The sequence below is a fragment of the Pleurodeles waltl genome, chromosome 2_2 (genome assembly GCF_031143425.1).
Source record: "Pleurodeles waltl isolate 20211129_DDA chromosome 2_2, aPleWal1.hap1.20221129, whole genome shotgun sequence".
Classification (NCBI taxonomy): Eukaryota; Metazoa; Chordata; class Amphibia; order Caudata; family Salamandridae; genus Pleurodeles; species Pleurodeles waltl.
The window spans coordinates 40,402,684-40,474,772 of NC_090439.1; positions in this window are offsets into that span (position 1 = coordinate 40,402,684).

Consider the following 72,089-nt stretch of genomic DNA (forward strand, 5'->3'; position numbering starts at 1 on the left):
GTTACACTATTAAATGGATTTTTTATGTACTAATATGTAAGAGGACTGAGAGTTATATTTATTGCTTTTTGGGGTGTCACCAAAGTTTTTCCATCTTCTTAATTGTAGATATTTGTAAATTAATGTGTGATATGCAGTAGTGTGTGTGTGTCTGTAATTAAGTATGTTTTATTTGTATATGAACAAAAACACAGACTGGTCAATGAGTGGTGTTGTTCTGTACCAGTGAGCTGGAGATGCTAGTCCATACCACCTCCCAAAGTAGGGATTAGACTAGCCTGCTTCACTACCATGAGAGAATTAAATGCGACAATGAAGCACGTGTTTCCCCATAAAGTGAATGCTTTGGTGTGCGAAAGTCATCCTTTTTGCCCTGATCACCCCCATTGTTTGAAAGATACTGGTGGTAAATGACTCTGACTGTGTCCTGGGCTCTGCAAACCAAGGCCAGCGCCAGGGCTCTGCTTAAAATGTATATGATAATTAGGTATAATAATATTTTGCTCTGACAACCTACTTGTAAGTCCCTAGTATATGGAAGGGCATGTAGGTTTAGGGACCCCAGTGGAGTTAAAGCACTAATGGGTACACTGCAGTGGTGTCTGCTGCCATTTTAAAGGCAGCCCTACCTTGCAGGCTGCTTTTAAAACAAAATTTAGTTAAAATTTGACTTTGGAATTAAAAGTACTTTCACATTCTCGATACCTTTTGTTTGCATGTAGATCACCCCTAAGGTCTGCCCAAGGTGCCCAAGGGTAGGGTGACTTGTAATTATAAGAAGGGACATTTTAAAAGATGGCCTTTATGCCCTAGTGAGGGAAAATTGGCAAATTGGATTTCCCCAGTGTAGTACATTAGCTCCATAGGCTAACAAGGGAAAGAATTCTTTAAAACTAATAAAATCTATATTTTGATAAGAGTGAGATAACAAGTGTCAAAATAATAGCTGAGATAAATCCAACAACTTGTGGATGTTGGATTTATCATAACTATCACAGGGAGAGTTTTAGAAGTCTTCTATAAAGTCACCTAAAGTTAGCACATCCTCATTTGTCAGACTTTGACAGCCTGGCCAGGCTGCTTGATAAAATGTGAAGAGGCCTGAGCTGAGACAAAGGAACCATCTGTTGGGAGGAGAACTTTAACAGCAGGTGTCAGACCAGAAAGCGGGCTGGGTGGCCAAATCGGTCTTCAAAGGGGGAAAAACAGTTGGGACAGAAACTAGACCTTCCCCATTTTCTGCACTCCCAGTCAGATGGGAATCCCTGTAATTAGATTAGGAGAGGGGTTAGAAGGGGAATGTAGGGAAAAGTTAGCCACACTTGTGGGTAGGCTTAACCAGACTTGAACCTCCAGGAGAGATCTTCTCTATCTTGAATCTTTCAGAAGTAGTGGTTTCTGGGACAGAGATTTTGCATTGGTCAGGGGCGCCCCCATGCTTGCCAGCCCAGAAACCTGGCTAAAAGTGAAAGAGCTGCCCAGCAACTTAGATCATGCTGGAAGAAATCACAAGAAGAAGGATTGCGATGCTGAACCCCTGGCCTGCACCAAGAAGGACTGTACTCTGAATGTTTGCACCTGCTGTACACTCTGAGCTTCACCACAAAGAGGACTTTGCCTAGCTTTAAAAGAGAAAAAAGTGGAGTCCCTGTAAGCATCAGGTACAAAGGAGCTACCAAGAGTCCTCTGCATCAACGCCTGCAAGAAGAGACCAGCTGACCAGTGTCCAGTGGACATTTAAGGATTTGAAAAGGTGTACTGTGAAAATTGTAGTCCCAACTCTCCAAGGAGCAACTTAGAGCATCTGGAACCTTGACTGGATTTATGGACCCTTCAAGACCTCAAACAAATGTCCTGGGAGAAGATCCAGAAGTTTTAAAACATTTGAAGCATTTTTGGAAAAAAGGTCCATACAGTGACCAACCTGTCATCCAGATACAAGCTGGCAACATTCAACCGTGACCCAGCCAGAATTTCAGGTTTGCCCTGGTGAAGGTCCAGAGCTCTTTGTCACTGTTGACGAGAAAGAGGACCTCCAGGATTTCCCTGAAGCCTTGTGCTGAATCAAGTCCCCATGGTCGAACCACAAGCAGGCCTGCTGAGGAGCCTCACTCTACATCGAGGAAAAAAGAACCAAACAAATGACTAATTGTAAAGGTAAAATTTGGACTGAAGCCTACCGCTCAGCGCATCTGACATGGGCTACACCTCAGTCAGGTTCAAACTTCGACTTTAAAACAGTCAAGCGTGACTATATAGCCACTCTTGGCGTTTTTTGTTTTTAAGCACTAGAAAGCACATTTTTAATATATTTTTCAAAAGTATATATCTTCAATACCCCACATTGGATCTTTGTTATTTTAATGTCATTTTAAAAATATAAAATATTTCCTATTTTTGGAAATTGGTGTTGGTTATTTTGGGTGTGTTTTACTTATTTTCTTTATTGTTGATATTTATCCACCTGTCCCCTAAGTTAAGACTAAATGCTCATGGGCAAACCCACCAAGGGTTGAGCAAGGTTTAATTTATTGACCCCTTGACTGGACCTTATTTGTGATTGTGGCCTTATTACTCAGTGTAGGTACATACCTTCCCTTACTAACAAACCACTTTCCAATATACGGAATTATTACCTGTGAAGGACTGTCATCCTTCACAATTAATGACACAACTTAGTTACAAAAGCTACGCCATAGAGGACAGCAACTCCTGCACTTCAGGGAGCTCTAGAGTAGGGTTGTGTTCAGTTAATAGCCGTGTCATTTTATGAGTGAGTAAGCATTGTAGTTAAGTGGTGTAGAGGGGGCACAGGCAGTTGCAAATGACAAGAGAGAAAAGGCAGCACCAGTGCAGCATGTGAGTGGCTGACTCAGCCTTTGGCCTGTTACAGTGAAACAGAGAAATTGTTGTTGTTTCTTTTGAGAATGCAGGATAATGGATGATTTGCCAAAGAATACTGGAGGAATTATTTGCCAGCCTGGGAAATACACAGGTAGCAATAATGAAAACGAAAGCAGCTATTAATATTCCTTAGCACATTTTCCACATGTGTTTCTAGTCGTTCAGCATTTTCATTCACTGCCACTAGCTCATTGCCTGTTGAGCCTAAGTGCATCTTAGTGTTTGCACCCTAGAATAATTGCTGCTTCACAGCCAATGTGTATTTGCTCACTGACTTTGGTACTCTAGGAATTTAGTACTATGGTAAAGTTAAGGGTACCACCTAACTGTCCGGTGGGTAGAAAGTAAAAACAATTGAAAATGTCACTGCAAGTTGTCTTGTTTTGGGCAGTTTCTTCATTGGCTTCAACAGTGAATTCCCTGTCTGTTACTCATTACAGCCTCCCGGTAGTGACAATTGCCTCAAAGAGGGAAACTATAAATAAAGTTTCTAGGCCCCATAAAGTAGATCAGACAGGTTTTAAAAGGCCTCCTTTGCATCATTCCTTGTGAGTGAATCTACATTATGTTTGCAAAAAGGCTAGTACGCCAAAGGATATCAAGCTCCAGTCTTTTTTTGTTAGAAAATTGTTTGTCAAGCACTGGTTACATCCCTGTTCCTGTAATGTTAATTGAGAACTTAAAAATATTAATTAGGACCAGAACTTAGGAAAGGTCAGGGCTCAGAGTAAAGATAGCTACCCGATAGGTACAGACATTTTTCATGGGAGGTAGTTTGGCTACAGCTGTTACTATAATTTATTGGAGGGTTCAAATGTTGCATCAGAAAAGACAGTTGATGGACTGACAGCAAAAATTAATGGCTGAATCCGGCATTGGGATGTAAATGTTTTAGAATATGGTTGCATTCACATCATGTAAAGAAGATTACAAAGCATAAGCCTCGAACAAGGAAGACTAAAGATGTAGTTTACTTCCTGAAGAACACGTTTAAAGAACTAGACAATGAATTAAAGGAAGTCATTAATCCTACAAACCAGGCAGGTTTTGAACTTACTGTATCTATTATTAATTTACTTCTCATATTTACATGGCATTGTGAAGGGATATAAAAGATGGAGAAATTTAAGGCACATACCAAAAAAGAATCCTAGTACATTTAACATTCCCTTCAAAGTTGAATGCAGTGATGTTCAACCCAGTACTAACACCGTCTCTGGTGAAAATCAGCTAAACTGAGCCTGCTAGAGTAGAGCCTAGTTATGTTGTGTATTCTCCAAGCCAGTTGGCTAACAACCTTACTACAGAGAACCCTGGGAATTCCCCCAATATACAGTAGGGGCTGAATCCAATCAGGCCAGCTGTCATCCTACATAATCCTTCCTGAAATTCTTGCCAACTAGATTTCATGGATTATTTCAAAAAGGAATTCTTGTCAGAAACATTTTGAGGATTTCATCCAGATACCTCAGTTAACTATCTATTGAACAGGGATTGTGCACTTTATATCTTCTTTGCTATTCATCGAAAAACAATTATTGTGACTTTACCCTGTCTATCACACATGTCCATTTTAAATCTGTTAATGATGTTAAATTAAGTTTGAGTAATATTGACGGATTAAACATGTAAGCATTGACAATATTCAATACAACTCAGAACAGGCAATGCCATAAATGAAGGCACAGGATTCCATACCAAGACTGCTCTATCCATTGCTTTATCCTTTCCTTGATGGAAGCTTAATTTTTCTTTAACTTGTTATTTGTGAATTGAAAATACTAGTTATCCCTATAAGAGCAGAAAAATATTGATACCTGACGGAACACTCTATCGCAGAGAGCTTAATAATTGTAGCTAAGCTTGCTATGGCTGTTAGTGGAGTATTTAGTCCATTGTCAAGGCAGAGAATTATTGGTGCTAGCCCTTTTGAGAAGGGTAGTAGATGTTGTTCTGAGATGATCCTATGGGTACCATTAATTGGAATAATTCCAGTGCTGGGCCCCAGACAAAGATTGACAGCAAGACTTAAAGAAATAAAGATATCTGCAGTTTCCAGGAAACATGCATGTCCTGGACAGGTTTTCAACCTGCTATTTTCAACCAATTAAAGCATAGAAAGGTAGACCAATTGGTGGTCTGAATGTGTAGGTTTCCACCTTGTTGCAAGTTAATGACCAAACATTCTCAGTGGAGAACGAAACCTTGAGTGTACATCTTTTCAGATTATTTACAGTTTTGGTCCCTGATGATATGTTAGACATGTTCAATGTCTACGTTATCTGGGGCTCAATCACGGAAAATGAGGTAGGCATATTAGTACCTGAAAAATAATTCCTAGCAATAAGAGTCAGTATTAAACGTACTGCCTGGCACGATATACTGGTGTGTGGTGACATTAATGTAGCTCCTGTTATATATATGATAGGATAATATGTAGTATAAGTGGATTCTGTGTGGGATACCCCACAGTCAGATATGCCAGGGGGTTAAAATAGCAGAATCAAGAAAAATATTTTGTCAGCGTTGATCATCTTTGATCTACAGGCCATGTGTGGTTCTGACACTCTTGTAAACAAGACTTTTAAAGAAAGGAAGCGGGCAAACCATATTGATTACATTGTGGCAAACATTTAAGCCATGGCTATTATTAAGGCTGTGGTTGGGCACCCCAGTTTTTATCCTTTTTTTGTTTCTAGGTTGTTTAACATTAACAAGTAATCAAAGGCAGTTAAACTGGAGAGTGGAAAATGCTAGTCTTAAATGGAATGCAGCATGCTGATAATGGCAACAAGATTAAGGTAGTTGAACTCTTTGGACAAATTATTGACATGTTTAACTCGTTCATTTTACAAGTTCAATGAATAAATTCAATTGAGATCATAATTAGTTCTCTAATGAAGAAGGTAGGGTAAAAAAGTGAGCATTATCTACTATCTAGAGCTTGCTACAGCACAATACACAGTGACCCAATTCAGTTTATGCTTCATAAATATTACAGAAATCTGAGAGACAATAAAAAGCTTCAGGTGCCATTTAGAAAATGCAATCTTCTAAGACTGGCTACCTATGAGAAACTGTTTTAGGAACGTGACTGTTGGAGATACAAAGGAAAATTAATTCTCCCACGATTATGAACAGGGGCTCATGATTAAGGGCCTGATTACGAGTTTGGCGGTCAGACCACCAGACTGCCGTGTTGGCAGTCCAAAAAATAGCCCTGCACAAGTGGTGTCTAGCCCTCCGTATTATGATGGAAATAGGCAGAACCACCACCTGCCAAGCAAAAAGGCAGCCCGCCAGCAGGGCTGAGGTCTCAGATCTAGGCGGTCCGACCTCAAGTGCTGTCTGCACAGTGGCCAACCACCAAGCCTATTACATGCACACAGTCGCCATCCACTTGAAGTGGCTAGCCAATGGTGTTCGACCACCATGGTAGTCATTCAGCAAAGTAATAGACAAGTGCAGATTGGACAAATTAAAAAACAACACAGCTGACAAACATTGGTCCTGTGGAGACATTGTCAAATCTTACTATAAAACAAACACTTTCACAGACCACAATTATTTGCACCTCTGCAAGAAAGACACCAGAGACAACGGTTTTGTTAATATTGCTAGATAAGGCACACTTTTTTTCATCATCCTATTTATCACCTTGCAAACACTTTAGTCTATTCACTCCCTATTGAACGCCACCTGTTAAGTAAGTCCCTGTAACTCACTTTAGTTGTCCACCATGTCACTTCCCAAAAAATCCCCATCTCTCTGAAGATTAGTTGAAAGTCATGGTGGATGAAATCTTAAGAATAGAGCCACAATTGTTTGAAGCCCAAGTCCAGCATGCCCCTCCCAGTAGGAAAATGGAACGGCGGTAAAGGATCGTCAATAAAGTGAACGCTTGGGGTATCAACCTGCGCACAAAGGAGGACATAAGGAAGAGGTGGAAGGACCTGAGAGGCAAGGTTCATTCTCTGAACTCCAGGCAACAGATGGATACCAACAAGACTGGCAGTGGCCCTCCAAGTGCCCCATTATATCTCTTTCCCTGGTAGAAGAAGGTATCCTGCATCCTGAGGGCATGACAGGAATACCTGGGGGAGTGGAGTCTCGCAAGTTACCACAAAATAATTGTCACAAAAATGCAATGTGCTGCATTATCACAGATCAGTTTTTGCCATTGTGTTATTCATGTACTTCACCAACATTCAATACCCAGAGTATCTGAGATATAAAACTATCAATGTGTATTGTGGGACCCAACAGCATTGCTACCAAGTTGAAATTGTCCCTGTAAGTCTTTCCATATAAAAAAAAATCATCTCTGGGAAATGAAGCAGCTTTAGAGGGTCATGATTGAAAAAATGGATGCCCATAACAACGATATGGGCACCTTAATTGGAGTGCTGAGGGAAATCAACACCACCCTGAGCAGGGCTTTCATCCCAACATCTACCCCTTGCTCTGTGGCAACTACATCATGTAAAAATATGTTTGTGGCAGCCACAGGAAGGGAGGCCCTGCCAGAGGCACAAACACTCACAGACACCCCTGCCTCTGCAGCAGCTGATCCCACCCTCCTTGCAAGTGCGGACATCCAGCATATAATCCAGGAAGTGCAGATGACAAGATACCCACCACTGCCAGCAATACAACTCTTCCTTAATGTCCTCCTTTGTGTGTCACATATACACTCTTTGTACTGATCCTGAACCACATTCCATTTCCAATGGGAGGAATACTCTGGACTTTGAGTTTCCAATGGTGTTACATCTACTCCAATGATTTCATCCACCATAACTGACTACTTCACTTTATATTTTTGTTAATTTATGTCACAAATATTTTCTGTTAATAGTAGCATTGCAATACGATTACCCATCACAAACTCATTGTCTGCTGTCTTTAATTTCACATTTAGCCATGTAGATATGTCAGACTGTGTGAACCATACGATGATGATTCAAGGTACTTGTGCAAGCTGGGATACGTTTTATGTACAAAATGTCCAGCTCAGGATTACAACTATTTCACCCAAACACATCCTTACAAGTGTATTGTCAAAGAAGAAATTATTACATTGGTCAGCGCAAAGGCTGACAATATGTCGAAATATAGCAAGTCATACATGATTGAATTATACTGGGTAAAGGGATTTATGAGACATTGTCCAGTAGAATAGGCAAACATTAAAGTGGCTAATGTCATCAGCTGGAGCCACATACCATATAAAAGTTATCCAACATCATATCATGCAAGACTCAGACGGGTGGCAGTACAACAGTGTCTAATCAGAGGCTCATTACAATCCAGTCCATCAGCATCTGGTGGTATGACACAAACAATTATCAGTGATGTGGTACAGGCATTTTAGCATACAGTGATGAAACACATCAACAGCTACATACAGGTCACACAAGAAGAATGTTTAGCTAATATGAAGGGAAACTAACATGATGTTGGCCTACAACTACTTATTTTCTGAACAAATGATGATACACATAATGCATTAAGGCCACCACATGACAAGGGACAAGTTGAATGGAGTCTTCTAAGCTTCCATCCTATCACTGTGCAAGCTGTCTTGATACAGGTCTCGCAGACCCAAAGTATGGTGCCTAAATTCCCTAGAACAGCATCACATACCTGCTAGTGCCACAACTTTGAAATGCCCATGTGAAGATCTCAGGGTGAAGGTACCTAAATAAAGAACAAAACAAGGAGTATAGGTTTGAAACCATACATATGACACAAGTCACTTAGCAAGCATCTGGAGAACAAAGTACATTACAATAAATGTAACACAAATAAAGCAACATCATCAAGATGTAGATGTGTCAAAAGCTCCCTCATAAAACACCTTTTGGCTGATTTTGCCTGATCATCAGCGCCCTATTTCCAAGACTATACTAAATACATTATCACAACTAGAGTTAATTGTACAGTTCATGTCATGACATCACATGATATACTTAAACTCATGAGAAGAAGCTGCCGATGAGCTATTGTCACAAGTCTATTCCTTCCTCTTTACCACAATCAGCTTAATTTGGCATTTCAGGATTCTCACCCGGGGGCACTGCAGGCTTCCAATCTTCTGGGATGTAATGGATAATCCTCCACAGGGTGATGTTACGGAGCATGCAGCATACCACAGTGATCTGACACTCTTTCCCGGGTGAGTAGAGGAGGGCTCCACCAATCATGTTCAGACAGCTGAATCACCTCCACTGACTGCTGTGTTCTTCCATGGGCCTCATCGAAGAGGACTTCCCCTGGCACCCCTGGCGTAGTTGGATTCCTCCGCAGGGTCAATAACCAAGGACAGTTTGGATATGCTGGGTCTCCTGTTTAGGAATGAGACATAAGTGCAACAATGAGTCACTCAATACATGATTGTAGCACCTGACATTGCTCACACAAAACCAGGACAGATGTAATTTATCAACCAGCCAGGCCCTCTCTGGTTCCAGTTGTGGCATCATCTGAGGTATGGGGCTGTTCCGCATTACAAAGAAATCATGGGCTGAACGAGGGAACTAGGCACAGACATTTGAGAGATAGAGATCGACAAGTAGACAACATGCAAATTGATGGAATCGAAGTTTTTCCTGTCGCAATAGATATGTTCACTGGCCTGCGGTGCACTAATACAAAATGTGTGCCATCAATGGCTCCCATCACATGGGGGAGGCGAGCAAAACCATAGAGCTCAGCTTTCACTTTGGCTAAATCTTCACATCTGGGGCACCTGATATACCTGTCAATGTGTCTCATCATTGCTGATAGAACATCTCTTAACACAAGGCTGAACATAGGTTGGGACAAACCATCAGATATGGCCACTGTATATTGGAAGGACCCTGTTTCCAGGAAGTACAGTTCTGCCATGAGTTGAACAATGGTTGGTATGCAGGTTGGATTACTGTTTTCAGGCATCAGATCTGGCTCCAACTGACTACATAAATCCATAATTGTGTGCCTATTCAGACGGAACTGTTTTATGATGTGATATCCTTCCATGGTTTGAAGATCTGGCAGTGAATGGTATACTAGAGATTGTCACCTCCTCCCTGCATGAGTTGGAACATTAGTTACTGTGTCCACAACAACATACATGATGTAAGACTACAACATCTTGTGACAAAGCATTTCTGACTGGAAATACATTACACACAGTACACATAACAGCTTCCAACTACATATGGTCAAATGTGACCCCCATGGTTGTCAACACATGTGCCCACAACATGGATTTGGGCAACAGCCAACTATCTGCTCCTCAAATGCCCCTCAAAATTAACAGTCTGTTCCGATAGCGGTGGTGGATAGTACACTGCCGTCATATGTAATCTGTGCCCAGCAACACACTACGATGGTGATTTTGTAGTATAACCTACACAACAAGACTGCTTTAGGATGTTTGTGATGATCCGACATATATATTTGTTTTTGTGATGTGTCTAACAGGGTCTAATACTGTATTTCCAACAGCAAAATGGTAGATGCCTGACCTACTTCACTGGAATTTAGGAGCTGCCTATGACCGGAGGTGGCAGTCATCTACGCGGTAGGCTGGTTCAACTGTGGTAGACACAGCCATAGGCTAACATTGCTGCCTGTGGTGGTTGTGGGCTAGAGGCTGTGCCTGTCAGCAACGATAACCGCTTACGTGGTGTATGTCTATGCACATTTTGCAAATTCACTCACTTGACTCCTGACACTGCTGCCACCAACACCTCCACCTCTTCAGCTGCTGTGTGTCACCTCTGAGAGAAATCATGCCATGGCCATTAGGTGAAAGGGTCCCTGCCTTCTCTCCAGAGGAGCAAGAGAAGCTCTTGGATGAGGTGCTTCCCCTGTATAGTCAGCTCTATGGCAAACCAGAGGAGAACCTCATAGGCAAATTTATCTCTGTTCAACACCATCCTTTCTCTCCTCATAGGCTACAGTGTGCCTCTGTGTGCCAGTTAGACTTCTTGTGTGCATATTATTTCATTTAGTGTGGCATAAATGGGAAGTGCATGGTGCAGGTAGTGGAGAAAAGTATTATATATATATTGCACATTCACATTGTGTTGTGTGATGTTTTTGAGGCCTAGATCATCCTTGTGTTGCATTCATATATCTAGAAAAGGAGACTTTGTAGCCATATAGTGCCACATCAATGGATATGATGGTTGTAAATGTCAAATGCCACATATGCTCTTCACAGCATGGGTTATGTATGCATACTGTTAGGTCATTTGAGGATCTGGTAAGCAATGACACAGATCATTCAGCCCACATCTGGCCTTGCCAAACCTTTGTATGAGAGGTATATAATGACTCACTATGCACTTCAGAGTGCCACACAAACCACAAACCACATTGATGCTGGCCATATGATGTATTGTCATGCATGGAAGTGATGGGAATGTGAGTGCCATGTATGTTCTGTATGCTCAGGTTGCAGAGACCAGTGCCTGCCATATATATCAAGGAGTATGGGACATAGGCCGGCTGGGGCAGAGTTACTATGGCTATGCTAAGGAGGCACCAGGTCCACTCCCTGTAGACCTGCAGAATGTAGCCAAACTGAGTGTCCAGTGGCAAGACCTGGTCTGAAGGCCTTTGTCTATTAGAGGTGGGTACTTCGGTAACACACTAACATAGTACATTTGGACATTTTGCCTCATTGTCAATGTGTGCCATTGACTTATGACAGGTCCCTTACCCGTCACAGTTCTGTTGTCACCTTTAAATAAGTTATATGTGTCCAGTACAGGTTTATTGCCATGTGCCAAACCAACAGTGCCAATAGTTGGTTGATTCTGGGGAGGACAAGACGTGATTCATTAGCTTGGTTACATGCATCCAATCACATCAAACATACCTTTGCATGTTGGATGCTATCTCTGTAGGTTTGTGGTGTATGGTCAAAAGTGTGCTGTGTGGTACAAGCACATACCACACAAACACACCTTAAAGTTGCATGAGTCAACATTGGGTAAGCCACATGTCCACATATGCACAGGGAAGAGACTTTCCGTGCCCACCATGACAGCCCTTTCATTGTCACTCAAGACTTAGGGTGAAGTCTGTACTGGGGTGGTTGCCTGTAGTGACTGTATGCAGTGAGTCAATGTTGCTGTGTATAAAGGTGTCTGTCCAGTCAGGCCCAAGGAATTTACCATTCAGAAGGATACAATGATGTGTTGCATTTCACTGTGGCTCACATCATAGTACATGTTGTTTGAGCCTGGGCTACCTGATGTCAGTAGGTGTGCTTAGTCAGTGTGGACCATGAACAGGGTAGTGCGTTAGTCTACAGATGAATCCAAAAATGTGTAGTCATGTCCCTGTACTTATCAGCATGTATGCTTTACACTTGTGGTGTGTTAACAAGCCAAAAATATTGTGCTGGGTGTTTCCAACATGTTTGTGACACAACCATTTGAGCAAATTCTTATGTTTGTAACCTTTTGATATGCTTCTTGCATCCATACATGTCAACACCCGTTAGATGATGGAGATTTGCAGAGCCATCGCCCAGAAGGTGTGGACCCTGGAGATCCATAGCCGGTAGAGCGCCCACTGTCGGAAGAGGAGGAAGGACCTGAGATGCTGGACCTTGAAGATCTCCGAGATCCAGCTGGGGAATCTCCTTTCAACATGGGCAGGTAGCATGTCGGATCCGAACCACTCTAATGGCCCACATTCTGGCAGTGGCCTACCCAGAGTTTAATGGGCGTTTGAGGGGAGCACAGCAGATACAATGGGGTGGGTCCAGGGCACATTCCTGCCTGCAACATTGCCAAGTTGATATGTTATGCTCTGCCATCTTCCCCTGAACATTGGGGATCTACCATGTATGACACACAAGATGAGTAACTTTTTGTGTACATATGGAAGTTGGTGCATACTGATGTGCCTTGCCTATTATCCCAGTGACCTCAGACACAACATCATACCATCCACAACCAATTTACTTTCCAGGGCCAACACATGCCTGAATACAGTGATCAATCAGGCCATGTTGTTTCTTGTTGTGGGTGTAATTTGTACACAACAGTCTACTACTCCACAACCCAAACAACATGAAATAATAGATCACTTTCCTCAGTCATGTGTCTGCTCAAGTCAGTATATAGGCATCTGTCCTCCAGAGGCCACTTGTCATCAGTGTGTTGTGAGTGCTAGTGTCTTGCTGCTGTCTGTCATCTGAAGGTGGCCATTATACATGTGACAGAGCAAACATTGCTCCTTAGGTACAATCACAGAGCAAAACTTTCCCTTGGTAAGTGGCATGATTTTGGTGACATCATTGTTGCCATCATTCCTTGTGACTACATGTTAGCATGTGTTCCTTTAAATTTTTCCAAATTGTTTTCACTGGTGTTTCATGCATGGTTGATCTATCTTCAAGGGATGATGTCTGAATTACCTCACAAATGTGTGTATTCCAACATGCGTTTGGAATTGGACATATGGCATGGGGGCTGCAGTTCATGTTGTGCTACAGACAGGAGTATGTCGCAATTGATTGGTGGCTCACACATACCCTCACCAGTCATTGCATGTAATTTGGCAGGCACACAGCACTAGCAATGAAGGACATGACAGGTATGACTACAATTTTTACCACAATGTGCAATTCGATGGAGTCCTCCATGGAACTCCCATCACCCTCTGGGCTACTGGGTCACTCCATGTTGACCGCCTCATGACTGACTAGTTGCTTCCCCATTTGTTTCTGATCTGTCTCTTCTGCTTGCCTGGGATGATGTTGAAATTACAAAGATAAATATGGTCACTACATAATCTAGATCACAATTGAACAACAGTTGTGATTAGCAACATTGCCATGACATACAGTAGCCCCCAGCCACAAGCTCCAGCAATGTTGAGGAGTATCTCTATGGGTCAGACTGCCATTCTGATTGCCATCCAGGTGCATGGCAGCCTGCTCCAGCATGTGGTTATGTACTTAGAGGAGAGGCTCTGGCCTCCTCAGTGATGGCAGCCATTCAACCCCCACAATCCTCCCCCAAGACCTACCTCTTCCCAATCCAAACTCCCTATTCTCCTACCTGTCCCAAGCACACAGACACATCCACAAGCGCCCACCTCAACACACACATGCAGCATACATAAACACAAGCACCACAAGACACACTGGCACACAAACACTCAATAGTCACTCACACAGACCACCACAACCACCATACGCACAGACACCACCACAACATCCAGTTAAACGTCCACCACACCCACCATGCCCCAGACACCACCTCAACACCCGAAGACCCACAACTCATTATACACATCCCCAAAACACCACCCCAACACACACAGACATAGCCACAATATCCACCATGTCTCCAAACACCACCCCAACACACAGAAACACTGACACCACATCTAACATACACCAGCTACCATCCCCAACATCCACACACACAGCCATCACTCCCATCTCACCCAGCACCTTCACTTCACAACCACATGCAACCAACACTACCCAAACACAAGCAAATCTCAGACATGCACACACCAGCAGCATCAACACCCACAGACAACCACTCCCTCAACCGCACAAACCTCAATCCCTTCTGAAGACCCTCCCCATTTTCCCAAGGATTGTTTCCTTTTTGACCTTGTCCTTTTCCCCTATGATTTCCACCCCCTCCCAAACCCAAGAGGATCCAACCCACATCCCAACCCACCCATTCCACATCCAAGTCCTCCCCGTCACACTTGCCCTCCTCCCAGCACCCTTACCCCTCCCACCCTGAAGAAGAAGCCCATCCCTCCTATGGAAAAGACCACCCATCCATCTCAAATCCAACCCCACCCCACCCAAGAATGATCCCTGACATGCCTGAATGCCCACTTGATGCTCCTTCCTGTGGAGGTTCTCTGGCAGTGATTGGAGTCCAGCTGAAGCACAATACTGTGCATGGACTAACATATGGAATGGCCAATGGCCTTTGCTTTTCATAATTTCCAATCAATGAACCCAAGTTATTGTTTTTTGGGGTACACATTTGTCCTGCCATTAACTTTCTACCTCTTTGTTGTCCCTAGTAATTTGTGTTGTATGCCTACAGTTGTATGTGTTTCATCCTGACTGCTGATTCATTTGTCGTAATTGTCAGGATCTGAGTTTGTGGGCAGTTCTGGTGTTACCCAGGACAAGGGTAGATGTTCACTGTATGGATATGTGGGTGGTACTGCACTTGGGGTGTCATTGCATTGTGTTTTGTTTGACATGGTAAGTATTTCATCTTGGGTTGGCCAATATCAACACGTGTTGTGTTAGATTTGTCCCCCTGATGTAGATTGGACATTTGTCATGTTTGAAAGCTAGAGTTTTGTTTGTCTACACATGGAGGATGTTTAATAGTGCTACCTCTCTTTTGACTGACCATGTTTCCATTGTGAGGTGTGTACCTTCCAGCTATTTCATCTAAATGCGTGGCCCATGCATTTGCTGTTGTATTTGTTTTCTTGACTACCACCTACACATTTTTCAGACCGGCATGTCACTTGGCTCTACTAATGGTTGACTTTGAGATACACGAGGGGCCAGTTCCTGTGCAAATGGTGTATTTAGGGACATGGCAAAGTGAAATGTGTCCCAGGGCAGCATCCTTCCAGGAGTGCCCCTGATGCCCACATCACTATTCTGCAGGTATTGTTTACATTGTGAGCTTTGGACATTTGTCTCACAAATGTTGTGCATCCCATTTACATTCTATTGTGTTGCAATGCCGGTGATATTTGTGAGACCATTACAGGGATATTACATGGAAGGGGTGTTTATGTCAAATGACTCATCCATACATATGTGTCTTCAATCTCATAAAAGTCCCTAGCATGTGAGCAATGTGAGGGTGTCTGTTTAATTATGTGTGATGTTGATGTGATGTTGGTGTTGTGTGACACAATGTTCTATACACTTCACAGTCCCAGCCACTGGAATGAGCAAAAGTGTGTTTTTGTGGAGTATGGCAGTACAGTGACAGTGGCCTTCCCAAAGAGGGCATCATGTGGCTGTGAATGGGTCATTCCTTGTGAACGACTCTGACCTGGGACACAATGACAATTGTACTTGGTCCATACAGCACAACCCACATACCAGGTGGATGGTGATGCATAGATCTGTTGTTGAGCTTCGGAACACGTGTAGGTCTACGGTCTTATTGTCGGTTGTGTTCACGGCGGCATGGGTTGTGGGCCCCATCTATGAGCAGAAGTGGAAGGACAAGTGTGGCAGAATGCAGGAGTCTTTCATCTATGGGTTTGCATGCATTGTAATACGGTAGTCCAACCGCCAACCCGATGGCAGTCAGACCGCCACTGCTGCAATGATGGTCCTAGGACTGCCAAGCTCATAATGAGGCCCTACTTTTTATATTTCAGCAGATGTACTCTGGTGATGAGGGTGATATAAAGTGTAAAGCAACCATGTGTGTGCTTTCACAACCTAGGCTACAAGAGAAAATACAGAACCAGTACAATCTTTTTAGTTCCCAAGGTCCGCCAGCGGTGGTGGTAGAAACCGCCAACAGAGGATGGGGCCGGACCGCCACATATTGAAGCAAACGAAACACGCGCATCCCGCGCACCACCCACCGCCAGGAAAGGAGTCCTGCTGATGACGGCAGAGTCCGCCCATCAAATTATGAACCACCATTCCGCTGCCAGTTCGGGGCAGGAACCACCGCCACACAAAGCCAGGTGGAAAAGAAACAAAGAGAAGGAAACACTCACTGGAGTTCCACAAAACGTGCAGCGGCAGCCATGGACAGAGAGCTGCAGTTCATGCCAGCCTTGCTCCTTGCCACATATCTACACAACTGAGACAGCCGACGAAGACGACAACGGTAAGTACAGCAACCTGCGACACAAGGGAGGAAAGGGCAAAGTTACATACCCACCCACACCACCCACTACGCAATGCCCCCCAACCCTTCCCAGCAGCACAAGTCAGATACCCTACACCAAGAGGGACGTAGCCAACCGAAGGCCACTGCAACTTGCCCATAGTACATCCAATAGCCCCATAACCATAAATAATTAAAACAAACACCAGGGTGGAACTGTGTGCAGCCCAAACATAGGCCACACCGAAACTTTAATATGTTGATCACTGAGCAAAACAGTGCCAACAGGGTCAATGGACAGTCCATAAAAAGTCATTTTTCCTTGGCCACAACTGGCCACACCTGACTCCCACAAGCACTGGGCACTCCACTGTACGGGGGATTTCCGACGGGGGTGGGACTTAGACTTGCATGAGGAGGTTGGAGGGGGGTGGGCTTCTCCTTTGAATGGGGTGGGGGCTGTTTGGCTCGGGTGGAGCAGGATGCCTTGGGCTCTGAGCAGGCCTTCTTCTTCACCGGAAAAGGGGCACAGGAATGGGAAGGCTGGACCAGGGTGGGCTGTGATGTGGAAGGAGCAGAAAGGGCAAGGAGGTGGGCACATTTCGGTACAAGACGGGGTGGGCTAGTGGGTTCAAACAGGTCTGCACGAGAGAAGAACATTTTTTGGGATCAATTGGGGTGGTCGTGGATGAGGGCGTGGAAGTGGAGGCAGAGGGAGTTGATGTATGGAGTGTAGGTGTGCGTGTAGTGGGTGTAGGTGACTGCTCAGTATGCTGTGGTGTGGTGGATGTCTGATGAGTGGGTGTCTTGGTGCGGTTGATTGTTATGGGAGGTGGGGTGGACACAGTGGGAGAAGACAGACAGCTAGTGTTGATGTATGTTGGGTGGGTGTCTGCAAGTTGGTTGAGTGTGCTGCATGTGTCAACTACAGTTGAGGTGGTGAGTGCAGGTGAGGTGTATGAGGTACATGTATGGCTGTCTGCTATTGTGGGGAGTGCAGGAAGAGGAGCAATAACAGTGAGTGAAGGTGCAGTGCATGAGGGTGTGGATGTAGAGGGGACAGATAGGGAGGCGGTAGAGGTGGGCACACTGGAGAAAGTGGACATTGTTATGTGTGCAGGTGTCTGTTGGCTATGTGAATGCTTGTGGTGGGAGGTGTGGCGCTTGTGTTTGGGAGTGTCTTCTTGTGTGTTGGTGTGCCTGTAAGCGGGTGGGATTGTGTGCTTTAGACGGGTGAAGGGAGTGGAGTGCTAAAAGGGGTAGAGGAGGTTGGAGGGGGGATGGAATGGCCAGGGAAACTGGCTGCCGTCCAAGAGGTGGCCAGAGCCTGAAAAGATCTCTGTAGGGCAGACACTGCACCATGAGTGCCATCCAGATAGGCATTGGTCTGCTGCAACTCAGAAGCCAGACCCTGGATGGCATTGACGATGGTTGTCTACCCTACAGAGATGGTTCTCAGGAGGTCAATAGCCTCGTCCGTGAGGGCAGCAGGGCTGACTGGGGCAGGGGAGGAGGTGCCTGGGGCAAAGGAGACGCCCAACTTTCTGGGTGGGTGGGCACGGGCAACTCGGTGAGGAGCAGAAGGGAGGGTGCTGATGGTATGGGGGGTGGCAGAAGATCTCATGGTAGTGGTTTGTCCACTAGGGTCTGCCACCGCCGGAGGACCCCCATCAGAGAAGGTCTCAGAGTCACGACCTCCTGTGGTAGTAGCCTCCCCCTCGCCCTCCCACCCACTGGTCCCCTGGGCGTCCGTTGTCTCTGCCTTGGAGGATCCGTGGGCCACTGCCTCCCCACTTGCCGGTGCCTCAGCTCCCTCGCCTGATGTTGATGCTGTACCAGACAAACACAAGAGAACAGGGATGGGGAGACAAAACAGGAGAGACACTTCTAAGTAGCTGAATGCTGATACACAATGGGCAGACATACACCTACCCAGCAGGCACAGCCAACAGGCAGCACTGTGCACTATGCCCATGGCCATGGCCCTGACTACTGAGCAGTATGCTGACCTACACCCATATCCTGAAATTGTATTGGAGCTGAGGTAGGTGAAACCTGACAGGGACACCCCTACACCCTTTGGGGAGCAGACAGTAGCTGGACACCAGTCAAATTTCCTGCTCTAAGCACCATGAGCCCTATCGCACACACACTCATCCTTCCAGGCTGAAGTATGGGCGGTGAGTACTCACCCCCTTGTGACTGCTGTGCAGCCTTCAAGCGCCCATCCAGGTCTGGGTACGCCATCACCAAGATCCTTCGCATGAGGGGGGGTCAGTGCCCGACGGGCACCGCTTCCACGTTGAGATGACTTCCCCAGCTGGGCCTCAGTGATCTTCCGCGCACAGTGCTGCAGGTCCTCCCACTTCTTTCGACAGTGGGTGCTCCGCCGGTTGTAGACCCCCAGGGTCCGTACCTCCTTGGCGATGGCATGCCAATGTGCCCTCTTCTGGTGGGTGCTGAACTAGTAGGGTGACACAGAAATGGAACACAGAGGTCAGGCACCTGCACGATGGCAACAGCTGGCAGATTGTCAGACATAGGACAGACAGTACTCCCAGACATGCATGACAGTGGCACGCAGCATTCCATGCACCAAGTCCCATCCTGGCTCACAGGAGCAGACATCTGTGCAATCTACTCCATCCATCACTCACACAGTGCCCCCCAGACTCACCTGTACCTCTGGCCGCCTGTAGAGTCTGCCGTACAGGGGCAGGAACCCTTCCACAAGTTTCTCCAGTTCTTCCTGGGTGAAGGCCGGAGCCATTTCCCCTGCATCACGTGGAACATCCATAGCCAGAGGCAGGCCATACCAGTACACAGAGTGGAGTACCTGTCTGCACAAGATCAGGGAGTCAAGTGATCAAATGATGACGAACGCATGTACATTCTGCGCCGATGTGCATCGTCACCGCCGCCGGCGATCATGATATGCCAGGATTCCCCATTGGCATCCATGTTAGCCAATGAGGCTGCGAACAGCGGTAAACACCGCCGTACGCTGTGACGTCAACCGCTAGCATTATTAGGTCACTTCCAAAACAAAGGGGGCAGAACTACAGTGGGCAGACATTTTGCCATCACCTACACATCTTGAAATTCATAATACTCACAATGCTGGGCCTACTAGCCATATGAAGCACCTAGGCCTCGATCCATTGAGTATATAATCACACATGATTTACTCCGTTCCCTCCTAGTGATGTACATGTACATCTGTCAGATTGCAGTTATTGTACAGACACTACTATGAAGAATGCACTGCATGTATGTAGCAAATCTGCCAGTGTATGTGTGCACATCACTCCTTTTTCTTACCCCTCATAGGTACCGACCCTTGTGGCGAGGAAGGGCACCATCAGTGTACAGACCACTTGTGGATATGGGGACAATGGTGGAGCGTCAGATCATAATCACCTACAGACTCACACGTGCAACTACTAAGGACCTATGTGCATTACTGGACCTGCACTGACTCCCGGAAATCGTAATCAGCATGCCATTCCAACTGAGGTGCAGGTGCTCTCTGCACTCCATTTCCTGACCAGAGGCTCATTTCAAGTGACAGTGGGCATGGGTGCTGGTTTCTCAAAGCCAGTGTTCAGCCAGGTACTGACAATATTTCTGAATGCATTTGTACAACATCTACAATCCTATGTGTGATTCCCCCTAAGTACTGACCTCCCTGCCATCAAGTGTGACTTCTATGCCTTTGCAAACATTCCCCATATCATAGGTGCCATCAATGACACCCACATAGCTATCATCCCCCCAAGAGTGAGTGAACAGGTGTACAGAAACAGGAAGAACTTTCACTCCATGAACATCCAATTTGTATGTACTGCAGACCAGTACATATCCCATGTGAATGCCATGTTTCAGGGTTCTGTCCATGATTCATGTTTTTTTTAGGAACAGTAGTGTGCCACAGAAGATGGAACAACTACAAGAGGACAGAGGGTGGATCATAGGTAAGATTGCCTGTCACTAACTGACACATTGCAGAAAACCAGCCTGTCTGACTAAGGACATTCCAATAACAACTCTGTATTGAGCCTTTCTCCAGGTGATTCTGGCTATCCAAACTTGCGTTGGCTCGTGACACCAGTGAGGAATCCCAGGACAGATGCAGAGAGGAATTACAATGAGGCCCATGGACGTACTAGGAGGGTGATAGAGCATACTATAGGTCTCCTGAAGGCTAGATTCCGGTCCCTACATATCTCTTGGGGGTTCCCTGACCTATGGGCCTGATAAGCTGTGTAGAATAGTGGTGGCCTACTGCATGCTGCACAACGTGGCAGTGAGACATTCAATCCCCCTTTTGGAGGTGGAGGGTGCTATAGGTCCTGATCAGTTACCTCAGAGAGGTGAGGAGAGTGATGGTGAGGATGAGGAAGACGTCAATTCCAGGAACCAACTGCTACAACTCTACTTCCAATAAATGTGTGGGACTTAAGCCTGTAATTGTGGTTAGTGACTGATACTGTAAGTGTGCCATGTCATATAGGGGGAATTGGTCATGACAGGCGAGACATGGACCTCTTCAGCATGGTACTGACAGACAATATATGCATTACCTCTTTGCATAATTTGAAACACACATTACCACCCCAAGCACAAATTGACAATAAAGTTGTTCACTGCCAGTTGCATCCATACTCCACTTTGTTCAACATTAAAGACAGGGGACAGTGTTACAGGTGTGAAATGTTGTTTATTGGTCGAATACTGTGAAATGTGCTATGTACAGTGATTGAAGTCGCAAGGATTGGGTGTCCTCAAAACCGACTTGGGGGCAGCCCTGTTGGATGTCATAGGTGGGTCCTATTTGTAGTATAGCACTTTATTAAGCCCTCAGCTAAGTGTAGTTGGTGAATGGGTGGGATGGTTGCTTTGCAGTAGTAGCAGTGTCAATTGTTGGAGTGGGGCCTGTTCTTAGCTGGGTTTCCAGTGCCATATCTTGGCCTAAGACTACGTTTGGGTGCCTGCTGTGGAGCTTCTTGAAGTGACATGGTTGGCCCTTGTGATTCCTGGGAGGGTATTTCCTGTGCTGTTTCTGCTGCTTGGGTCATCTGTTGCTGGTTGTCCAGTTCTGTTGTGGGGGCATCTTGTCTGGTGTGGGTGTCTGACTGTTTGTTGACAAACTGCAGCAGTGCTCCAGCAAAGGTGGCCATTGTGGCATTGTGTTCTTTCCACTGCTCCATGGCCTGTTGGTGTTGTTCCAGCCTCATCCTCTGACTTTGCTCCAAGGTGGATACAATCTATGCCAACCTGTCTTGGGTATGTTGGTAGGCCCCCAAAACCTCTGCAATGACGTCATGGGCTGCTGCATCCATCCGGTGCCCTACCCCCTGGGGCACTTGACCTTGGCCTGGCCCCCTGTGCCTGTGTCCCCTGCGCAGGTCTTGACGTGCCACTAGTATTGGGGCCCTTGCCTTCCTGCATGTTGGGAGTGGGAGACTGTGGCCTCTGTAGCTGTGTTCCACCTGTCTGTGCCCTGGGTTCACTGGTGTGGGTACGCCTCCCCTGGCCTGTTGGTCTTGACTGGGTGTTAGGGGTGACAGTGTTTTCCTGTGTGGGGCTGCTGCATGGTGAGCATCCAGGGCTGTGTGAGGGGCCTGCCTTCTCATCAGTGTCCAGGGGTCCTTCGCCAAGGTCTTGTGATGTGCCTCTGTCTCCCTGGAGTGCTGTGGCACTCCTTGTCTCCTCCATTAGGTTTGCATAGGTGGTGGTGCCTGTTGGGGGACATAGACATGTCTGTTACATATGCATGAGGGTTTGAGGTGTACTGAACTGTGCAATATTGTGCTGGTGTGCCTTTCAATGGCCTTCCAGGGTGCCTTTGTGATGTGGTCATTGCATTTAGTGGCAGTGGTTGGGTTACATTGTGGTGGGGGTTATTATTCCATTGTGGGTACGTGCAGGGGTGGGTGGCTGTGCACAGCGGGAGTGATGTGGGCCTGGTAGTGAGTTGTGGGTGATGCAGGGTGGTGTATGTGGTGGGTAATGGTTGGATCGGGTGTGGGTCTAGGTGGGTGTGGGTGGGCTGGGGTGGTGCATGCATTACAGGTATGGTGTATATGGGGTAATTGTAGATGACTTACCGGAGTCCTTTCCTCCAATGAGTCCAGTGAGTCCCTCTGGGTGCAGGATGGCGAGTACCTTCTCCTCCCTGTCGGCATAGTCGGGTGGTGTTGGTGGCGGTCCTCCTCCAGTCTTCTTCACTGCGATGTGGTGCCTGGATCCATGGCCCTAACCTTCCCCCGCAGGTCGTTCCATCTCTTGTGGATGCCGTCCCTGGTGTGTGGATGGTGTCCCACTGCGTTAACCCTGTTGACAATGGTCTGCCACAGCTCCATTTTCCGCACCATGGGTGTGTACTGCATCTCGGACCCGAATACTTGTGGCTCCACTTTTAGGATCTCGTCCACCATGGTCCTTAGCTCCCTTTCGGTGAAGCGTGGATTTTTGGGGGGACATGGTGAGGGTGGTTGATGGCGTCGGGACGGGGGACGGGGGACGGGTGCTCCTGTGTGGGTCGCTATGCGTGTCCTGTCTGCTGGCGTTCTCTATCTGGCTCTGGTGCTCTCCGTCTTCTGGTCCTGGTTTCATTGTAAGGGATTGTGGGGTGTGTCTGGGGGTGGTTTATGGTGTTCTAGATGTGTGTCAGGTGTGGGGGTGCTAGGCCTAGCCAATGTGTGCACTGGTAGCTGTTGGGCCCATATGGCTCCCGTGGCGGTAGCAGCCACCAGTGGTCGTCTGGCCTCCACTGTCCGCCGAGGTGATTTGTGCATCATTATTTGGAGGGTGGGATGTGGGTGTGCTTGGCCGTGGTGGGGTGTGGTGGGCTGGGATTCCCACTGACAGGGTCCTAGCGGGGAGTAGTGGTTTGGGAATTTTTGGCAGGGTTGGGTCTTTCTATCATTATATGGCGGATTTCCATTCGCTGCCGCCGGCTGGTTTCTGTTCACTGCCGCCACGGCGGTCGGCGGTCTTTCCCGCCATGTTCATAATGACCGCCATAGCCTCTAGTAATAACAGGGTTCCTGTGGTGAGTCCTAATTTTGGAAGGACCCCTTGGTAAGGTCTTTAACATTGTCTGGACGTGATATTGTCTCAAGCTCATGGTGGTCAGTGATGAATTATTTGTTAAATAAATTGGCAGTTGTACATATCCCAGCAAACTAATATTTCTGTTGACTTGAATGGCCAAATCTTATACAGTGTTTATTTAATTATGTGTTGTATTTCCTATTCTTAGGGTGAGTACTCTACTAAGATGGTGTTAGCACACTCTAAATTACAACAAAAAAAGAGTTGATAGGGGACCCCTTACATGAAACAAAAACACTTTTATTAAAAGAATATATAAAGTAATAACTTTCTGTCTTGGAAAGAGAAAGTAGTAGAAATACATTGAGGGCACAAAATTGGTAACTCTGTCATAAGGAGAACCAGGGATTGGAAGCCTGACAGTTGATGGGGAATGAAAGGGGTTCCTATAGGTACAATGCTTACAGAAACCGTGATTGTGGAAGTGGGTGGATTGAGAGGAGATGAGGATGACTGGAACAAGGAAATGTTTAAGACAAAGAAAAGGCAATATTCAAGACACGCTAGGGTATAAAATAGAAGAAAAATCCACTTGTATCCATAAAGATTGAGGAGCTAGAATTACAGATGGTTTACAGATAGATGAAAGGTGGGAGAATAACTCCTAAGGGGACATCATTCTAGACAGAGCTCAAATAAATTAGTTTTTAACCCTTGGTGAAATTGGGGGAGTTCCTTGGAGCATCTTCAGTCAACAGGGGTAGGTTGACTCAGAAGCCATACTGTCCAAAGTTTATGCAGAGTTTAGGGTTGGTACTGGTGTGATGTATGAGGCTCTATGTTCTTAGTGCCATGTCTGTTCGTCTTAGGATAATCCTTTCATAAATGATATTCATAAAGCTATGAAGCCAAGTCCCAAGATGGCTCCCAACACTTTCTGGTTGAAGTGTTGGCAGCGAATCAGATCTCTGCACGAGATCAGGAGTATATGTATTTGTGCCTCTAGATATCTATATATCTTTTTCTTTTAATAATATATCAACAACTACTGGGGTGGATTCACACCAAATAACAAAAAGCACTCTGCACTCTTTCTGGACCAAGAGCTACCTTCCTGCCAAATGTGGTGTAATTCTGTCCAGAGGTTCGGGCTGTCGTTGTCTGCAAATTCCCTATGGGAATTAAAATTGGGAATGCACATTTTTTGGCCCTCTCCTTTTTCTCTGCCCAGCTTGACAGATCACCCCAAAACTTCCTATGCACACTAAGAATTACTGGCACACTTTCTAAAAAACATTTCGGGAATAGCCGTCAATTAGCACCAAAGTTATAGGCAAGTCCAAAAACATTTTTTCAATGGAAACATGGTCCTAACAATAACTACCTACTGGTGACTTCCAGTAAGTTATTTATATATATTCACTTAAAAAGCCAAAGGTTACAGGGATGTCATAGTTAGGCTCACATCTTAAATGTACAAAACCATACTAATTCACCAGTTATAGTTACCTCAAGTAACAATAACTCGTGCCCTAAGGTAATTATGACTTGAGCCCCTACCATGCACAGGTTTTACATAAAAAATGTTACTGCAACTATTACATTGATATTATCAATGATATTATCAAAGATGTCATGAGTGCCGTAATTTGTGGGGTCATTAGCAGTGCATATTGAGGGTGCGTGTTATAGTTACCTTAGGGTAGGATTTATAGTTACTTGAGGTAACTCTAACTAGTGAATTTCTATGGTTTACTATGTTTAAATGTGAGCCTAACTATAACCTCCCTGTAACCTTTGGTTTCTTCAGTGAATATTCTAAGGTTTTTTTAATGTGTAGTAATTTTCAATACTGTACGTTAATCCAAACACCTCATGCACTGCCTTCACATGTGATGAGGGTGTGAGTTGGGCTGTGATGGGTGAATAAGGGTCTGAGTGGGTCTGTGAGTGGGTGCATGAGGATCTGAGTGGCTCTATGAGGTGAGAGAAAGAGATTGAAAGAGAGAGAGAGAGAGAGAAAAAGAGGGAGAGGGAGAAAGATAGAGAGTTTTTTAGACTTTTATGGATGATTGAAAGAGAGAGAGAGAGAAAAAAAGAGGGAGAGGGAGAAAGATAGAGAGTTTTTTAGACTTTTATGGATGTTCACTTAGAATGAGATATTTCTGGACTAATTGAAAAGAATGCTGTATTTGACAATTAAAAAGAGTGAGACCACCTCTCAGTATGAACCTTAAACGTTTAAAGTTTAAAATAAATTAAAGGGGGGAAATGATTACGGACACACCTGGAGTAGAAACTTAAACTGTCAGTGTGAGGGTTAGTTAAACATTATGGCATAGGTGACTCCTTATTGTGCTTTGTCCAGACATAACAATGACATTCAGTCCACACACTTGGAGAGAAAAGAGACATAAATGTTCCATTATTTGGAAGGTTTATCAGTCTAAACACTAGTAAATAAAAGGACCCTCTGCCTTGAGATACTAGGCTTTGAACCAGCAATATACTGAGTAAGGGTCCAAGACCTTTGCCAGTAGGTCAGAAGAGACTCTTCTGCTTTGAATCAAAATGTCACTATAACATTCAAACCACCCATATTTCTAGTCTAACTCTTTGAAGTCAATGCATGGAAGGAACATGAAGACAGATGAAAACTCCACTTCTTGACAGTGAGAGCTGTTTGAAGGAAAGTGGTGTCATAATTGGATTCTCGCTCCTAGTCGATACTGCTGGTTTAGGAATGACAGCACTTTTGTTTGTAGGTGACTAAGCCAGTACTACAACAAGTTGCAACTGCCAGCTTAACCCTTCTGGCTCACAAGCAGTACCTCACCAAAAACCTAAACAGTAAAAGGTGATTTCTAGCAGCCTTACGCATGGACTCTAGGGTGCAACATCTCAGGGGAGTCCCGGTGGAACAGAAGTTACCCTTTTCTCATGTTAGTAACAGGTGTCAGTCACACACAAGCAATAGAGGAGTTGCAGGAGAGTTATCAATATATTTATTGAAAAGATTGCAATCTACATTAAAATGCATGAGCTGCAATGATCAGGATATTGCATAATAAAAGAAGAATGACTGTAAAGATGAGAGTCAAGAATAAAAAGACCCCCACCATCTCACAATAAACATGAAATGCAAGATTTCTAGCATGGAGAACCTAATCCCTAACCTAATGAGAGCTAGGTGAGATAAGCCTACTCTGCCAATTCCATGTCCACGAGAAGCGCCCCCCACCCTTTTTACCTTTGAATGAGATCTCTAGGTCAGAGTCCATGGTGATACAAAGCTGAATTTTGTAGCAAAGTGATGTGCAGCATAGATACCATTGATGGCATCTGGCAGGAACCCTTATAATGGACTTGTCAGTGTGAGATGTATTTATACAGATCATGTAGGACCCCTGACGCAGGTATGTTCTCAAACAATTGATAAGAAGGCAGACTTGTGGTGGCAAATATATAAACAATCCCAACAAGTGTACATTGTGTATGGTGAAAGGCAGCTTCTCTAACTTTTAGCCATCATCTGTTCCTCCTGCTGTTAATATATTTCCAAGAGAAGTTGCCATTTTTCAATATTTGTGATGTTTCAACCCAGGTGCCTGATGGAACTCAGCTGACTTTGCCCATATTGTAAAAGGGACATGTCATTCTGTATGATATCAATCGCAAATGACACTATGGCCCTCATTATGACCTTGGCGGTAAATCCCACTTACCACCACGCTGACGGCTGCAACATACCACCGCGGTGGCGGATATCCATTTGCCAAATTATGACACACCCACACCAATTCAACAGAATACTGCCACATACACAGATCCGACCAGACCAAAGGACAGTGATAAAGTGGAAGTACCAACACCCATACCATTATGCCAACGAAACAACACCCACCACATTATGATCCATGAATCACCTGACATTCAACGGTGGTAAACGATTGGCGGAACATACCACCACGCTCAGAATGGACACCCACATACAAAACAGCACTACATTGGCCAATACCAAAAACACACACCTGACACTCATACACACACCACTATAAAACACACACCCACATTACCCACAACCCTTTACAAACACCAATTGCTACCAGGAGACTGAGAAGAAGAGCACAGAGACAATTAGACACACACACCCATCACATCCATACATTCCCTCACACACCCCACTACAATACTCAACACACTCTCACCAACGCACACCACACTCCACTAAATGTCACCACAAAGGCACCCCTGTTTCACTGAGGAGGAGTTAAGGATCATGATGGAGGAAATTGTCAGGGTAATACCACAGCTGTTTGGAGCACAGGTACAACAGATATCCATTGCAAGGAAGATGGAGCTATGGCGGAGAATCGTGCACAGAGTTAATGCCGTAAGAAAGCACCCAAGAACAGGGGACAACATCAGGAAGAGGTGCAACGACCTACAGGGAAAGGTATGTTCCATGGCAGCAAGGCACCAGCTCGCCATACAGAGTACTGCTGGTGGACCCCCGCCTCCTCCCCAATAGATCACAGCATGGGAGGAGCAAGTACTGGCAATACTGCATCCTGAGGGACTCGCTGGAGTAGCTGGGGGACCGGACATTGGTGAGTCAGCATTTAACACTTATCACCCCCCCATACCTGCATGCCATCTCACACCCTCACCCTCACTCCATCACTCCATTCCATCCCACACACTGCAGCTACACATCTCACTAACCCCAATGCCAAGCCCTGCATGCCATACCAATGCATGCGCACACCTCCCAGCCCTGCTTGGACACCCATCACAAAAGCATGCACAACATAGGGAAACTAACAAAACCACAATACATCATCATACACAAGCAAAAGGTGTCAGGCCAACACCAATGATAGAGGGGAAGCCAGGGATGTACAAATGTCATACACATGAAGCATTATACATTATTTACATCCCCACAGGTACCCCAGCTAATGTCAGTGGAGAGGAGGTACCACCACTATCCACTCCCCCAACAGAAGATGCCCCCAGCAATGTCAGTAACCCTGGACTTAAGGATCTGGTGGACCTACCTGGCCCATCAGGGACCACTGGATAGCGGGTCACCCATGCACAGTCACAGTCCACCACAGAGCCTACCCCATCAGGATCCAACACCATAGCACACACCCAGCGTACCCACACCTCTGTCCCCAGGACACATCAATCACGTGTACCCACCTGTTACAGGGACCCCAGGCTACACCTTGCCCACAAGACAATCAGGGACCTGGGCTCAGTGGCAGTGGGCACACCGTTCAGGGAACAGGGGCCCAAGCCAACAGGGACAATGGGGGGATTGCTGTGCACCAGGGGGAGGACAGGACCAGGGAACCGATTCTCCAGGAGGCACTCTCCGAGATCCTGGGACCCTACTAACATTCCCAGGATACGATGGGCCAGATCCTTGACAATGTGCAGGAGAATAGGCGGCTGTAGGAGGGACAGTATCAGGGTATCAGGAAGGACTTGCAGGTCATCAATACCACCTTAATCTCCATAGCAGGGGTGCTGGAAGGCATGGCCAACATCTTGACGGAGGCAACAGCACACCAGCAGTCCCCTACCACTAGCCAGTCAACTGAACAGCCCTCCACTTCTGCTCCCACTAGTGGTCAGGAGGCCCCGCCACAGGACCCACAGGCCACCAGCATCCCTCCCCCTGCAGAAGGTGAACTACCGTGCAAAAGTTCCTCATGACCCAGACCGAAGCCAAAGATAATTGCAAAGACCACCACCAGGAAATGAGACTCTCCTGATTGTCCCCCTTGTGTCCCACACTGTCACCTCGTCCACCTTGAACTGCCTTTGCTACCCTTTCTATGGACACTTGGACACTGCATCTATACTACAGACTGGAACAATACCCTGGACTTTCCTCCATGATCACCCCATTCCATTGCACTTTCCCCTCAATTACTTAGCACTACAATAAACACCCTTGGACAAAACTCAACTACTAGTATTTCATGTCTTGAAAATGTGTATTTATGGAAACAGCTACATCCACTGCAAATGAACTGTACATTGTGAGAACATAGAAATAATTGCCCTGTAGCTGGCTGTAGTCAGCACATCAGTACACAGTTGTTATAGCACCAACATCTGTAAAATTACAAACCATAGGTGACAGTAAGTAGATGTAAAAGGAAGTGAATGTCATCATGCCACAGCCACACAGAATACACCAATAGTCACAGAAATGTCAAGTTGCACTGTCTCACCTGTGTGTCATTGGAAGAACTGACACATAATTGATGTTCTGTTGTACTCATCCTCATCCTCAGCCTCTTCCCCCTCACTGTCATCAGGGTCTATGGCAGCCAAAGGGGCATCTCCTGTCTCAACCTCCTGCAGAAAAGGTACATGGCGTCTGAGGGCCAGGTTGTGCAACATGCAGCATGCAGCAACTATCTGGCAGACCCTCTTGGGTGAGTAGCACAGGGATCTACCTGTCAGGTGGAGGCACCTGAACCTGGCCTTCAGGAGGCCGAAGGTTCACTCGATGATCCTCTGGGTTCGCCCATGTGCCTCATTATAATGTTCTTCATCCCTTGTCCTGGCATTCCTCAAAGGGTCAGCAGCCATGATAGGTTTGGGTAGCCTGCAGGTATTGAGGGACAACATTTAGCCATACACCATCCTATGAGGTTAACACCAGAGGCATACACTAACATACACTGGGTGGAGACCAAGGCTCACCTATGAGCCACACCCTGTACCTCTGTAGTTGGCCCATCACATTTGGGATGCTGCTATTCCTCAGGACAAAGGCATGATGCACCGACCCAGGATACTTAGCATTGTTGTTGGAGATGTATTGGTCCACCAGGCATAGCATCTGCACATTCATGGAGTGGAAACTCTTACGATTCCTGTACACCTGTTCATTCTGGTGGGGGGACCAATGCAATATGTGCCCCCTTTAATCGCCCCTATAATATCGGGTATATGTCCCATTGCATAGAATCCGGCCTTCACAGTGGCCAAATCTTCCGCCTGGGGGAAAGCTATGTGCTGCATGTGTGTTTTATGAGGGCAGACAACACTCTAGCCAGCACGATTGAGAACATTGGCTGTGACATTCCTGCTGCCAAGCCCACTGTCACTTGGAAAGTACCTGTCACCAGGAAATGAAGCAGTGATAGCACTTGCACAAGAGGGGGGGGGGGCAGTCGGATGACAGATAGATGAGATCAGGTCTGGCTTCAACTGGGCACACAGCTCTGTGATTGTGGCCCTGTCCAGTCTATAGGTGAGGATAACGTGCCTGTCCTCCAGTGTTGCTAAGTCCACCAGGGGTCTGTACACGGGGGAATGTCTCCATCTCCTATTCATCCGCAGCGGTAGGTATTTAAGGGACACAAGAGTAAGTAGGCTGTCACAATTTCAACAACTAAGCCACAACAGCAGTTCACATGGTGCACTTTATGTATTGGGACAGTGTAAATTTCGAAGTATGTGCATAGTTAACTTGTGACGCAGAAATTATCGATAGGCCTGTTCCCCCCCTGAAACGGCGACCGCCTGTCCTTTATGGAGGGACAGATGGAAGTGAGGTAATTCCGCCGACGTTGAGCGTCGTGACAGTAGGTGGTTGTTCACCACCTTGCAATTCCTCATTGGATAATATTGGGCCCTATGGAGTACAGTGGCCAATGGGGATGTACGCTAGTGGTGACAGTGTACACTGCCACGGATGTGACCACCATTTTCCATCTCAATCCTCACCTGTTTCCTGACCTCCAACAGGACAAGACCTACACTGCGTGCGCTGCTGTGACCTGTGTCTGGAACCTACCATGGCCCATGTGACCGGGGAAAGGGCCCCAGCATTCACTTTGGAGGACTTTGAGCGACTGGTGGATGGGGTCCTACCCCAGTACGGACTGCTGTATGGGCCTCCAGACCAACAGGTGAGTACACTTAGGGCACAATGCATGTGGCATGGATGCATTGAGGTGTGTATAAAGACATCATGTAAAGGGGGGATTGTCTGTTGGCGGTGTACATGTTGTGGGCTGGCCAATGTGTGTGTGTAGGAAAGTACCATCTTTCTTGGCATGTTACCCCCATTTTTACCTGTATGTCAGTATGTTTTTGCCTGTCTCACTGGGATCCTGCTGGTCAGGACCCCAGTGTTCATAGTTTATGGCCTAATGTGTGTCTTTGTACAGTGCTTGACTGTGTCACTGAGGCTGTGCTAATCAGAACCTCAGTGCTTATGCTCTCTCTGCTTTTACATTTGTCACTATAGGCTAGTGACTTCATTTACCAATTTCGATTGGCACACTGGACCCCCCTTATAAGCCCCTAGTATATGGTACCCAGGTACCCAGAACATTGGGGTTCCACTTGCTGAAGGTTAGGTGCAAAGTTACTAAGTGTGAGGGCACCCTTGCACTAGCACAGGTGCCCCCACATAGTTCAGGGCCATTTCCCAGGACTTTGTGAGTGCGGGGACACCATTACACATGTGCACTACATACAGGTCAAAACCTCTATGTAGCTTCACAGTGGTAACTCCGAATATGGCCATGTAAGGTGTCTAAGATCATGGAATTGTCCCCCAATTCCAAATCTGGTATTGGGGAGCCAATTCCATGCATCCTGGGGGCTCCACTATGGACCCCCAGTGCTCCCAAACCAGCTCTCTGAGGCTTGCACTGCAGTTGCAGCTGCTTCCAAATCACAGACAGGGTTCTGCCCTCCTGGGGTCTGAGCAGCTCAGTCCCAGGAAGGCAGAACAAAGCATTTCAGGTGTTACAACCTCTCCCTTTGGAAATACTTGTTAGAGACTGGGGAGGGGTAGCCTCCCACAGCCTCTAGAAATGCTTAGAAGGGCACAGATGGTGACCTCCTTGCATAAGCCAGTCTACACTGGTTCAGATACCCCTTCTCCTCTGCTCTGGCACGAAACTGGACAAAGGGAAGGGGAGTGACCACACCCCTGTCCATCGCCACCCTAGGGGTGGTGCCCTGAACTCCTCCAGTGTGTCCCAGACTTCAGCCATCTTGCTTTGCAATATTTGCAAGATGTGGGGGTACTTTGGAGGGCTCTGAGTGGCCAGTACCAGCAGGTGACATCAGAGACCCCTCCTTATAGGTCCTTACCTGATAGGGTAGCCAATCCCCCTCTCAGGGCTATTTAGGTTCTCTCCTGTGGGTTCTCTTCAGAATGTACTTGCAAGTTTCCAGAAGGAATCCTCTGCAACTACTACTTCATCCTCTGACCTCAGATCAACCACAGCCTGCTCCAGGACCCGCTGTAACAACAACAAAGTATCCACAAGGGATACTTTTCTTCTGCAACATCAGCTCCAGTCAGCAACTGCAACAGTTTCTATAGTGTGCTCGCTCTGAGGACTCCCTGTCTTTACCCTGCACCAGAAGGACCGAAGAAATCTCCTGTGGGGTGACGGAGTCACTCCTCTGCTCACAAAGGCACCTTCTAAGTCAATGATCGGTTCTCTTGGACTCCTCTCACAGCAAAGAGCGTGCTCCTTGGAACACAGAGGGTGGACTCCATCAACACAGACGGTCCTGAGGCCCTGCTGTCGCAATTTGGAGGAGGTAAGACCTTGCCTTCCCCCGAACAACAGTGCCCCTGTGCACCCCATCTTCTTCACCTCCTGAAGTCTCTGTGCACTATTTGCAAAATTCCTTTATGCACAGCCTGGCCCAGGTCCCCAGCACTCTATCCTGCGACGCTCAACTCACTGAGTTGTTCTCCGGTGGCGTGGGACTTTCCTGTGTAGTGCTGCACCAACCACTTTTTGCACCTCCTTTGTCCCTGTGTCCTGGCACTCCCAGGGGTGCTATCTGGTGCTCTGAGGGCTCTCTGAAGTGCTGAGAGCCGCCTCTTCCTCCTCACATAGAGTTGCGGCCCCCAGGTCCCTCCTGGCTCCAGATAGCACCTAGTTGATGCAAAACGCGACTTTGCCAAAACAAAGGCTTGCTGGAGAAATCCAGCGCCAAAACTCACCTGCATCCAACTTCACGACATGGGACATTCTTTGCATCATGCAGGAACCTACTGGAATCTTCCTAGGGTTAATTTCTGCAGTCTTTGTCCAACCGGGAACTCTTCTTTTACACCCTCTTCTGGTTTGGCAGGGGCTCCTGTCCTTCCTGGAACTTCCTTTAACTTCTGGACTTGGTCTCCTTCGTTTGCAGGTCTTCAGGTCCAGGAATCCACTGGTTGTTTTTTGCAAACTTGGTTGGTTCTTGCAATAATTCCAATCAAGAGGTGTAGTGTGTCCTAAGGAAACTTGCAGTACTACTTGGGGGTAATTGACTTACCTTTACTATATTCTTCCTCTCCCAGAAATTCTGCACACACTACATTTGTCTAGGGGGGAATTCGTGATTTGCATTCCACTTTCTTAGTATATGGTTTGTGTTGCTCCTAGACCTATTTTCTCCCATTGCATTCTATAGCATTTCCTATTGTTTGCACTATCCTATGTCTAATTACTTGCCTTATTTTGGTGTCTAGTATATATATTGTGTATAATACTTACCTCCAGAAGGAGTATTGCCTCTAAGATATTTTTGGTACTGTGTCACCCAAATAAACTACCTTTATTTTTGGTAACACTGAGTATTGTCTTTACTTGTGTATAAGTACTGTGTAACTATAAGTGGTATTGCATGAGCTTTGCATGTCTCCTAGTTCAGCCTAAGCTGCTCAGCAATAGCTACCTCTGTCATCCTAAGCTTCTAGAACACTACTACATTTCACTATTAAGGGAAAACTGGAACTCATATAAGTTGTAAGTACCCAGGGTACCCACTACAAACCAGGCCAGCCTCCTACAGTGTGCCAATGGTGATGGAATTGGGTATAGTGGGCCATGTGCGTGACAGGCTGAACAGTAAGTTTAATGTAGTTCTCCTGTCTGTATTACTTCTGCAGGTCAGTGCCCATCAAAAGAAGGAAATATTGCATACATCGCCAAGGATGTTCAGACCCTGGGGGTCTATGGCAGGCAGAGCACCCACTGTCGGAAACGGTGGGAGGACCTGAGACACTGGGCAAGGAAGACCATGGAGGCCCAGCTGGGGATGGACTCCCAACAAGGAAGGGGTGCCCGGTGGACCCTGACCCCTCTGATGGCCTGCATACTGGCAGTGGCCTACACTGAGCTACCCTGAGCTGGATGGGCACTTAAGGGAATCACAGCATCCACAAGGAGGTGAGTACAGTCATCATTATTAAAATGATTGGCAGGTGGCATGGGATCTGGATGGTGGATGTGAATTAGTGGGTGCCCCTAAGGCCAGGACAGACATTGCAGCGTGATTCAACTCTAGGGTAATGTGTGTATGACAAATGCAGTTAACTTAGCTTGTTAGCATTCCATGTCAGTCATGGCTTTGTGGGTCCCAGGAGGGGTACAGTTTGCGGTGTGTGGCCCTCATCTTGCTGTGGCATCTAGCCAAATCACTGGCAGTACAATGCATAGTGCTCAAGCCTGATCCCTCTGTGTGACGGTGCTGTGTATGCCAACTGTGGTGTTGGTGCAGTAATTGACCCATTGTTTCCCTTTTCTTTCTTCCCCCCTTTTTTCTATTGTCATTCTGTCCATGTGTGCATTAGCATCATCTGGTGGAGGAGCAGGTGCACCAGCAACAGAGGGAGCTGCATCCCACAGGACTCAGGAGTCAGAGTCCACAAATGCCGAGGGAACCAGTGGGACAGAGGGCGAGTGGAGCACCACAGCGGAGACAAGAGGTGACAACACTGACTCAGATAACTCCTCCGAAGGAAGCTCCCTAGTTGTGGCGGACACCTCTGTGACCACCCCAGCTGCAGGTACAGCCGCCGCCCTCGTACCAACACTGCCCCCCCAGTAGCCCCTCAGCAAGATGTCCCTGCCTGCTCACGCAGGAGGCTGGGCATCTCCTTCACCCCAGGCCCCCCAGACCCTGCCCCAGTGAGCCCTGCTGTCCTGAGTGAGGGGCTATTGACCTCCAGAGATCCATTTCTGTAGGGCAGTCAACCATTATGAATGTCATCCAGGGGATGGCTTCCCAGATGCAGAAATGCAATGCATTCCTGGAGGGCATCCACGGTGGATTGGCGGCCCAACAGAGATTGATTCAGGCTCTGGCCTCCTCTCTGATGTCAGCCATTGTCCCTGTTCCTACCATCCCCCCTCCAACTATCATTTCCCAGTCCCATTCTCCTCAACCCCAACCCATCCCATGCACACATACAGATGAGCATGCACACAAGACACCACCCAAGAGTGGCACAGTCAAACACAGGCACCACACTTCATCCCACAAGCACTCACACAAACACCAGACAGTTGCAGACACAAGCACATCCACTGCCTCCACTGTTTCCCCCTCCTCCTCCTCCTTCTCCACCTCCCTCACAATCTCATCCACACTCACAACTGAATGCACGGCATCAACATTCACCACCAGCAATACCACACCAAGCAGCACACACACCTCACTAGAATACACCTCTACAACATCCATGCATGCGTCCCCTGTGTCCTCTCCCACCCTGCCTGTCCCCCTCCTAAAAAACACAAACGCAAGCACTCACACACCCAACAGTCATCCACCTGACATCAGCACACTGCCCATGCACCTAAATCCAGCAGACATACACCACCTATAACCACTCCCTCAACCTATGCTCCCATCACTCCTCCGTCCTCCTGCCACACCCTGTCTAAGGAGCTTTTCCTTGCCGAACTTGACCTCTTCCCTCCCCTCTCCTCTCCTGCCCGTAAGAGCAGGGTCCCAACCACCCATCCCAGCACCTCAGCCAAACAGTCCACACGGACAGTGGTGGCAACACATAGTGATGGTGGCAAGTCAGTGAAGGATCCCACTCCACCAGCCAGGAAGGTTAAGGACCCCACATCTCCTGCCAAGAAGGGGAAGGAGCCAGAAGGCTTAGGAACACGCATAACCTGCTATAAAGGGGAAGAAGCCCTCAACCCCTAGCAGGAAGGGTAAGGATCCCACGCCTTTGGCCATGAAGGGGAAGAGGCCCTTGAGTCAAGCGGAGGCAGTCAGGGTGACACCGCTACCACCATCATGGGGCCTCCACCGCTACCTGAAAAAGTGCATCCCTCACCAATAGCAGAGGCTGCCCAGGAGGCACCTTCACCTGCTGACACAGTGCAGCCCTCACCTCCAGATGACACAGTGCAGCCATCACCATCAGCAGAAGCCATGCAGGCTACCCTCCATTAACTGCTGTGCAAGGGGCCCCCTCCAGGAGCAGTGGACATGTTCCCCACATGAGAAATTGTGGCCTTGCACTCCCCAGCACAGACTAATGGGCATTGAGCTCCCTCCAGAACCAGTGGGAAAGACACCCACTCCAGAGACCGTGACTTTGCACTCCCCAGTACAGAGTAATGGGCATGGAGCCCACTCCAGAACCAGTGTGAAAGACACCCACTCCAGAGACTGTGGCCTTGCACTCCCCCGCAGAGAGTAATGGGCATGGGGCCCCATCCAGAACTAGTGGGAAAGCCACACATTCCAGAGACTGTGGCCTTGCACTCCCCAGCACAGAGTAATGGGCATGGAGCCCCATCCAGAACCAGTGGGAAAGACACCAACTCCAGAGACTGTGGCCTTGCACTCTCCAGCACAGAGTAATGGGCATGGAGCCCCCTCCAGAACCAGTGGGCTTGTTCCTGACTTTGGCTGAGGTGCCCCCCACCTCCCATCCCCCTGAGGTGCCTGGCCACTTGCAAACTGATGCCCCTGTAGAGTTCTATCCGGATGAAGTCAGGATTAGAGTTGGGCCTTGGACTGTGTCCTGTGGCCATGTGGGCCCTTAGTACATTGGACTTGGCAGTGGCCCGTTGTGTACATTTGTACATTTCTGTTTCTCATACAATTGGCTTATTTAGTAGCTGTTTATATCAATACATTCCCATTACTGCATTTTTGTTGTCCTTGCATTATTGTGCTGTGTATCGTGTGCCATTGTTTTTCGTCAGCAGCTGGTTGTCAATATGGTGTGCGGGTGTGTCTGGTGTGTGTCGTGCGTGTGTGTCACTCTCGTTTTCCTCCCTCCCTCCCTTGTGTGCTAGGAGGCCGTACTCAGCGTCATCTTCTTTGTCGGCATTGGTGTTCCAGGTGGAGCATGACATAGATGAGCATCTGGAAGACTTGCAGTTCTGGTTCCATGGCGGTGTTGTTCTTCCCTGTGTCTCCGATGGTGAGTCTTTGTTCTTCTGTGATGCGTTTCTGCCAGGCTTTTGATGGCGTAGGTACCGCCACGGGAAATGTGGCGGATTGCAGGGTCAAAATATGGTGGGCGGTACTTTGTCTTCCACCTGGTTGTTGACGGCTACCACCGAGTGTTGTTTCTGCCCTGGCGGTTGGTGTGGTACATTGGCTGTCCATGGTTGTTCTCACAGCCATGCTCATAATTTGGCTGTAAGTACGCCAGCCTGGTGGCGGTATTACGGCCACTTTATCACTCACCACCAGGGTCATAATGAGGGCCATACTATTGAAAGGTAAGTGCATATAGGGAAGTATAGCTTTACTATTCCTAACTCCAGAACCACATACATTGAAGATATACTTCACATAGGTACATATATGTGGGTTAAGGCACAGAAAATCTATACTTACATGCCTGTCAATTTTTGGTATTTGAAATTGTGTCCTCAATGTACTGTTCCATCGATGGTCTACTTTTGATAATCAGCGTGCACACCATTTAATTCTATATGAAGAAATATGTGGATATTTTTCAATGCAAATTTTTAAGTACACTCAAACAACTTTCCACAATCCAATTTTAAATCCTATCACTTAGATGGGATTTAAGGTAGAGGAGTTTAAAGTTGTAAAGTAGGGTAAATCAACTTTATATATTTTCTAATCTAATTTGTGAAATATAAAGCTTATTTATTTGCAAAGGTATTGCTCGGCATTACTACAGATACACATAAAAATCAAGCTTCATGATATGGAATAGTGAAGAGACTGACATATTTAAATGCACACAAGAATGCCAAATCACCTCTTAAATAGAAATTTCAGCAAGTAAGTTGCACTTCCCAGTGACTATAACAGCAAATAGAGACATGGTTGAAATGCATTACAAGAGTAGCCATCATCAGTTTTCAACAAGGATGTATATTAACAATTAACAAGAGGGCTCCACTTTAAGACATTTCCAAAATGCAATGTGGATCAAGTAACAATGGTTAGACACTATTAGGACTTTAAAGACCACTATGCAAAATAATTTTCAGATCTTACATTAAAAACCCTTTTAGAAAATAAAATGAAGAATTGTGCATTGAAATCATATTCAGCCAGTTGTATTAGCCAAAACATGATAAAACATTAATTCCTCTTAAAATCTCCAGTCACCTTTTCTACATGTGTATCTAGATCCTATTTTGTTCCTTTAGGCTCTCTATTACTTTCTCTATTCTCTCTCAGCCTGCCAATTTCTGTCCCCAATGCCTCTCTCAATCTTTTTCTCCACTACCTTTTTCTGTTGACTTCTGCATCTCTCTTCCCACTCTTGTCTGACTCCTGAATGAACGGACCTCCTGGGAATGAAAAATCCTGCAGTTTGTTGTCAATTCTTGTTGGACCAGATACCTGTCTGTATGGATTTGGCAGACTTTAATTGCTTTAGGGCAGATGATGACCTGTTGACGTCCAACACGTTACCTTTACAGTGAAGTGGACTTCAATGGGTCATCCACAGTACTGGAAAAGAAAATGATTCTGGTAAAACATTTACCAGAAACATTTTATGTTCTGAAATCGAAGTTGGAATGCATGGGAAATGCTCCCTACGAGTCCTGAGTTTGATTTTTAGTTTTGTTGTATTGCACAGCATGCTGTATGCACTAACATTACACAGCAAAACAAAAGTGAAAGCAGACCTCGCTAATGAAATCTGCAGAGATTTAGAAATGTCTTACCAGCGCAGCATTCCTACATTTATCCCGATAACAAAAATGTGAATGGTCTTTCACCTATAAAGGGAAAGCCTCCCTCAGCCCCTTATTACCACATGGAAACATCAAAATTTTGAGATGAATATTGACCCATTCTGGCGACATGGGTAGATGCGGTATTTAGGGTAGGGATTGGTTGGCACCTAGTAATCTGACAGGTCTAGATATTTCTGAAAACAAGGTTCCTAGGGTAGGCTGGGGTGATGTGGCCTGCGTGGGTACCAATATCTTTTCTTACCCAGGATACTCTTCAAACACCGAGCCTTGGCCAAATCACAGATTTCCTCATATTTTTGTGAAGGGAAATTCCAGAATCTTTGAATATCCATAACATTCCTATCACCCAGTGTTCCCACACTTCTCCCACTAAACATGCTATCCCAAATGTTCACCTAATATTATGTATGTAGTACATTAATTGCTTAGAAATGTATTAGCTATGAACATCAATCAGATAAAGATAAAGCAGAATTTCAAAGGTATCAGTACATTTCAAAAAGCAGATTCGTACTACACAGATCTTAAGTTACAATATTTAAAATTCAGACAATGTTAGTCAAGGGTCTTCAGAGATGTCTAGAAAAGCCAGCAGCAGAGACCCTTTTTATGGTTTCAACATTATTTGTTTCAAGGAGATGATCCTCAGTGTGTTGACCCTGGCAGGGTTATCTAGATGTCAAACCATTTGTAGAGATAGATATCCCATTATAGCAGCTCTTTGTGACATTGCAGGTTATACTGGCTCATATGGTATTTGGAGCCCTCTGTAGCAAGCACATTAACCTAAGAAACGTTTTCCTTCAAACAAAAAAAGATCTCTAGAGCAGATACATTATCTGATGGGATATATTTCATAATCGGCCAATTTAGGCTAGAGCAATGTCAGTCAAATGTTAATTGTACCTCTCTTGGGTGACTCTACCTCACCAAAAAAGGTTAATCAAAGCTCCATGACATATTGGAATCTGGAGTTTCTTGACTGTATATTGCTTCTGAATGGCTGACAAGTTTGGTGTAGTGACAACCACTTGAATACCAGGAAAGGAAAAATTCATGGAAGCTGCTGGCTTCAAAACAATGACTCAATGTCTTGCACAAATGTGCAATCTTTTCACACAGCAAATTATTTTTGACACACCATATATAAAAGGTGAGAAAGAAGTTCTGAGAATGCCCAATGATTTCTTAGCCTCTGTGCTGTGACTGTGAAATAATTTCGGTACCACCTTTCACATTAGCCCCTCACACTAAGTGGCGCCTCCAAGGTTTGATTATATCCCTGTTGTCATTCAACATCTACCTAACTCCAATTACCAAAACCAATTGAATCATTCATTCTCACCTGTTACAACTATGCAAATAACACCCAAATCATTTTAAAAATGGATGGCTTTAGAGACTTTTACTCTTTAAAACTTGATGACTGCTTGAGTCATAAGCATATGGATGATGAATAATCATCTAATGCTAAATACTAGAAAGACAGAGATTATGACCTGTGGCTAATGGCATAAATACCAGCCTACTGCCATATGGCCTAAGCAAAATGAGGCCCCTTCAACAATTTCAAGAGAAATCAGAAACTTAGGGGCAACCATGGATTTAAACCTTTGGTTGATGCTGCATGTTAATAATGTCAAACAAAGTGCCTTCTACACAGTGAAAACATCCTCTTGTACCTTGGATACCTACAGACACTGCAAGCTATTCTCACACTTGTAATCTCCCAGCTTGACTTTGACAGCAGCCTGTACTTTAATGTGCCCACAATTATCATCCGCAAAATACAACTCATCCAAAATGCTGCTGCAAGAATTTATCTCTACCTTTACCTAAGAGAACACATAACTCTAAACTTACAATCACTTTACTGGCTATCTGTAGCAAAAAGGACAATGTTCTCGGCACTTTGCATCAACCACAGACCCTTCAAAGAAAATGACCACTATACATACAAGCTAAATTTAAGCAAAGCAAATAGAACAGGACACTGCGCTCAAGGCTTGTGTTTCTTATCGTCATACCACCGTACCATAATAAATCCGTAGGAGGCACTGCTGTTGCAGTGCAAGCTTCCAAGCTCCAGAAATCATCCCCAGCCAGCATTCAAAGTATCCATGAACATATAACTGGCAGTTGAAGATGTGGCTATTTCAAAGACAACTGCACACCCATGCATTCTGGTAACAGAACCAGGAAAGACAGTCACACCCTCAAGCACAATCTTCAGTTTACAATCCAAAGATTGGAAACAACCCAAACAACAAAGTAATTTCAATAGGCAGGCAAAGCAAAGAGGGTTAACCTGTGGTTTGCAGGGGTCGTATATAGCTTTGTAATTTAATATATCACATTTCTGGCCCACACTAATACTAATACCATAACACTCAGTGGTTAGCAGCCAATTGTAACTTATACCTCTTAGATTTATAGAAGACATATATGCTATGAGGTTTGCACATCACCAGTTTTGAACAGCAAATAAACCAGCTATTACTGAAAGAACAGGCATGGAATAACTGAAGGGATTTGTCACACGCTTTGGGTCAATCGGAGGACTTTAATCCAGTCCATAACTACAGGTCCAATTATCTGCATACTTTGGCTGCTTATTTAAATTTCACAATGACACTCAGATATGGGATGATAATAACAATGCACATCCCAGCAGATCTTTCCACTTTTCTTTCCCTCCATCCATGCCAGCACAGGCTCACAACTATACACAAAATGGCCCCAAAGTGGAACATGGGCTGACCCGGCTCTCAATTGCATCCTGTGGTCACAGTCCTGTCCATAATTATGTAATATTATTTATTTGGAAGCTCTAGATACTTTTCGCCTTTGCCTAGTGGTGCATATGGTGCATATCTGTTTCTATTTGTTGGGTTTTATTAATTTTATATGATTGTAGGTGTTCCGTAGTGTCTTCAGTTGACAACAATAACTACTGATTGAAGATTGATTTTGTTCTCTTTACCTTACTCCATTGTCACCATTTCAACTCTTTAATCAGGCGCAAGACAGATTCACAAAAGTAAATACATATATCTAGATTTATTCATGTACATTTATTTTTCCATGTAGGTGTAAGTTTACACCTTTTTGCTAGTCACCATTTCGGGAAGTAAATTTACACATAAGTGCTGACTTAAATGTTTCCACTCCCTCTTTTCGGAGACATCTAAGACAGAATTTTTAGGTGTAAAGATACTATGAGTAGGTTTTCACACACAGGTGGAGATGTCCACAACTGGGATGGAGACCTTCTTATCATTAGCCACATAGGAAAATGATAACGTTTCCTAATTTGTGAAAAAAATAAATGTTTTAACGTGAAACATATATGTAAATTGATTTCAAATAATTATTACTAATCTAGAAGACTACAATAAAATATTACAGCACATTGATACATCAAAGTAAAAGTTTAGTTCGCATGTCAATACAGAAAATTAATTAATTTAATATATACATATTTTTAATAGAAACTTTTAAAAAACTAACATTTTAACATGTAATTCATATATAATAAATGTGATTAACAATTGTATATTTGTATATTAATTCAAAAAAATTATATGTTTTTGAAAAGATAAACCGTGTTATTAAATTATTGTTTTAAATTAAGTATTCATGTACAAAATTATAATAAATTTAGTTTTTATTTAATAAACATGCTGTAATGCGACATTTTATATACATATATTTAATTTAAACTTTGAAATCGGGTGTTATACTAAGCCCCCCCTAAATTAATTTCAATTGGATCGTGGTGCAGTACCTGTGAGTGTGGTACGAGACTTACTCTAGGCCTAAGCCAAAATATATTTACTACTTATTTGGGAGTTTTTAATGTAATAACTTTAGAATTTGTGGTTTGTGAAATGCAATTGGCCTACGCTTTGTGGAAGGATGTTAGTACTATCATGTCTCCCCCACCCCTTATGTACTCTACCCTAAATTACACCCAGTTAGGAGGAAGGATTGCCCAGTTTCCAGCCTCTTATCTGGTTTCTCCAACACTTGCAACCAAAATGTACGTGTACCTCAGTGGAGAACTCCACACAAATAAAATAGGAGTGGCAGAGTTCTCCACAAGTATGTTTGTGAATCTTGTTTTGTAGTAATTTGATAGTACTCCCATAGTACTACTAAAGCACCACTAAACTCGGTTTTTGAAATGGTTACAGTGTTTTTATCTTCTAGTTGACAGCGGGGAATCCTGTACACACACTCTCAGTGTCCCATGCCCACACATTTCTTTTAAATAATTTACCAGGTGTTTTACGTGCTCCGGTATGATTCATTTTTGAAAATACACTTCACATTTATCATACTTTTTTCTAAATTATTATTTATTTTCTAATTCTGTTTCAGAAACAAAATTAAACATATTTTATGGGTTTAATTAACAAAATAGAACTGTACTTGGAGACACATGCAGGAGGCATTACCAGGCTAGAGACGTTTTATTGCACTGACACATCTTCCAAATGCCCACTGGAAAGTGAACTCCCTCTATGTCTCACTTCTGTTTATTGCTTTTATCCTAATCTTGAATGTATAATTCAATAATATTGAGCAACATAGGGTATGAATCAGCACAAATTGGTAATCAAATTCTAAGTTGTTCCAAACAAAGGACCCAAAAACTTTCTTGCCTGGACTCCCAAAATCCTTATGATGACACTGATCTGGGCTGTTGTTCTGTATGGTGTGTTCAGTCTTGCTGTGCTCTGCACTATCTAAGTTCTCTTTGTCAATCATCTGAGCACCCCAGATTTACGAAATGTTAAATATGCTACATATATCAATCTGAGACACCCTGTGCATCAGCTAAAGGCCAATAATAGTGCTGTGCCATATGTGCTTTTGTTGAAACACAAATCTATGAGTCCTATTTAAAAATATTTTTGCATTTAAATGGAACTTACTCGTTCATGAAATAGATATGCGGGTAGGAATTCCCTGAATATGGTTTGCAGTGTCACAGAAGCAAACAATTAAAAGTAGATATTCTGCATATAGAAATAATGCAGCATTTTAATTGCATCCAGTGTGATATAGCGCTTGTTGCACACAATGAAAATGCCTCAGAAGGTTAATTATCGGTTGCCCTTCACAGACATGCCCAAAAGCAAGATGAAGAGGATGCAATTCACAAGATATTCTAATAACCATTACAGATAGCATGCTTGAATAATAGACAGGACACATTCCAATAGATGCATTTGAATATGTCAAAAATATTGATGCACACATTATAAAATGCCTCTATATTGCCACTTCTTGGCCCAAAAGTGTAATGGACTATACCTATCAGACAACATTTACAGGCAAATGTGCAGTGCAACCCGAAAGCCAGCACTGCATCAAGGTTGAACTTGTTTTATTGGAATATAGTGATGTCTTTATATGACGCTCCTTGGGTCAATGGCAGGAACTTTGAAGTGAGATGGTGAAAGTTTCAGAGCTGCTATTGACTTCAAAATCTGTGTATTTTGTCATTTCCTAATATGCACATTTTTATGTATAGTATTAATTTAAACACATTAATTTAAATTATAAATGCAATCATTGTTTAGTTAAAACTTGATGTATGCTGGTGATAGAGCTCTGGGTCCATGTTCTTACCTCTCTTCCTGCGATGGGCCTTTTTGAGGTTACTTGAGAGGTAAAGGAGAGTTAAAATCAATCTTATAATTCAATCTACAGTGCAACCCATTTGGCCACTGTTGGAAAATTGGTTATTGGTAAGGGCAGGTAGGTACCTACACTTTGCAATAGGCCACTAACATCCACTTAGGTCCAGTTAGGTCAACCCTTGGTAGCTTGGTAACGAGCGTCAAGGCTTAACTTAGGAGACAGAGTGTAAAGCATTCAAATATCACAAAACAGTAATTAAATAAAACGCAGGAAACAGTTTAAAAATCCCAAACTAATTTATAACAATAGATTATATTTTTATCTTAAAATGACACAAAAACTAATAAAATCGGATAAAGGGAACCGGAGATATGAATTTTTAAAGAATTATTGTTTTTTAGCCCCTAGAAACAAAAAGCGCCAATGGGGTCATCTGGTTGCACCTCGACCGGGGCAAAGTCAAAGTCGGCTACAGGCCGCGGGAGGCCTCAGTTAAAAGTTTACCTTCACACTTAGTCCCTCTTTTCGAAGATTTTCTTCAGCGGGACGAACCTGCCAGTCCAATCCAACCTCCTGGTGCCCTTCTCCAGATACGCATTGCGGGAATCCTCAGTGGAGATTTTTACCTTCGGACTTAGTCGTTTTTTCGAGGTGAAAATCCTTCAACCGGGGTAAACCTGGATCTTGATCCGACATCCCTGGAGCCCTCCTCGGATACGGTGGCTGGGAGGTCCCGGTCAACTTTTTACCTTCGGACTTAGTCTCTTTTTCGGAGATTTTATTACCGGGATGAACCAGCAAATCAGGTCGGGTCGCGGTTGAGGCAAGCCGGCTAAAGTTGCCGCGGCGGGTCGGTCACTCTATGGAGCTTTTTTTTCAAATGTTCTCCAAACTTCTCCAAACTTCTGGGGCTTCTCCCAGATGTCCTTTTAATGTTCTTTTGAGGTCCACAGCTCACCCCAAGGGTCCAGAAGTTCTGAGATGGTCCTTGGGGGTGCAGACTACAACTCCCAAACTGCACCTGGAGCAAACTCCTTTTTGGCCACTGAACAGTGGGCAGCTGGTCGCTTTCTTCAGGAGTTGGTGCAGGGGACCCTAGTTAGCAATTTTTCACCTGTAGCAAACAGGGAGTCCCTCCTTGAACCAGTTGAAGCCAGGCAAAGTCCTTCTTGTGGTGTGCAGCTGGTGCAGTCCTTCTGAATGCAGGTTCCAGGCCAGGGGTCCAACAGGGCAGACCTTCTTCTGTAGTTCTTCCTTGTTGGATGTGGTAGTGAACTGAGGTGTGGGTGCAGGTCTGCCAGTTTTATCCTTGCTCCTGGGTGAAAAGCAGGGGGGGGCCTGGTTCTTCAATCAGGTGCAGGGTCCTTCCCCCTGTGATGATCACTTCCTGGGAAGTGCGGCAAAAATCAATCCCAGGAGGCAACATTCTCCAAAAATCCATCATGGCTTAATCTGATTTTTGGAGGTTACATCTGGCTGAGCCCACCCACTGGTGTGGCTAAAAATCATAAACACACCCCTCTCCTGCCCTCTCGTAATCTAATCAAGGGGGCACCTTGTTTTCTGGGGTTGCAGGATGTGGGGGTGTTGCTGGTTGCTCCAAATGTCCTTCTCTGCCTTTCAAGACCAGTTTGGCAGCCCTCTCCCTTCCTGCTTCACCATCTGCTGAGGGGAGATTCCCTCCCAGAGGCAAATTACTTTGTGTGAAGCCAGGCCACTTCACACCTCATCAAAGCAGCCTGGCCAGGCTGCTAGAGGCTGGCCAATCAGAGCACAGCAGCAAAAACAATGAAGGGCTGAAATTGGCAACTTTTCAGGTAAAGTTTAAAACTCTTTACCTGAATAAGTTGTATGAAATCCAACACCTGGAAGTTGTGGGATTTATTATGACAATTAATTTGATACCAAACTCTTGGTATCCATCATTTAAGGAGACTTTAAACATTAAAATAAAGTCTCCCAATTCTAGCCTATGAAGGCCATTTACTACAATGAGGGAAAAACGAATTTGGCTGTTTTAACCTCACCAGGTCTTATAAAACTATTTCTATAAGGTCCCTGCTTATAGTTACATGGATCCCAGCCCTAGGGGCACATAGGGCACACCTTAGGGGTGTCTTATATGTAAAAATAAGGTAGTTTAAGACTTTGGAACTACTTTTAATTCCAAAGTCGAATTTGCATATAACTTTAATTTAAAAGCAGCCAGCAAGGCAGGCCTGCCTTTAAAATGACACTGGGCACCTCAGCAGTGCACCGATGGGTGCACCAGCTATGCTGTGGTCCCTAAACCTACATGCCCTACCATATACTAGGGACTTATAGGTAGGTTAACTTAGCCAATTATAATTTGCCTAATTTGCATATCCATTTTATACAGAGCACAGGCCCTGGGACTGGTTACCAGTATCCAGTGCACCATCAGAGTCAGGAAAACACCAGCCAAAAGTGGAAAATGGGGGCAAAAAGTTAGGTTGCCTCCTCAACTAGCCCTGTTTTCTCACAGCCACTCATTAAATACCGAAGGCAATAGGTACATTTCAAAAGTTTATTACATGTTAAAGGCTAAACTAATATGAATGAATATAGGAAACATGCTATATAAGTATAAAATTACCACAGAAGAGGTAAAGCACTGAATGAGATTAAATAGCACAAGCATAAAGCATACAAGAATTTCAGCTGAAACAATAAGAAAGATGAGGAACAAATTCTGATGATCCGTATATAAGTTTCAGTTCTCCTGTTTAATTATTGGAAAAGTTTGTGTTAATATAAATATCCTGAACTAAACTAAAAGGAATCCCTGATTAGTTCTCGGGACATAGTAAAGTGTCAGCATAGTAGAGACTTGTGTAGAGGTTCTGAAAGATAGATGTTGCAAAGCATATAGCCACCCAAAAGAATACAGATAGAGAAGTCTGTACATCTCCAGGTTTCTAGGGAATCTGCTCGCAACTAACTATGTGGATACTAATTAAACCTATAGAACCTTCGAGAAGCCTACATCATCAACAGCTTTCCTACTTTTCACAGTTGAAAGTGGCAACTCCCCTCAGGTCTCTTATCCCATGAATTGGTCAACAATATGACCTTGGACATCTCCTGGTGCCTGGTACACAAACAGGAGTCTTCTTCTTAGTTTGTTAGCATTTCCTTGTCCTTGCAAAAGTATCCTCCCAGACCTCACTATCTCAAATACACAATATGCCTTTCACTAACTGTAGAATCACATGAATGCACCTGCAAAAGAAAGAACATTGTAACACAAGCAAAACCTCACATTGAAGGTTAAACACGAGAAATTAAATGCTTAAGGCCTTTGGTAATTGCTAAATTAATGAAACAGTCAATGTGCATTCAAGATACATGATTACAAGAGCATCTTGTAATTATAAATGAGAGGGACAATTTATAAATGAAACATGAATGTATGCAGTGTTAATAAAGCAATATAAACAAAATAAATAGACAAAAGGTGAATGAGTTCTACAATGAGAAAACATGGATATATGAATCTCTATGCTTCTACCATCAATGCACCTCCAACAAAACAATTTGGATGCTCCACTTTACATTAGTAACATTAAGGCACACAAAATATATGCTGTCAATTACATTGTCAAGTTACATCTGTAACATATGAGGATACAGCCAAAATTATGCATTACCAATTCCCCAACTGATGACGAATTGAGTTATCACAATCATGATAAAATCTGATTAGATGGACCAGTTAAAACCTTGCAGTTTTCAGCATTTTCTGTCTAGACTCCTCAAGTTACTTCAAGTCATCATAATATTTACACTGATTCTCTTCTAACTCAACATTTGCTCTCTTTCTTTTCATTCCTCGTCTATATTTAATTCTCTGGTAAACTCTAAAAGCCACAACTAAAAAGATTGTACAGAGGACAATAATCAACAATGGTTTCAAAACATAGCCCATTATTCGACTCCCTACATTTCCAAACCATATGCCAATGGCAACAAATCAATTTCCATTAGCTACTCAAGTGCCTATTGCTTCCAATCCCTTCAAGTCCTCAGTTAACCTAGAAATGTTTTAATATATGCTTTCAAATCCTTACTATTATCGAAATGTAAGTACAACACTGTTGGACCTTTAACATCCGGCAGACTCCACTCTCAAGCAGAATGTCTAATGCAAGACGAATCTGCTAAACCATAGATCTCATGGGTATCATTTCAGTATAAACAGCTAATAAAGAACTTACTGTACTTGTGGATAATCTATCTACTGTAGTGGACAACTTCTGAATCTTAAGTTAATTCAAGATTACACCCATATTTGGGTTTATGGTCCCCACATTATTCCCAACAATTTCAGGACCACTTATACCATATGTCTAGTTCAGGGTTTTGTTTTCCATGTAGGATTCTTTAAATGCTCCACATGATGTATTTTTGGGAAACCACACATAAATAGCATGTACTATACTATGCCTTGAACAATTTGAAGTAGGATCAATCGCCACAGATAAAATACACTCCATGAATAACAGGACCACATACTCCCAAAAATGTATTCTAAACATCTCCATATATGAAATCATATTCACATTTACTCTTACACATGAAGATCTTTTTAAGAGAAAACTCATTCCTGCTTATGCATAATTTCCCTTTGTGATGCCAATCCAAAAGCAATGCTAGCATAATTTCTAAGGCTCTGTGTTTTGTTTTCTCTTCATTCCAAATGCCCTCTGTATTTCTGAACCTGTCCCAAAGTTCCCCTTTCTTCTATTGCTCTTTTTCCGTCTTCCACTGAACTTAAAAACTCCTTTTCAACTTCAGGTAAGAGACATGTCAGATTGTGTCTATGGCCATAAGTTGTATCTAATGGCTTAAGCGGTTGAAGGAAGCTATTAACTGTTGCCTTGTATGCAGCATTAAAATCACAGATCAAATGCTTCCACAAAGGGACTTCAAGAAACACCAAATCATAATTTGAAACATAATATTGGAAATTTCCTCCTCCATAAAAAAAATCTTAGCAAAAGGCTACAGGAGACACCATTGGCCTTGTTTACTGGAAATTATGAATTGCTGCAGCAATGCAGTGATGCATCAAAAAATGTAACACTACGGAATGACAGAGCCTTACGCCATGATAGCATCATATTGAAAATATAGCACACCATGGTATAAGGATCCTGGCAGGATAAAAGAAATGACGCCAGCCTGTGCGCCACATTGTAAAGAAATCTAAAGCTACTGCTGCAAAAGTGACGCTGGGTTGATTAGCTAAAGTAAATAAATGCAAGCCAGTCAAGCGTCACTTTGTAGCACCAAAAGCATCAAAAAATGAAAAAAAACAATGCTTGCATTGGGCTAAGAAAAGAAAGAACACTCTCCTGAAACAGCCATGGGGGACAATACAGACAGCAAAGTCCAGGACAACAACCCCAGCGAGCTCAGACTGGGCAGGCGAAGAAGAAGAGGAAGTGCAAGTTCAGCTCAGACTGGGCAGGCGAAGAAGAAGAGGAAGTGCAAGTTCAGTGAGGGGGAGAATAACATCCTGATCACTGGGGTGACGGAACAACAACACCCAATCTTCTTCAGCTCAAAATTGTCATTAGGGAGTAAATAGACAATATGGCATTCCATTGTCAACAAGGTCAACAGTGTGGCAGAAGTCCAAAGGACAGTGACCGACTGTAAGAAGCGCTGGCAAGATTGCAAGTGCAGGACAAAGGAGAAACTGGCAAGCAACCTCAAGGTACCAATGCAGACCAGAGGTGGAAGTCGGTGCCCCAGGAGCAGGTCAATGAGTTGGAGGAGATAGTTGCAGCTGTTATCCCAGATAAACTGGTGGCAGAACTACCAGGAAAGGACAGTGCTGCCTACAATGAACAACAAGACCCATCTGGTAAGTTGCAACAAGGGGCAATGTGGCAATTAGGTAATGTCGTAAGGTGCAGGCAGCTGTGTCCCAGCGCTCCACGTCACTGTCTGCAGGTCAAAGGCTGGTACGGCGGCTCATCTATGGTTAAACACCAATTACATGTAATTCACACTGACCAGTTACAATTTACGCAGCTCAGTCCAGCTCTGTCACCCTCCTCCCTTTTATGTGTGAAGAGCAGCATCAGTCCACATATACCTTTCTGTGTATGCTGGCACCTGCAGTGGAATGTTTAAGCTCTCCCACCACAACCACAACTCTCAGAATACAAAGTAAAAACATGGGGTCAGACTTACAAAATAAAAATGCAGCCCAGTGTCGCAAACCATCTGTCATTGCCGAGCTGTGCCATTAAGAAAGTGCAGGGATATGTTGTATTTACATCAATACAATGCATCACTGTACTTTCCTCAGTGCTGACGCACAATTAGCAGCCTACTGCCAATGCAGGCACCCTTGCACCATGGTCATAAATGACCCAGTAGGACAGGGCACATCCCCTCAGAGCAGGCACACAGTGCTTGCAAGAACAATTCAGAGATACTGTCATCTGTAAGAGAAATACAGTGCAATTTTCCATCAATACCCATGCCTTACTGGTGTCCTATGCATCACTGTAGAACTGAAAGTGATAAATCTGAAAACTTGATTGTCAACCTGATTACTCATGTTAACATCTAAGAGAGATCACTATTACCATTTCACTATCTCATTGCAGAGGATGAAGCAATACCTCTGGGCCAGCAGACTGTCCTGGATTTCAATGATGATGTGGATGATGAGCTGCAAACTCTGACCACAGATACCCTCCAGCAAATCCTGGGCTACATACAGACACCATCTCAGTTTGCGGGGAGGCACAGCAGCGTTTTGGGGTCTCCAGATGATCTGACTATCATCCAACACACACGACCTGCTACCTCACCCAGAGCCCTGGACTTCCAAGAGCCAGCTGAGCTGGCAGATCATGTGCAGGAGGGGATGGAGACCATGGCGGGCACGCTAGAAGCAGTCCAAAGGGGCTTCAGTCCAAATAAGGACAACTCTGTCACCAGAAGAGGCATTTACTCTCCTCTCCATGGCCTCCAGCAGTCCCTGGCTGACAGCACTGATGTCAATAAACAGCGGCATGAGCAAATGCCCTGCTAAATTGGCACAAGTGAAGTTGCAAGCCAACTGGGGGCAACTAAAGCTATCTTGGAATCAATGAAATGGAAGGGGACTCCTTCATAACTACCATGGCTGCTTACCACTGTGAAATTGCTGCTGTGTTGCAAAACCAACAGATCATCCTTGATGCTGTGCTTCCTTATGTGTTGCCACAGATAAATTCTGCTGTGGACATGGGATCCACATCTTTAGCCCCTGATGTGTGTGTGCCTCCCTTTACTCCGGAACCTACAACACCCCTGTCACAGGAGGCACTGTACACATTAGAGGAGGAAGGTGTGTACTTCACCTCTTTCATCGACAAAAGTGCCCGGAAACACATCTCTATGCTACATACCCACTTTCACCTTTGCCCTGTGCTTGTGAACATGCCAGTGTAAAGCAAATGGCATGTGCTTCAATGTTATTCTCTTCCTGTTGACCTCACACATTTGTGGACTCTCAATGTGGAAAATCTTCTCTAATGGAAATGTGGTCCTCCTCTACACTAAAGCACCCCTCTCCTCTATATATCCCATAACATGCTCCCCTCATGGATTCTGTCTGGAAATCCACTATCTCAACACATCTTTTGGGGCTTTTGTCCTATGAACTGGTCCTGCGAGCTTCATGATAAATTGCACATGTAAATAAAAGCACTTATTGCAACCTGTGTGTTGTATGTGTGTCTGAGTCAGGACTAATTTGAATATGTTGGATTGCTTGATGCAAACATACTGACTACTTGCCTAAGGCATATGCGTGGATTGGAGCTGAGGACACAGGCCAAAAGAAACATATTTGGTTAACATGATATGTATGTTGACTAGCAAGCAGTTAGCATAGCTCTCAAGCATGAACTGCCACAGGTATCATGCCGTCAATCTTAAAACTGACTTAAGTCACACTACAGGTGGCTGGTCTCACCATGGATAGTAACAACCAAACAACATTGCGGTGACAAACAAATGATGCAAGTGTGCGTGTGTAAGGTGCAGTCATCAGTGTGTGAGTTAATAATCCTTAGATTAGGGAGAATGCTATGACAACATCCCTTCAATGTATGTTCGATCACTTACCCACACAGAGCAACTATATGTGAACACCTGTGCTGGCCTGTTTATCTATTAACATTCAGATTGTCACATGTACTGCTCAATGACGTATATAGATAGCTTATATAATTCCATGGCCAACTTGACAGGTACCCATCCTTATTGAAATGACTGTGTCACACATGTTGCCAAACAGTACTAGCAAAGCCAAAGGCATGTACTTATAATTACCTGAGCAGACATTCTAGCTCCTATACAGTAAATCATGATGTAGACTTGCATGTAGAAAAAATTGTAGTTAATGTATCCTTAAAAATATATATGAATAAAATTACATACCCTACAAAACTTTTCTAACCTAACCTACACTACTTTATCCTAAATACTAGCTACAACTACCTTATCCTATCTTACTCTATACATTTAACACCACACGAGAAGCATCAACCTCTCAACCCCCCATATCACATCTTCAGACAAAGGCAACAGAAACTACATCTATGCATCAACTATCTATACATTTAGGCATAAACAAATACATATTTTTTTTAAGTCGTTTTTGAAAAATGTTATTTTTTAGTATTTTATTATATTAAACACATTAACCCCACCCACAAAGAAAACCTAAAAACCACAAACCCCTAAAAATTTACCCACCTCTACTAAAATATATAAAATACTAAACCTACCCTATACTACAACAAACCTAAACTAAGCTAAAAAATAAAATTCCTATACTGAAATAAACAAGTTATAAGGGGAAGGGAAGAAAGGGTCCCTGTGGCTCATGTGGTCCATTATGATCTGTGCACAGCCTGCTTGATTTCATTTAGTAGCAGGGTTATATTGTCCTTTTTGTGTTCAAGGCCTGTCACTCTGCATTTCATAGCTGAGATTTATTTCTCATGTCCTGCTCAGCGTTGGCAGTGAGCCTGGGTGGTGGAGCATGCTGAACCTATGGTCTGGTGTGCTTGCAGTGGAAGTGCTTGCTACTGGTCCTGCAGACCCATCCTGGTCTGCTCCTCCAGCCATGGCTTAGGTAATCCTCTCAACAGTTGATGCTTTCTGTGGAATGTGCCCCATTTCCCTGATGTCTCTCTTGTTCAAATTTTTTGGCCATGGCCCAATAGGCTTTTCAGACTTGCCGGATGTGGCAATACCATTCCTCCCAGATCAAATGCTGTATCTTCTTTTCTGGGGTTATGTTGTCTGATTAGCTAGAATGAAAGGCTGCCAGACAAAGAGTAACTAGGAACTGGTTCAATACTCATGATATGTTAATTCTATCTTTTAATTTCACATGTTGCACTTTCTATAATCACAAATTATCTCAAAGGTCAAAGTGATCAGACATCTGCCTAATATCTATCATCGCTTAATTTACTACAGTCAAAGTACCTTGGTGAAGCAAACGTCGCTCAATACAAATGCACCATATTGGCACATCTAGGTATGACTATGTCAGTATTGAGTATGGTTATGAACAATGCAATTTTTCAACCATGGTATGGTACACATTTGATGTTTTGCAGATCATCAGTGTCCCTTCTACATCCTGCACTGGACTTGATTCTATTGGCATTAGATAAAGTAAGATGAGCATGATCTGCGAAGTCCTCGTATTGTATCACAACATTGGGTGCCTGATATGGCAAGGACACATATCGGGACACATTGCAACCTAGACTTAACATGTACCAGGTATTATATGTAAGAATGGAGGGGGAATAGATCACTCACATTACACAAAGATGTATGATACAGCTCCTATTTTAACTCCTGTAAGTCCATATTGGGCCATGCCATGACTCTTTACAAACTCCCAATGTAATAGCATGTGCCCCATACACAGCCTAGTGTCCGTCCCTGTGTGTCAGATATTGATGTCAGCTTACTGCACGCCAGCACTCAGCACAATCATGTGATGGGAGTTTGCATGCATGCTCTACATCCCATCTGCCCAGGTATCTTGTGATGTCAATAGCTATTCCTCTCCACAGAGTGACCCTATTTGAGACACATTTTGGAGACTACAATGCCCAACACAATCTGAGGATGTGTTGGGTATTGACATGTTGGATAACTGTGTTGTGCCAACATTCCTCCAGTTTAACACACCTTGCCATATCTGGGAACATGACAGGAGGTAGGGATGTTGATCTATCCGTCATAGAGTATGGGACATTTCACAGCATGAGTGACCAAGTGTCCAATGTTGACATCTGTCCTTTCTACACTTGGAGGCATATTCACAAGTGCATAATTCCCAGCACAACCTCACATTTAGTGAGGGTCATATGGTGCTCACAGCAGGACCATATTTAAAAGACTACTTAATGCCACCCTGCATGGCTTGTTGTGTCCCTATAAATATGGCAGATAGCCTTTCTGTTATTACTGTGGTGTAAGTTCCCCCTACCATGTGGAGTAGCAATACACATCAGACAGAGATTGCAATGTGAGCAAGAACATTAGTTCTGTGCACCTGAAATGCATTAGTCAGAGGCAGATGCACATCCAACAATTAACCTCTGCATTTCTATCCAAATCTTTGTGCTACATATGGAGTTTGCATTGCAAGGGATGCACATTGAATATGACATTCCTCAAAACATCAAATATCACATACAATCCTTGCATTACACAATAAGCAGCCAGGATGACACTAACTGGTAACATCCAGATCTCTGAAGCTGTCTACCTCTCCATCTGTGTAAGGCTGTGGTCCACCCACAAGACATAAAATAATGCATTGCGCTGCGATTGTAGAACACATACACTATGGTGAAATGTTGCACATTACATATGTATAGCAGTTGGCTATGTGACCCTTTTTGTTGTAACAAATCAAATGACTCATGTAAAATACCTCAATTATAAACATTGGTAAGGCAGGCTGACGTGTACACACATATGATGAAGAAAAACATGCATCAGGTGGGCACGTTGCAAACAGTCAAAATTGCTCACTACTACAAAATTTCCCAAGGGTAGCAGACATTCATGGCTCTCTGCATCTAAATAGCTCACAGACCAAAATCACCAAGGTATAGCAAATACCCATGCCTCAATCTTTTATTTACATGTACATGACTACGCTATATACATCACACATTAGCCATCCTTGTTCCTTCATTCAACGAAGATTGGCATCTGTCACTGCTGCATAGTTTGAAACATTGATGATATATGTCCTGTGCACCTATATAGCTAACATTTTGAGACATTTAACACCAAAATGTATGAGATATGTTCAGATGTATTACATTATGCATGTCAGACCTATGGATAAAGTTACATACCCCAGGCCTCATTCATATGAGACATGAGCAATAGGAGTGTCATAAATAAGAACAGCTCTATGATCCGAAAACTCCGCACCGCGGGTTGTGATCTCCCAGCCTCCGTCAGCGAGGCTGCGTGTCGTTTCTCCTGCTCCGTGCGCCGATTCTTTGGTCGCGTTTCCTGTGAGCGTCGATTCTCAGCTGAGGAGCCGGCAGGGTATAGTTTCTTCAGCCGCAGATTGGAATTGCATCGATCTTTTCCCTGCACGGCACTCTGTTTGTGGATTTCCTTGTTTTTAGGCTGCCAGCTTCTCCTTTCAGGGTCCCAGGAACTGGATGGGCACCACAGGGCAGAGTAGGAGTCTCTCCAGAGACTCTAGGTGCTGGCAGAGAGAAGTCTTTTCTGTCCCTGAGACTTCAAACAACAGGAGGCAAGCTCTAGATCAAGCCCTTGGAGATTTCTTCTCAAGATGGAAGGCACACAAAGTCCAGTTTTTGCCCTCTTACTCTGGCAGAAGCAGCAACTGCAGGCTAGCTCCACAAAGCACAGTCACAGGCAGGGCAGCTCTTCTTCCTCAGCTCTTCAGCTCTTCTCCAGGCAGAAGTTCCTCTTGTATCCAGAATTGTTTCTCAAGTATGTGGTTATGGGGGCCCTTCTTATACCCAATTTCTCCTTTGAAGTAGGCCTACTTCAAAGTAAAGTCTATTTTGAATGTGAAATCCTGCCTTGCCCAGGCCAGGCCCCAGACACTCACCAGGGGGTTGGAGACTGCATTGGGTGAGGGCAGGCACAGCCCTTTCAGTTGTGAGTGACCACTCCTCCCCTCCCTCTTAGCACAGATGGCTCATCAGGACATGCAGGCTACACCCCAGCTCCCTTTGTGTCACTGTCTAGTGTGAAGTACAATCTGCCCAACTGTCAAACTGACCCAGACAGAGAATCCACAAATAGGCAGAGTCACAGAAATGGTATAAGCAAGAAAATGCTCACTTTTTATAAGTGGCATTTTCAAACACACAATCTTAAAATCAACTTTACTAAAAGATGTATTTTTAAATTGTGAGCTCAGTGACCCCAAACTCCACATGTCCATCCGCTCCCAAAGGGAATCTACACTTTAATCAGATTTAAAGGTAGCCCCCATGTTAACCTATGAGAGGGACAGGCCTTGCAACAGTGAAAAACAAATTTAGCAATATTTCACTGTCAGAACATGTAAAACAAATGACTATATGTCCTACCTTAACCATACACTGCACCCTGCCCTTGGGGCTACCTAGGGCCTACCTTAGGGGTGTCTGACATGTAAGAAAAAGGAAGGTTTAGGCCTGGCAAGTGGGTACACTTGCCAAGTCGAATTTACAGTTAAAATTACACATACTGACACTGCAATGGCAGGTCTGAGACATGATTACAGAGCTAATTATGAGGGTGGCAGAACCAGTGCTGCAGGCCCACTAGTAGCATTTAATTTACAGGCCCTGGGCACCTCTAGTGCACTGTGCTAGGGACTTACTAATAAATCAAATATGCCAATCATGGATAAGCCAATTCCATATATATTTTGTAAAGGAGCACTTGCACTTTAGCACAGGTTAGCAGTGGTAAAGTGCCCAGAGTAAAAAAAAAAAGCAAAATCAGAGTCCAGCACACATCAACAACCTGGGAACAGAGGCAAAAAGTTAAGGGAGACCACGCCAAGGAAAAGTCTAACAGTATCCAACATGCATGTGGTCTACTCTGATGAGAGTCCACATGTCTATGTGCATCCCTCACTTACCAAGGGAATAAATGACTATGGTACATCAATGTGTACACAGGAGATATGTGACACTTTGCACTTAGCGCATTGTCAGAGCTGACAAACTGGGCACTAACTCAATCACCTGGTAAAGGGACAAACATTATTTAGTGCTGTACTTACCCCCTTGTGGCTGCTTTGCTGTCTCAAATGCCAATCCAACTCATAGTAGGCAACCACAAAAATGTAGGCCATTACTTCGATCATGGTCCGATAGGCACTCCGTCTTTGTTGAGTGGACATCACCAGCGGGCCTCTGAGGTCTTCCGGGCCCAGCGTCTCAGGTCCTCCTATCTCTTCCAGCTGTGGTCCCCCAGGATCCACACTTTCTTAGCAACGGCATGCCAGATCCCCTTCTTCTGATGGGCGTTGATCTGTATGGATGACATAGAAAAATAAATGATTGCCATGTCCACATATTCCATACTAAAACATGCAGGGTAACTAACTGATTAGTACAACTAGCCAAGCACTGACTGTCTTGAAAATCCCCTCCACTGATAGATGATCTTATGCAGTCAGGCCAGATGTGAGGTGGACACAGGCAGACAACATGCTTCTCCAGCACCAGTTTTCATGTTATCACATATGACCAGACAGCAAACACATATGCCAATATGGTACTTCAGGAGGAGTCTGATATACCAACTCCACTAACCTTGTGCAAAAGTCACAAGGTGAGTCAGGCAAAATACATCAAACACTCTTTACATTGTCCCAGGACTCAAAATCTGTCACCAAACATAAGTACATGAGCAGGAACTCATCCCATTCTGTCCCATCTTTGGGACCTACAGACTTCAAGGACAGATTCTGAAACATTGCCCATCAACCTTTGTTTAGTAAATCAACGTGTAGTTGAGCTAGTGAAATATTTGTGCACATGGTGCACTTACCTGCTCCTCTAGTGTACCATAGAGCTGTCCTTACAGGGATAGGACCTCCTCCACCAGCTTCTCTAGCTCCTCTGGTGAGAAGGCAGGGGCCCTGTTACCTGTACGACTTGGCATGATTGCTCCCAGAGGCAGTTCACAGAAGATCAAGTCGTGGAGGTCTAGCTGCCAGCAGTATCAGTAATCAAGTGAGAGATGAAGTATGAAATGGTGGTCAGGTCCGTCACATAAGAGACCGTCACGTCTGGCAGTCATCGTCATTTGCCCAAGACCGCCAAAGGCAGCTATATGTTCCAGTGGCAAAATACACCACTGTAGTATCCGCCTACTGCCATGATGACTTCTGCCGGCGGGCATAGATCATTTCCTGATGTCTAGTACAGTAGGTCAGGCAGCTGCCATTTTAAGGACATTAGATGGTCGGGAAAGTTAAAATTGAGATGCGTCACAGGGTCTGAAACATATCTACACCATGGTTTTCATGCCGTCTATCAGCAGCCATGTTACTGACATCCGATTTAAATACAGGTTGTGATATTCATGGGATGTGAGTTATGTATCATTGGTGGCATAGTCTGCACCCTCATGGCAATTGGTTAGCTGGTATTTGGTGTCTAAAGTATGTGAAACATGGTAAGAATGTCATTATCACTGAGACTTTCATTGACATGCATATACATTTCCAAGTCACAATTGAGGAAAGGGAATGACATTGCAGCAATAAGCCATTATTTTCCAAGGTATGTTCTGTGTAACATGTTCTTACTATTTCATATGACATGTTCAAGCATCATGTGTGACATGTGTATTCTCACACTTACAATGGACACAATGACTGATAGACATACCTTCTTATCCCCCTTCATCTAGTTAACCTGGTATGAGAAGGGAATCAAAAACAGTGACAACAAGGAAGATATTCATAGGATATGGGCGCTCACAGAAAGTCCATAGAATAAACAACACATAACAGTTCATGGCACGGTGCTTCTGACAAGAGGATCTCCCTCATTCCTCCAATGTTTCCAGAGAAACACAACAGCATAAAAACAAGAGTCGTAGCACTCGTGGTATAAAAAAAAGAAGAAAAAAAAAAACAGAGTTAGAAGTTGTTCATATGTCCAGTCTTCTTTGTAAATTATCAACCAACTTGTGTTTGTATCACAGTCCAAATTTATTAATACTGTTCAGAAATCCTCCACAAGAACAGCCTATTAATAATGTTCAGATATCCTCCATAAGAACAGCCAACACGTGTTTCATCCTCTGAGAAGTATCTCTCATTAAGGACTTCATCAGGGCTGAAATAAAATAGAGTAGTGTCTATGTATATGTTATGGAATGATAATAGGAGCAGAAAATTGGACCAAATTCAAAATGTGACAATAGTGCAGTACGCAAATGCATGCTCTATTGTGACTAGTGTGATAATCATTAGATAAAGGAAAAACACAAGCCAACAAAACAACCCAATTAAGAATAACCTTGAGTACAAAGTGAAACATCTTGATCCGTGATCATAGTTAGGGTCTAAAAGCGTGACAAAACATGTGTAAAGATCAGATTGCCAAAAGATCATTCTCAAACTAAGTGCACGTTACTACAGACAATCAAAGTAAGGATAATCCATGTGACTAAAGTAGAAAGGGACCCCGATTTGTGTCAAGTCCTGTTACTTAGAGGTTTACCAGTATAACAGAAAAACATCCAGGAAATAATCCTACATAAACCATGTGGGGCGAGAACAAACCTCCACTAACCTTACTGTACTTCATATATTCAAAATAATCATAACGTTAGATAGTCTCCGAATAATATCTACGATGGAATTAAGAATACATAAAAAAGCAGTAATGCGGTCAGCCCCATCAATCTTGCAATTAAATATCAATAAGAACTATGCTTCACAAAGCCGATAAGGAAAATCCATGTGGATATTCAAAAACGGTAAATATACAAAATCTCACCTCCTGTCAGAATGTCAGATTGAATAAATATAGGAAAAAGGAACACCGCGCGGTCTCATTCACCCGCAGCGTTCCCAAATCTAATGGCCGCAATGTATCTGAACGTCCGGAAAACGGACGTCTGATAAACGCCTGTTCGCAACAATTATGGAAATAGAGAAAGGGCTAATGCTAAGAAGAAACGGACACCATCTTGGAGTGTCTCCGTTAATATGCACGGAGACAAGCTTAGTATTCCTAAACCATCTAACAAGTCTCTAAGTAAAAATATAAAGGTCACCATATACTGGCGCCATATCAGAATATCTAAAATTGGACAGTCTACACAATATTATAATAAGCTAAGCCATCTTGATAGTCTATAACGTCAAGGAAAAATCGGGCAATAACTAATGAGTAGCCATACAAGGTTACAAAGTCCTCATGGATACGGAAATTATGTTGTAAGTAAACCTCTGAGTAATTAATAATCTGCCCAGAAGAAATATACCCAGTGTCAAGAGAGCAGGAGACAACAGTAAGAGGCTTGTTCGAAAATCATCCTACCAGTAATTATAAATATCTATACATAATGATATGTGTCACATTGTAAACATCCATAGCATCTAATAAGGCAGCAAATAGTGTCAATATATATTCAGTGACAGTGACATGGTTAGTATATCCTCCAAATGCTATCAGTCTAAATCCATTAAATACTGATAATCTAACATCCATAGCATATAATAAGGCAACAAATAGTGTCAATATGAATTCAGTGACAGTCACATTGTTAGTCTATCCTCCAAAATGCTATCAATCTAAAACCATTAATTACTGATAATCTAACATAATATTACAGTATATAAACAAGCAACTGCGTACAAAATAACTGTAAGTAAGTAGTCAGCACATAGATAGCAGCATATTATTATGGCAACACAGAATGAGAGTACAAGCATAGACATAGTTATTGTTAATGTAAATATAGTTAAGCCTAATGTACCAAATAATAATGAATGAGAGTGCATTTTCAATGGAATAACATTTTACAATCATTCATTAGATAAGTTCCCAGGAAGGCCCGGAGCAACCAATAACACTTAGAAAATGAATTGAGGACAGTAAGTTAGTCCCCTAAGTAGTATTCCATCTCAAAGTTGGTATTTAGGCCATCCTTCACAGCTCTAAGTTTTAAAATCCAATAGCATTCCCTTCTCCTGAGTGCTAGCTCTCTGTTACCCCCTCTAGGGTCTCTTTTGATGTAATCAAATCCAAAAAATTCGAATCCACAGGAGTCATTGCGTTTAGGGCAATGTCGCATGTGATTCACTATGGGGTATCTCCCATCATCTTGTCTGAGGGCTCTGAAATGTTCACTTGCCCTGATTCTGAGTGGTCTGATAGTGCTGCCTATATAGTATAGGTCACAGTTGCATAAGATCATATATACAACGAAATTGCTGTCACATGTGATATTGTAGTTGATATTATAAAGTACCCGAGTAGAGCTCCTAAATGTGGTGATACCCGATTTGGCCCATCTGCACATGCCACAGTGTCCACATTTAAAGAAACCCTTACTTCGGTTGCTCAGCCAATTGCCTGGGTTCTGTTTGCAGCGAAAACTAGGGCATAGAATATTTTTAAGAGTTTTGCCTCTCCTGAATGTGAAAATAGGGGTTCTGGGGATCACTTCTTTCAAATTAGGATCGGCTTTGAGAATGCCCCAATGTCTGTTCATACATTTTTTAAGGAGCGTCGCTGATTCCGTATATTTGACTATACATCTAATGGTATTGTCTTTAAGTTGAGGTTTATGACACAATGTGTCTGATCTTTTAAGACGCATCGCCCTGGTGTGAGCATTTTTAATCACGTTGGGAGAATACCCCCGTGCCTTAAATCTGTTGCTCATATCCTTGATGCATCTATCAAAATCTTCTTCCAGGCTACAATTGCGTCTTGCCCTTACCATCTCACCGTAAGGTATTGAATTAATTTGGTGGATAGGATGTGCACTATTAGCATGTAAGATGGAGTTACACGAAGTACCTTTCCTATACAGACAACTCTCTATTTTGTTGTCCTTAACAAACAGTTCCACATCTAGGAAGGCAATATTAGATATACTCTGTTCGGATGTGAAATGAATATTATAATCGTTGTTGTTAAGATATTTTACAAATTTGTTTAGTTTTTGTCGATCCCCATTCCAGATCATCAAGCAATCGTCGATATATCTGCCCCAATAGAGTATGTCTGTCATCCAAGAACTCCCTTCTTTGCTCCAGATCTTATTTTGCTCGAAATGTCCCATAAAGAGATTCGCATAAGCTGGCGAGAATTTAGACCCCATGGCCACGCCTTCTCTCTGGCGGTACCAGTCATTTTTAAAAAGAAAAACATTGTCATTCAAAATCAGATCAACCATATTGACCAACATTGTCGTGTGGTCATACAGTCTTGCAGGTCTTTTGTATAAAAAATGGCGCAACGCCTCCTTTCCTTGTTCGTGATTAATGCTGGTGTAAAGAGAGGTAACATCTAGTGTGACTAAGATCATACCTGGTTCCCATGTCATGTCCGTTAATATACTAAGTATGTGTTTCGTATCTTTAATGTATGATGGTAGGTTGATTACAAATGGTTGTAAAAAAATGTCAACATATTCCGAGAGCCTCTCTGTGGGACCTCCTATGCCTGATACAATAGGCCTGCCTGGGGGGGATGTAGTGTTCTTGTGTATTTTAGGCAGTATGTAAATGCAGGGATTCTTGGGTCTGTGAACACGTAGGTACATATACTCCTCTTCCTTTAGGAGAGACTGATTAAAGCACTGTAGTAAGAATTTGTTAATCTTATTAGACAGTGCGGGAATGGGATCTGTGCGAATCTTCTCATAGCAAGTACTGTCTCCCAATTGTCTAAGGATCTCAAGTTCATAATCCATGGTGTTCATAATCACAATATTACCCCCTTTATCTGCCTCCCTTATATTGATGTCTTCATTACTACGTAGTTGTCTCAGATTAATCATTTCTGTTTGGTTTAGATTACGGTGCCAAACGTGTGTTCGAGTGGTGTTTTTCAACTCTAGCTTGTTAAAGTCACGCCAGACCACCTTGAAAAAAGTATATATACAATTATCCTTCATAAGAGTGGGAGTCCAGGTAGATTTATTCTTTAAGCCGCTAGGGAGTGTTTCTGATGGAATATCCAATTCCGATAAAATCTGTGTTAAGATAGTAGGATCTTGTTCATAATTGGCAATAGACAGTAACGTGGCCGTATCCTGAACGTCCTTAATGGATAAGGAATGGCCCTCATGGAGGGCGTCCATTAAGGTACCTTTATGTCTGTAATCAGGTAGATTGATAAAGTGTTTTCTCAATTTCAGACGTCTAATAAATTTAAAGAAGTCGATTTTAGTACTCTGAAAATCTCCACTCCCACCTGGACAGTAACCCAATCCCTTACTGAGAAGTGTTAGATCATGAGAAGTGAGTTCAAGACTGGATAGGTTAATTACATTTATATCGTTATTGACAGAGTTACCTATTTCCCCCTGTTCCAAAAGCGTGTTTTCATTCCTTTCTTTATATCCGTGTTGTCTACCTCTCCCACCACGTCTGGTTTTCCTGGCTCTACCAATCACCGATTTGTCTCCCATTGTCCTTGTCGTATTCTCTGGACCTCTGCTAAAAAAGAGGCAGTGCCCTGTTGTGCTACTATGTCACATCTAGATGTATTTGAGCCAACGCTTGTCTCACTTTTACTGGTGGACACACTGTTCAAAGAGGATGAAGAGCCCGCCTCACAATTCAGCGGGAGTTCAATCCTTTTGATCAGGTGATCATATTTGCGTGAGAATGTGAAAATCCTACCATTTTTGTAGTCCAGCTCATCTTGTCAAAGTTTCCGTGCTTTTCTTTGTGCCACCTCATTCTGATGTTGATCTATGATTTCATTGAGAATTTTGAAATTTTTAGCTGTTGGTTCTTCCAAATTCATATTTTTAATTTCTGTTTCTAATTCCGTAATCTCTATTTGGAGTCTAGTGACTTTCCTATCTGAGTTTTCTATCAGAATATTCATGAGTTTAAGTGAACTTGACACTAATTCTTGTTCCCAATCATTCAAAAGATCTGGATCAAGATCATCAAAAGTGGGAAAGATGTGCGATCTTAAACCCCTTGGTATCCTGTTAAGTTTAATATATTGTTTTAAGGTGGCCCCATCCCACCATTTCGAAACTTCCTGTTTCTTCAGTTTCTCTAATTTAACAAATTTATCACGTAACCCCATTTTGTTGTGTGAGGTATTTGTACCTTGTGGTTTGAGTATAGTCCCTGTCTGATCTAGGTTTCCAAATATGTCTGCTGCTAATTTATCACGGTCCATAACTACAGCAAAGAGTACAAGACAAATAGTCTACAATTAATCAGCAGGTCTGGAGCAGCACCCCTATGTTACAAAACGTAATCAAAAACAGTGACAACGAGGAAGATATTCATAGGATATGGGCGCTCACAGAAAGTCCATAGAATAAACAACACATAACAGTTCATGGCACGGTGCTTCTGACAAGAGGATCTCCCTCATTCCTCCAATGTTTCCAGAGAAACACAACAGCATAAAAACAAGAGTTGTAGCACTCGTGGTATAAAAAAAAAAAAAAAAAAAACAGAGTTAGAAGTTGTTCATATGTCCAGTCTTCTTCGTAAATTATCAACCAACTTGTGTTTGTATCACAGTCCAAATTTATTAATACTGTTCAGAAATCCTCCACAAGAACAGCCTATTAATAATGTTCAGATATCCTCCATAAGAACAGCCAACACGTGTTTCATCCTCTGAGAAGTATCTCTCATTAAGGACTTCATCAGGGCTGAAATAAAATAGAGTAGTGTCTATGTATATGTTATGGAATGATAATAGGAGCAGAAAATTGGACCAAATTCAAAATGTGACAATAGTGCAGTACGCAAATGCATGCTCTATTGTGACTAGTGTGATAATCATTAGATAAAGGAAAAACACAAGCCAACAAAACAACCCAATTAAGAATAACCTTGAGTACAAAGTGAAACATCTTGATCCGTGATCATAGTTAGGGTCTAAAAGCGTGACAAAACATGTGTAAAGATCAGATTGCCAAAAGATCATTCTCAAACTAAGTGCACATTACTACAGACAATCAAAGTAAGGATAATCCATGTGACTAAAGTAGAAAGGGACCCCGATTTGTGTCAAGTCCTGTTACTTAGAGGTTTACCAGTATAACAGAAAAACATCCAGGAAATAATCCTACATAAACCATGTGGGGCGAGAAAAAACCTCCACTAACCTTACTGTACTTCATATATTCAAAATAATCATAACGTTAGGTAGGCTCCGAATAATATCTACGATGGAATTAAGAATAAATAAAAAAGCAGTAATGCGGTCAGCCCCATCAATCTTGCAATTAAATATCAATAAGAACTATGCTTCACAAAGCCGATAAGGAAAATCCATGTGGATATTCAAAAACGGTAAATATACAAAATCTCACCTCCTGTCAGAATGTCAGATTGAATAAATATAGGAAAAAGGAACACCGCGCGGTCTCATTCACCCGCAGCGTTCCCGAATCTAATGGCCGCAATGTATCTGAATGTCCGGGAAACGGACGTCTGATAAACGCCTGTTCGCAACAATTATGGAAATAGAGAAAGGGCAAATGCTAAGAAGAAACGGACGCCATCTTGGAGTGTCTCCGTTAATATGCACGGAGACAAGCTTAGTATTCCTAAACCATCTAACAAGTCTCTAAGTAAAAATATAAAGGTCACCATATACTGGCGCCATATCAGAATATCTAAAATTGGACAGTCTACACAATATTATAATAAGCTAAGCCATCTTGATAGTCTATAACGTCAAGGAAAAATCGGGCAATAACTAATGAGTAGCCATACAAGGTTACAAAGTCCTCATGGATACGGAAATTATGTTGTAAGTAAACCTCTGAGTAATTAATAATCTGCCCAGAAGAAATATACCCAGTGTCAAGAGAGCAGGAGACAACAGTAAGAGGCTTGTTCGAAAATCATCCTACCAGTAATTATAAATATCTATACATAATGATATGTGTCACATTGTAAACATCCATAGCATCTAATAAGGCAGCAAATAGTGTCAATATATATTCAGTGACAGTCACATGGTTAGTATATCCTCCAAATGCTATCAGTCTAAATCCATTAAAGACTGATAATCTAACATCCATAGCATATAATAAGGCAACAAATAGTGTCAATATGAATTCAGTGACAGTCACATTGTTAGTCTATCCTCCAAAATGCTATCAATCTAAAACCATTAATTACTGATAATCTAACATAATATTACAATATATAAACAAGCAACTGCGTACAAAATAACTGTAAGTAAGTAGTCAGCACATAGATAGCAGCATATTATTATGGCAACACAGAATGAGAGTACAAGCATAGACATAGTTATTGTTAATGTAAATATAGTTAAGCCTAATGTACCAAATAATAATGAATGAGAGTGCATTTTCAATGGAATAACATTTTACAATCATTCACTAGATGAGTTCCCAGGAAGGCCCGGAGCAACCAATAACACTTAGAAAATGAATTGAGGACAGTAAGTCAGTCCCCTAAGTAGTATTCCATCTCAAAGTTGGTATTTAGGCCATCCTCCACAGCTCTAAGTTTTAAAATCCAATAGCATTCCCTTCTCCTGAGTGCTAGCTCTCTGTTACCCCCTCTAGGGTCTCTTTTGATGTAATCAAATCCAAAAAATTTGAATCCACAGGAGTCATTGCGTTTAGGGCAATGTCGCATGTGATTCACTATGGGGTATCTCCCATCATCTTGTCTGAGGGCTCTGAAATGTTCACTTGCCCTGATTCTGAGTGGTCTGATAGTGCTGCCTATATAGTATAGGCCACAGTTGCATAAGATCATATATACAACGAATTTGCTGTCACATGTGATATTGTAGTTGATATTATAAAGTACCCGAGTAGAGCTCCTAAATGTGGTGATACCCGATTTGGCCCATCTGCACATGCCACAGTGTCCACATTTAAAGAAACCCTTACTTCGGTTGTTCAGCCAATTGCCTGGGTTCTGTTTACAGCGAAAACTAGGGCATAGAATATTTTTAAGAGTTTTGCCTCTCCTGAATGTGAAAATAGGGGTTCTGGGGATCACTTCTTTCAAATTAGGATCGGCTTTGAGAATGCCCCAATGTCTGTTCATACATTTTTTAAGGAGCGTCGCTGATTCCGTATATTTGACTATACATCTAATGGTATTGTCTTTAAGTTGAGGTTTATGACACGATGTGTCTGATCTTTTAAGACGCATCGCCCTGGTGTGAGCATTTTTAATCACGTTGGGAGAATACCCCCGTGCCTTAAATCTGTTGCTCATATCCTTGATGCATCTATCCAAATCTTCTTCCAGGCTACAATTGCGTCTTGCTCTTACCATCTCACCGTAAGGTATTGAATTAATTTGGTGGATAGGATGTGCACTATTAGCATGTAAGATGGAGTTACACGAAGTACCTTTCCTATACAGACGACTCTCTATTTTGTTGTCCTTAACAAACAGTTCCACATCTAGGAAGGCAATATTAGATATACTCTGTTCGGATGTGAAATGAATATTATAATCGTTGTTGTTAAGCTATTTTACAAATTCGTTTAGTTTTTGTCGATCCCCAGTCCAGATCATCAAGCAATCGTCGATATATCTGCCCCAATAGAGTATGTCTGTCATCCAAGAACTCCCTTCTTTGCTCCAGATCTTATTTTGCTCGAAATGTCCCATAAAGAGATTCGCATAAGCTGGCGAGAATTTAGACCCCATGGCCACGCCTTGTCTCTGGCGGTACCAGTCATTTTAAAAAAGAAAAACATTGTCATTCAAAATCAGATCAACAATATTGACCAACATTGTTGTGTGGTCATACAGTCTTGCAGGTCTTTTGTATAAAAAATGGTGCAACGCCTCCTTTCCTTGTTCGTGATTAATGCTGGTGTAAAGAGAGGTAACATCTAGTGTGACTAAGATCATACCTGGTTCCCATGTCATGTCCGTTAATATACTAAGTATGTGTTTCGTATCTTTAATATATGATGGTAGGTTGATTACAAATGGTTGTAAAAAAATGTCAACATATTCCGAGAGCCTCTCTGTGGGACCTCCTATGCCTGATACAATAGGCCTGCCTGGGGGGGATGTAGGGTTCTTGTGTATTTTAGGCAGTGTGTAAATGCAGGGATTCTTGGGTCTGTGAACACGTAGGTACATATATTCCTCTTCCTTTAGGAGAGACTGATTAAAGCACTGTAGTAAGAATTTGTTAATCTTATTAGACAGTGCGGGAATGGGATCTGTGCGAATCTTCTCATAGCAAGTACTGTCTCCCAATTGTCTAAGGATCTCAAGTTCTTAATCCATGGTGTTCATAATCACAATATTACCCCCTTTATCTGCCTCCCTTATAGTGATGTCTTCATTACTACGTAGTTGTCTCAGATTAATCATTTCTGTTTGGTTTAGATTACGGTGCCAAACGTGTGTTCGAGTGGTGTTTTTCAACTCTAGCTTGTTAAAGTCACGCCAGACCACCTTGAAAAAAGTATATATACAATTATCCTTCATAAGAGTGGGAGTCCAGGTAGATTTATTCTTTAAGCCGCTAGGGAGTGTTTCTGATGGAATATCCAATTCCGATAAAATCTGTGTTAAGATAGTAGGATCTTGTTCATAATTAGCAATAGACAGTAACGTGGCCGTATCCTGAACGTCCTTAATGGATAAGGAATGGCCCTCATGGAGGGCGTCCATTAAGGTACCTTTATGTCTGTAATCAGGTAGATTGATAAAGTGTTTTCTCAATTTCAGACGTCTAATAAATTTAAAGAAGTCGATTTTAGTACTCTGAAAATCTCCACTCCCACCTGGACAGTAACCCAATCCCTTACTGAGAAGTGTTAGATCATGAGAAGTGAGTTCAAGACTGGATAGGTTAATGACATTTATATCGTTATTGACAGAGTTACCTATTTCCCCCTGTTCCAAAAGCGTGTTTTCATTCCTTTCTTTATATCGGTGTTGTCTACCTCTCCCACCACGTCTGGTTTTCCTGGCTCTACCAATCGCCGATTTGTCTCCCATTGTCCTTGTCGTATTCTCTGGACCTCTGCTAAAAAAGAGGCAGTGCCCTGTTGTGCCACTATGTCACATCTAGATGTATTTGAGCCAACGCTTGTCTCACTGTTACTGGTGGACACACTGTTCAAAGAGGATGAAGAGCCCGCCTCACAATTCGGCAGGAGTTCAATCCTTTTGATCAGGTGATCATATTTGCGTGAGAATGTGAAAATCCTACCATTTTTGTAGTCCAGCTCATCTTGTCAAAGTTTCCGTGCTTTTCTTTGTGCCACCTCATTCTGATGTTGATCTATGATTTCATTGAGAATTTTGAAATTTTTAGCTGTTGGTTCTTCCAAATTCATATTTTTAATTTCTGTTTCTAATTCCGTAATCTCTATTTGGAGTCTAGTGACTTTCCTATCTGAGTTTTCTATCAGAATATTCATGAGTTTAAGTGAACTTGACACTAATTCTTGTTCCCAATCATTCAAAAGATCTGGATCAAGATCATCAAAAGTGGGAAAGATGTGCGATCTTAAACCCCTTGGGATCCTGTTAAGTTTAATATATTGTTTTAAGGTGGCCCCATCCCACCATTTCGAAACTTCCTGTTTCTTCAGTTTCTCTAATTTAACAAATTTATCACGTAACCCCATTTTGTTGTGTGAGGTATTTGTACCTTGTGGTTTGAGTATAGTCCCTGTCTGATCTAGGTTTCCAAATATGTCTGCTGCTAATTTATCACGGTCCATAACTACAGCAAAGAGTACAAGACAAATAGTCTACAATTAATCAGCAGGTCTGGAGCAGCACCCCTATGTTACAAAACGTAATCAAAAACAGTGACAACGAGGAAGATATTCATAGGATATGGGCGCTCACAGAAAGTCCATAGAATAAACAACACATAACAGTTCATGGCACGGTGCTTCTGACAAGAGGATCTCCCTCATTCCTCCAATGTTTCCAGAGAAACACAACAGCATAAAAACAAGAGTTGTAGCACTCGTGGTATAAAAATAAATTAAAAAAAACAGAGTTAGAAGTTGTTCATATGTCCAGTCTTCTTCGTAAATTATCAACCAACTTGTGTTTGTATCACAGTCCAAATTTATTAATACTGTTCAGAAATCCTCCACAAGAACAGCCTATTAATAATGTTCAGATATCCTCCATAAGAACAGCCAACACGTGTTTCATCCTCTGAGAAGTATCTCTCATTAAGGACTTCATCAGGGCTGAAATAAAATAGAGTAGTGTCTATGTATATGTTATGGAATGATAATAGGAGCAGAAAATTGGACCAAATTCAAAATGTGACAATAGTGCAGTACGCAAATGCATGCTCTATTG